Genomic DNA, 61,956 nt, shown 5'->3' with positions numbered 1-61,956 from the left:
ACAGAAACACCCCATATGTGGTCGTAAACTGCTGTATGGGCACACGGCAGGGCGCAGAAGGAAAGGAATGCCATATGGTTTTTGGAAGGCAGATTTTGCTGGACTGTTTTTTTTGACACCATGTCCCATTTGAAGCCCCGAACACTTTTTGTGATGTAAGGTGACAAAAAATGGTTTATTTAGCACAGTTTTTATTTTTTACGGTGTTCACCTGACGGGTTAGGTCATGTGATATGTTTATAGAGCCGGTCGATACGGACGCGGCGATACCTAATATGTATACTTTTTTTTTCAGCTATTTTTCTAGCAATTTTTTTTTACTTTATTTGGGGAAAATGAAGTTTTTGTTTATTTTTACTTGAAACTTTTAATTTTCTGGGGGGAAAACTTTATTTTTTAAACTTTTTTTTCACTTTATTTTTTGTCCCACTTTGGGACTTGAACTTTTGGGGGTCTAATCCTTTACAATGCATTCCAATACTTCTGTATTGGAATGCATTGGCTGTATGAGTAATACTGTGTGCATTACTCATACAGCTTCCGGCCTGTGAGATTCAGGGGGCTGGATCTCACAGGCACGTCACAGGAAGGCAGCCCCGATGCCTTCCATGCCATCGGGTCCCCCCCACAGCCCCATGGGGACCCGATGGCACCACCCCGCAACTTAGAAAAGCCACAAACCGCAGGTCTTTGCGGCGACATGGGGGGGGTGTCACAGGACCCCCCCCCCCCACGCATTTAGCCGTGGTGCCTGCTCAATGATTTGAGCAGGCACCTTGTTCCGATCACCGCCCGCTGGGCGGCGGTGATCGGAACAACACATGACGTACCGGTACGTCATGGGTCCTTAAGGGGTTAAGTGTGGCAGTCTTCACAAACGGCGAAAACTAGTATGGGATTGAGCCCCCATTATGCCTCATTAGCCCCCTTATGCCTCTAATTAGCCCCCATATGCCTCTAGTTAGTCCCCATATGCCTCTAATTAGCCCCCAGCAGCCACATTTTTTTATAAAATAAAAAAACACTTACCTCTCCTGCTCCTGGACGCCGCCTGCAATTTTCTCTCTCCTCAGTCGACTGTGCTGTGAAGTTACTGACACGCACAGCGTGACGTCACAGAGCGTCCTCACGCTGTGCGCAGCCCTGCACAGCCGACAGCCGAGGACCAGGAAGTGGTAAGTACAGAGTGTTTACTGCTTCCTGGTCCTTCGGTTCTAATGAGCGCTTCCATAATGGAAGCGCTCATTAGTATTCACCGGCCTGCTTTGGGGGGGGGGGGCAATTGCTCGCCCCCCTGTAGCGACGCCACTAGGTGGCGGCCAACCGCCTGGCGAGCCGCTGTAAAGAACGCTTAGCTCGCCGATTCATTGGGGGCTGGTTCCTTTGTGTCACGTGACTGCTGACAGTTCAGAGGTCAGTCTGCTGACAGTCCGGGCGGGCGAGTACTCAGGTCAGTGCTTTCTAATCTATGGTATGTACTGTTACCCAGCGCTAGTAATAACTGAGTGAACTGCTTCCTACGTCTGGAAATCGCTGGTCACCTAGCAGCATAATCTGTACGGTCCCTTACAGGTATCCTATAGCTACAGAGAAGGAGACTGGCGTGTGTAATGTCCTGCAATGCGTGAATAATAGAGTTCTCCTCTTGGAGGTTGCAGTAGTGGGGTCTGCATGTGAATGAGACTCTTTATCTGCACTCAGTGACAGAACCTATGATAATGAGCATCTGTTCATAAAGCACCAACATAGGCTGCAGTGCTGTACAACAGACATTGTAATCATTAACATCAGTCCCAGTGAGGATCACAGTCCATTCCCCTGCGCCAGGTTTATGCTACTTGCACACGTTACGGATCATGCACTGTTTCTCCACATGGAGAAACGAATGGGGTTGCGTGAAAATCGCAAGCAAGTGCGGATGCGGTGCGATTTTCACGCACGGTTGCTAGGCGACGATCGGGATGGGGACCCGATCATTATTATTTCCCCTTATAACATGGTTATAAGGGAAAATAATAGCATTCAGATTTTTTTTAACTCACCTTAATCCACTTGTTCGCACAGCCGGCATCTCTTCTGTCTTCATCTGTGAGGAAAAGGACCTTTGATGACGTCACTTCGCTCATCACATGATCCATCACTATGGTGATGGACCATGTGATGAGCGTAGTGACGTCATCAAAGGTCCTTTTCCTTACAGATGAGGACAGAAGAGATGCCGGCTGCGCGAACAAGTGGATTAAGGTAAGTTACATATTTTTTATTTTTTTTTAACCCCCTCCAGCCCTATTGTACCATGCATTCTGTATTCAGAATGCTATTATTTTCCCTTATAACCATGTTATAAAGGGAAATAATACAATCTACACAACCTTGAACCCAAACCTGAACTTCTGTGAAGAAGTTCGGGTCTGGGTAGCACATTCAGTTTTTTATCACGCGCGTGCAAAATGCATTGCACCCGCGTGATAAAAACTGAACAACGGAACGCAATCGCAGTCAAAACTGACTGCAATTGCGTACCTACTCGCGCGGGTTTGCCGCAACACATCCGTACCTTTTCGGACACGCTCGTGTGATAGAGGCCTTAGGGTACGGCCACATGGCATGGCTGTGCTGCAGTCAAGACGCATCCACTTTGTAGCGGAGTACCGCATGTCAGTACAAACCTCAGCAGGATCATATTAACTTATTAGAACTATTATTATTATTATTTTTTTGGTGTTCAGTGGTGTTGATGGCTGCGCGGTTTTGCAGGTTGCTGCGTGGCCTTTAACAATGAACACGTTTCGCTAGCAGGCAGCAAGGCCGTCTGTGCGTCACTGACATCACTGAGGAGCCTTGGCCGACAGCCACCCGATTAATCATGAAGGATCCATCCTTAGGGCTCATGCACACAGCTGTAGTTTTGGTCCGCATCCGACCTGCGTTTTTTGTGGATTGGATGCAGACCCATTCATCTCAATGGCGCCACAAAAGATGCGGACAGCACAACCGTAAGTCCTTGGTGGACAAGGATAGGACATTTCTGCCTGGGTGAAAAAACTAAGAAAAGGGAGGCATGCATTCGGCCGGGGTCTGTGTTTTGCGTATCCACGATTTGCAGCCATGTGCATGAGCCCTTATCCTGGAAGAGCGCAGCTTGCCAGCCGTGTCTTTCTCCACTGTTCGGTGAGGCCTACCAGAGTCAGTAGTAGCCCAGCAGGCATCAGTTGTGTAGTCTTTCCTGCACATCACGTCTGTTCACATTTCATTTTTTATGTATTGTCCCAGTATACACATGTGGAGACTAGACACATGTCGTGATGCGCAGAGGGCCTGGGTCAGGAGTGAGTAACGCAAGGCCTGGGCGGGCTGTAACTAGAAACGGCTGGGCCAATATCGCATTTTTGAATGGACCCCTCATCACGTGGCATAAATAATGTATTATTCTTTAGGTCGGCATGATTACAGTGATAACAAATATTAAAAATTTTTTTTTTTTTTTTTTTTTTTTTACACTTTTGTACAATAATAGCACCTTTCATGGAAAAAAGGACAATAAAGTGTAATATGTTTTCTATATTGAAGCTTGTGAGTCTGGGGTGCAAGTTTTTATTTTTCACCATTATGCGGACGCTGGTAAACATCTGGGTAGTGGTGTCAATAAATGGCCTTATTAGGCACAGAGCGATGTTTCACTCCTTTTCTGCCAAAAAAAATGCCCCCCTTGCCATATGTGACAATCAAAAAGTAAGTATTCTCTGTGATTGATGAGGGGGGGGGGGGGTATAACATGGAAAGCAGTCCATGTTATTCCCCTGGGGTCATGTACAGTTAGACAGGTAGTGAAGTGGATGTGTCTCTACATTTCTTCCTCCGACGGCCCCTCTCCTCCTCCACTGGCTGAGATCACAACCAGCTGCTTTAACCTGCAATATCTCAGTCTGTAGTGCAGCTAGAGACGTAAGCCTACTTGCTCAGATATGGGGGGAGATCTGCAGGTATTTCTTGCAGACCTCACTGCCCACTCAGTTTCTAAATTCTTAGTCTTTGGCTGCATGGTGTCTAGTGAGCCAGGTCTTGTTTTAAAGATGACATTGTCAGCTTTATATGTCTAGCTGTTAGGGTTCAACTACATGGCACGGTCGTGTCGCGGTCAAGTTCTGTATGGTTGCAGTGGGCTCTAATTTAGCTAAATGAAGACTGCACTGTTTAATCAGTCTATTGTTAATTGCCGCACGGCACCTTCAATACCATACGACCGTTAACAATGCAGACTGACTAAATAGTACAGTGTTAGTTTAATTAGGGCATGCTGTTACCCGTACGGCCGTGTAGCATGACTGCACCATGTGGTTGTACCCTTATGCAGCCTGAGATGGAGCACCCACTTTCTTCAGCTGGGTGCCCTTCATATTGCAGCCCTGTAGCAGCTGCTATGGCTGCTACAGCAGTTCTTGTACTCCTGACCCTGGGCCAGGGGCATTCAGTGAATAATTAATAAAGTGGGTGATTGGAAAGTAGTGTGATGGGGTCTTGATGCCACTCCATTATGATGAGAGGTAGAGGAATGGTAAAAAACATAAAGAAGCGGCTATATTACTGTGGTAAAAGCACAGTAATATAGGTGACGTATCTGTGTATAGCAGATATAACAATGTATATATTTGTATGTGTACGGTAGGATTGCATCGGGTATCGAAGCATCGATACCCAATCTATACTTTTAGACCTGGATCGATTTGATACCGGGATTTGCTACTTACCGATACTAGACTGCGCAGCCTAGTATCAGTTAGAGAACATGGCACTCAGTGCGCGCCATGTTTTCCTCAGCAGCACAGGGGGGGAGAAGAGAGTCTCTCCATCCCCACTGTGACACCGCTACCACCAATGAGAAGAGAGAGGGTAGGAGGAGGGAAGGGGCTGTGGCCACTGCGCCACCAATGAGGAGGAGGAGGAGGGGAGGGGACCCTGTGGCCACTGCCACCGCCACCAATAAAGAGATTACTGGGGGGCGCACTGCGCAACCAATGATTATGATTTATAATACTGGGGTTAGGATGGGGGGGCAGTGCGCCACCAATGAAGATAATTAACCTGTTAATACAAGTTTAGGATGCAGCAGCTGGATAGATGTAAGATCACATACCCGGCACCCAGCCTCTATGTCAGGGCACTGCAATCCGCGGCAATTAACTCCTCAGGTGCCGCACCCGAGGGGTTAATTGCCGCGGATTGCAGTATCCTGTCATAGAGGTTGGGTGCCAGGTATGTGAAACTACCACCGGCACCCGCATCCTACAATTGTATTAACAAGTTAATTATCTAAATTGGTGGCGCACTGCCCCCACTCCAACCCCAGTATTATAAATTATAATCATTGGTGGCGCAGTGGCAGTTCCAATCGGAGCCCCAGCAGTGTAATCGCGGGGCTGCGATAGGTTACCATGGCAGCCAGGACGCTACTGAAGCCCTGGCTGCTATGGTAAGCTCCCTGCTGTTGTTCACAAAGCCCAGGACAGCAGGGAGAGTGTGAGATCCTAATCACCCTAATAGAGCTCTATTAGGGTGAATAGGACAAGGGATTATAAGGGGCTATTAGTTATTAAATAAAAAGTGGGGGGGGGGGGGGGTTAAAAAAACAAACACCAAAATATTAAGTTTAAATCACCCCCTTTCCCAATTTTACATATAAGGCTACTTTCACACTAGCGTTTTCATTTCCGCTATTAAGATCCGTCATAAGATCTCAATAGCGGAAGAAAATGCTTCAGTTTTGTCCCCATTCATTGTCAATGGGGACAAAGCTGAACTGAACAAAACGGAATGCTCCAAAATGCATTCCGTTCCATTTGGTTGCATCCCCATCGCAGACAGAATAACACTGCAAGCAGCGTTTTTCTGTCCGCGATGTGGTGCGGACACAATAGAAAACAGATCCGTCCCCCATTGACTTTCCATGGTGTTCATGACGGGTTCGTCATGGTCATGGCTATATAAGACATAATACAACCGAATCGGTTTATGACGGACGCAGATGGTTGTATTATTGTAACAGAAGAGTTTTTGCTGATTCATGACGGATCTGCAAAAAACGATAGTGTGAAAGTAGCCTAAAATATATAATCAATAAAAAAAAAAACATATTACATATCGCCATGTCCAAAAAAGTCCATAGTATTAAAATATAAAAAAATATCTCCTATGCAGTGAACGCAATCGAATCCAAATTTTGGTATCGTGACAACCCTAGTGTACGGTATATATGATGGATATATGGTGTATGTGTATATTTGTGTATGTAATGCATATATGATGTACTGTATGTGTGTGTTACACACATATGATTATGTATTTAGGTGTATAGAGCTGGCCCAATCCAGAGCTTTGGGGCCCATAGGAGTCTAGCTGTGCCACTGTTCACTTCTTTTATACCCAATCTGAGCCCTTTATCTGGAATATTTTCCTCCCGGAAACCCCTGTAAGGTTACAAAAATATAATAGACATTAAGCTTGTCTGATTTGTAGTAAATCCATATCAGGTGTAACAGCGGCTGCTGTGCGCCGCAGTCCCCCTGCTTGCTGCTGTGGTCCCGGGCGCCATGTTCAGCAGTGATCTGCTGCCAGTGTTTCCTTTCAGTCCTGGCCACAACATGCTTGCTGCTTGTTTCCTGCAGCATTTCCTTAGAGGCCAGTGCCCTGTGTTTTATGGGTTGGATCACGTGACCTCGCCAATCAATCCTAGCCCTCCTGCACATATATAAGTGGCTCACCCCCCCCCCCCTTCCTAGATGCCTCAGTGTCAAGGTCCTTGTGTCCTGCTAAGGTTCCTGATATCTGCTTGTGTGCCTGTGTTCCTGACTTGTACTTGTGTTCCTGGATTCTGCTACCCGTTTGATCCCTGATTGCCTTGACTCTCCTGTTGCCAACCCGGATTGCCTGACCTGTACCTGTGCCACCTTCCCTGACCTATTGCCTGTCTGACTTCGCCTCTGCCTCCTCCTTCGGTCCTGCACTGTTGCTCCTGGTAACGATTTAGCCTGCTGACTACGCCTGTACCTCTGGTACCTTTCTCAGGTACCTTTCTCAGGTACCTCCTGGTCCGCCTGGACCAGCTGCCTCATGTACCTATCCTCCTCAAGAGGTAGCGACCTGGTGTTCCCCTCGGGAAAGTCTATCAGGGGTGGGGACAACGCCCTTAGAGGAGGTAGGACACATGGCACAATGGGTTCATAGCCGCTGGTTCTTGACAGCAGGAGAACATTTATAGATTTTATTTCATGTACTTGTGGATGTTGTAATTATTGATCCATGCTGTTTTTCTGATCTTTCAGGTAGAATGGGTCGCTTAGATGGAAAAGTAATTTTGCTGTCAGCAGCAGCCCAGGGAATTGGACAGGCCGCTGCCATTGTAAGTCTGCCAGTCTTTAGTCAGTTTTTCATCCTCTTTGATTCTTATCACTGCCTTTCAGCATCACTGCTGTACAATTATTTGAAGTCTGTGGTCACCTTTGGTAAATCTATAGTAATAGTTTAAGAAACTTCACAAGGCTCCCTTCACACTTTTGTTTGCAAAAAACAGCAAGCATTATTTTAAACATGTTTTTTTTTCTCATCCGTATCATTGGGGGACACAGGCTTGACCATGGGTATAGCTGCTGCCACTAGGAGGCGACACTAAGCACAAAAGTGTGAGCTCCTCCCTTCAGCTATACCCTTTCTACAGGGACTGCGGGACTCTGGCTCAAGGCTCCTCTGGACCAGCTGCATTGATGGACACAGGCCGGGTAAGTTCTGTCTCCCCTTTTTACAGGGTCTAACAATCCCTCCTTATCCTTCTTCCTGTCACTACAGGTTACTTACTATGTCCGAGCCCAGACCCCAGGCCCCAAAGCAGGCGTTCACTTCTGTGCGCCATTTTGCCTGTGCTTCTTGTCGCTCCAAATTTCCATCTGATCAGTTGGATCCCCTCTGCTCTTCGTGCTCTGCCCCACCGCCAAGTGGCTCTGACCCTGACCCAGTCGCCCCTACTGCCCAGCCCATGGTAGAGCCGGAGTGGGCGTGCTCCCTGTGAAAGATGGTACAGGTAGTCTCCCGTTCCAACAAAGCCAATGTGAAAATACTGGGGCGTTTGTCCACCAGGCCGTCCTCTAACTCGTCCGACTCTGGGGATCCTGGAGCTCATTCCCATCGTGGCCGACCCGCAAAACGGGCCAGACCTCCCTCCCCAGAAGAGTGTCTGCTTCCCCCCGTTTTTTCTGCCTCTCTGCCACGTCCCAGACAGTCTCACTCTGACATGTCCTCCTTGAAAGAGGCATGTTCCGAGAAAGGGTTTTCAGATGCGGACTTTGTCTCTCCTGAAGACCAGTCTTCAAAACTGTCCTCTATGGTGGACTTTCTCATTACATCGGTTATAGAAACCTTACAGGTTGAGGACCCCGCTCCCTCATCAGCCGGCTTGAGTTTTTCCTTCAGGCGGTCTCGTAGCTCGCCCAAATGTTTTACCAACCACCAGGATTTTGATTCCTCTATTTCCAAGGAGTGGAATTTTGCCTGGCCAAAGCGCTTAGACGTCCTTTTATCCATTTCCGGAGGATTTGACTAAGAAGTGGTCCTCCTCTCCTATAGTTGACCCGCCATACCACTTTGCCTATGGCGGATGGGGCTTCCTTCTTGGATATCAGGGATAAAAAATTGGAATCTTTCGCAAAATCATCCTTTGAAGCAGTGGGCACAGTACTGCGGCTGGTTTTTGCCTCTACATGGATTAGCAAAGCTATGGGTGAGTGGGCAAACAAACTGCGTCATGGTCTCTCCTCGGGGGGACTCCACTGAGGAACTTTCTGATATTGCCCTGCAGCTCTCCCATGCCAGTTCGTATATTTGTGAAGCCTCTCTGGATGCGGCCAGACTAATGGCCCGCTCGTCAGCTCTTTTGGTGGCTATTCGCTGTACCCTATGGTTCTCCTGCTGGGCGGCAGATAATGCTTCAAAGCGGGCCTTGATGGCCCTCCCCTTTTCTGGGAGCAGACTTTTCGGCAAACGCCTGGACGAGATCATTTCTGATGCTACAGGTGGTAAAAGCACTCTTTCGGACAAGTCTGCCCCGGATCAGAAGTGTAAGCCCTCCTTCAAACCTCACTCTTCCTGGCGTCCCCGCCAACAGGGCTTCTAGTCCTATGCCCCCAAGACTACCTCTGCCTGACTGGCGGTTTTTGACGCTCCCCAACCTGGGTGGGCGGCCGCCTTCATCTGTTTCGTCATGTCTGGCTAGCTCACATCTCGGATGCCTGGGTGAGAAAAGACATCTCAGAGGGTTGCAAACTGGAGTTCAGCTCTCTTCCCCCCCCCCCCCCCTCCACCCTGTTTTTTCCACTCATCTCCTCCGACCTCTCCCTCCGCCGCCCATTCCTTTTTTTCAGGCTATTCTCACCCTCTTGCGGCAGGGAGTGATCGTCCTGGTTCCTACTCAAGACCGTTTTCGCGGGTTTTATTCCAATCTGTGGTTCCCAAAAAGGAAGGTACAGTCCGTCCCATCCTGGACCTTAAAGCGCTCAACCGCTTTCTTTGGCTCCGCTGCTTCCGGATGGAGTCCTTGAGATCGGTCATCGTGTTCATGGAACCGGGGGAGTTCCTGGCCCCACTAGATATCAAGGACGCTTACCTCCATGTTCCCATTTGCGTAATTTACCAGAAATTTCTCAGTTTCGCAGTGGGTCCTTTTCACTACCAGTTCGGTCTGGCCACAGCTCCCAGAGTTTTTACAAAGGTTCTGGCCTCGGTCATGGCTCTGTTCCATGCCAGGAAAATAGTAGCAATCCCATACTTGGACAATATCCTGATAAAGGGTCTGTCATTCCCGGAAACGGCGGACAGCCTAGAATGATTCGGATGGGTCCTGAACCGACCAAAGTCATGTCTCCCTCCATCTCAGCGACTGATTTTTCTGGGCATGTTATTCGACACTCTTCAGGCCAAGGTATTCTTGCCCCCGGAGAAGCTATCAGATTCTTTTCCTTGTTGCGGCCCCGTCTTCTCCCCATTCGTCTCTGCATGAGGATTCTGGGTCACATGGTCTCTGCCCTATTCTCCGTTCCATACCGGTACTCTTCAGAGGGACATTCTAACCCATTGGGACCGATCCCCAGCCTCCCTGGATTGGCTGGTACGCCTCCCAGCTCAAACCTGCCGAGCCCTCAGGTAGTGGTTGGTTTCCCCGATGCTGACTTTGGGACGCTCCTTCCTTCCCCTCCGCTTGATGGTGTTGACAACGGACGGGGGGTGAGTATTAGAAAATCTCTCTGTTCAGGGCACGCGCGAGAAACTCTCCCATCAACATTCTGGAACTGAGGGCGATTTGTCTCTCTCTGCTTCATTGGACCGGCCACCTCCGGGAAAGTCCGGTTCGGGTCCAGTCCGACAATTCCACGGCAGTGGCCTACCTCAACCACCAGGGCTGCACTCGGAGCCCAGTAACCATGGCAGAAACTGCGCTGATTCTCAGCTGGATGGAGACCCATGTCCTGGCGCCATTGGCTGTTAACATCCCAGGCGTCAACAACTGGATCGCCAACTTCCTCAGCCGGGAGCATCTTAATCCTAGCGAATGGGTTCTTCACCCGCAGGTTTTTCTAGCGATCTGCGAGCGGTGAGGTCAGCCGGATGTGCATCTCATGGCCTCTCGCTTCAACCGCAAGGTTGAGAACTTTGTTGCGAGGTCCAAGGATCCCCTGGCCGTAGAGTACGGCGCTCTCGTAATTCCATGGAGTCAGTTCACGCTTCCTTACATGTTCCCTCCTCTTTCCCTCAATCCGCATCTTCTCCGCAAAAATCATGTCCGAAGGTCTGCCAGTCATTCTTGTGGCCCTGAATTGGCCACGCAGAGTGTGACACGCATCCCTAGTCTCCCTCCTCACTGACGAACCCTGGCGTCTTCCCCTTCGGGAGGACAACTTGTCGCAGGGACCGATCTTCCACCCGAATTTAAGGTCTCTTCATTTAACGGCATGGCTGTTGAAGCCACCGTACTAAGGGCTCAGGGTTTCTCGGATGCTGTTGTCCAGACCATGATTCATGCCAAGAAGCCGTCGTCCTCCCGGATCTATCACTGGACCTGGAAGTCCTACTTTAGTTGGTGCGAACGCCACCAGCTGACCCCCGTTTATTTTTTGCTGCCGTGACTCTTGTCTATTCTGCAGTCGGGCATGGACTTGGGTCTGGCTCTCAGTTCTCTCAAAGGGCAAGTTTCGGCTCTTTCCATTTTATTTCAGCGGAACTTCGCTTCTCTTTCTGCGGTTGGGACTTTTCTGAACGGGGTTGCGCACACTGCGCCCCTTTACCGTCCTCCGTTGAATCCTTGGGACCTTAATCTGGTGCTACGAACTCTTCAGTCATTTCCGTTTGAGCCTTTGCGGCAGGTGTCCCTTCACTTCCTGTCCTACAAGGTGGCCTTTTTAGTCGCCATCATTTCCATCCGTAGGGTGTCGGAACTCGCAGCTCTTTCCTGTCGGACCCTCCATCAGGACAAGGTAGTACTTCGCCCGGTTCAGTCCTTACTTCTGAAGGTTGTGTCGACATTCCATCTCAATGATGAGATCATTCTTCCTTCCTTTTGTCCTGCCCCGTCTCACCCTCGTGAGCAGTCACTTCACACTCTGGATTTAGTACAGGCTGTTTGTATCTATTTATCTCAGATGTCATCTTTCCGACTGACGGATTCGCTATTCGTCATCCCAGAGGGGCCGAGACGAGGGTTGGCTGCATCAAAAGCCTCCATTTCCCGATGGATTTGTTTGGCTATTGTGGAGGCATACCGCATCAGTGACCAGGCCCCGCCTTTTCGCGTTACTAATCATTCTGCTTGGGCAGTAGGGGCCTCTTGGGCAGCGCATGGGGCCTCGGCTCTTCAGGTATGCAAGGCGGCTACCAGGTCGTCTTTGCACACTTCTGCAAAGTTTTTCAGAGTACACACCTTTGTGTCCTTTGACGCTTCTCTAGGGCGTAGAGTTTTACAGATGGCGGTTCTCTAATTGACCGGAGGGTTTCTTTGTTTATGGCTCACCCTTGGGTCTGCTCTGTAACATCCCTTAGTCAAGCCTGTGTCCCCCAATGATACGGATGAGAAAACTAGATTTTTGTACTTGCCGTAAAATCTGTTTCTCTTCCGTTCATTGGGGGACACAGCTCCCACCCATGTTATCTTTTACGGGCCTGTTTGTGGCCTTCATGTTCTGGGTTTGTACATTGTTTGGCTTTCCTGTGTTTTTTTCTTGCTTCTTCTACTGCTTTTGCACAAACTGTTTTATAATAGTCCCTGTAGGAAGGGTATAGCTGAAGGGAGGAGCTCCTCGTGTCGCCTCCTATTGGCAGCAGCTAAACCCATGGTCAAACCTGTGTCCCCCAATGAACGGAAGAGAAACTGATTTTACGGTAAGTACAAACATCAAATTTTTCTGCTATTTTTCAAGTCCTATACAAAAACCTATCGTACAAAATGTAAAAAAAACAAAAAAAAAACTGAAAACTCATACCTTGAACATGCTGTGGTTTTTATAGAGTTCACAGTACAATCTGTACGCATAAAATACAGTATCCTTAATAATAAAATTGTTGAAGTGATCTAGTAGTGGCAGGAGTACAAGGAGTTAAAAGTCCCTGCTTGGGACAGAATGCAGGCTACACCTTGGGAGGAGATTTATCAAATTGGTATAAAGGAAAACTGGCTTAGTTTCCCATAGCAACCAATCAGATTCCACCTTTCATTTTTCAGAGCTCCTTTGAAAATTGAAAGGTGGAATCTGATTGATTGCTATGGGCAACTGAATCAGTTTTACTTTATACCAGTTTTGATAAATCTCACTTATATCCAGCTGCTGAAAAATCTGATGTTTTGGTCAGAAAATTTATCTTGTTAAGGGCTCATGCACACGAACGTATTTTCTTCTGTGTCCGTTTAGTTTTCTTTTACGGACCGTATGCGGAACCATTCATTTCAATGGGTCCGCAATAAAAACGGAATTTACTTGTGTCCGTATTTCCGTTCTGCAAAAAAATAGAGCATGTCCTATTTTTGTCTGCATTACGGACAAGTATAGTACTGTTCTATTAGGGGCCAGCTGTTCCGTTCAGCAAAATACGGAATGCACACGGACGTCATTCGTATTTTTTTTTGCGGACCACAAGATGCATATGGTTGTGTGCATGAGGCCTAAGACTGAATTATTTTTTCTTCTGATGTAATTCTTGGTAATTGCTACTATGTAAGCACCACTAGCAGTGCTATTATTGTTTGTGTTTTTAGGCATTTGCTAAAGAAGGAGCAAAGGTTATTGCAACGGACATCAATGAAGAGAAGTTGAAAGCTCTAGAATCGTACAAAGGTTGTTACCTCCACTTGGTTATTATTTTTTTTTATTTTAAATTTTGAAAAACAAGCAAAATAATGTTTCAAAGCCTATCAAGATATGTATTGTATAATAAAGAAGAAATGTCATTGTGGGGCAAAGTATCATCAGTTTTAAGCAAAATCCCGTACTTCAAGGCATGCTGTTATAACCAATATAATAGGAGGTTACAAAAAGGGATTTTCTGAGACTTAGATATTGATGACCTATCCTCAGTGGGGGTCCAGCACCTAGCACCCCCGACGATCAGCTATTTTGGGAAGCTCCCGGTGCTGGAAATTATACACTGGACCGAGCCTGAAACTAAAAGATCCGTTAACTGTGTAGTCTCCGATACTGAATGGGAGCTAAGCTGTAGTACCGTGGCACGGCCACTACACAGTGGACAGAGCCTTCTGCTCCCAGCTTTGTCCACTGTATAGTTTCCAGGGACAAGTACCCAAAACAGGTGATCTGTAAAAGTGCCACGTGTCAGACCCTCACCCATCTCTTGTATTGATGAACTGTCCTGAGGATGAGTCATCAATATCTAAGTCCCAGAAAACCCCTTTAACCCTTTCTCTGTTAAAAAATAGCTTTTATATCCTTACAGAGTGACACTGCAGTATCCAAGGACATATCTCATATGTCCATATTACTGAAGGCTGTATCTTAGGACTTGTAGCAGCGAGCGATATGATCAGACAATCTAAGTTTTAAAGCCAGACCAGGATCGCACTGCCTAACCGCAATACATTCTGAGATACAGCTATTAGAAATGAGTCCCAGTGAGAGCTGTAAAAACCTGCAGCACTCATTCATGACCCAATTTCTCAAGGTTGCTTCTCTGAGTGTATGGCAGCTAGCATTGTGATCCCAGTCTTGTTTCAAAGCTGGGATTGTCAGGCTAAACAGCTTGAGATATTCCAGGTTAAATCGATCACCCCCCCCCCCCCTTCCCATCAACTGGCTGTGACCTCAGCAAGCAGAGGAGGAGGAAGGCCAGTGGGGGACTTGCTGACAGCCTGCAGGGAAAAGAGCCATATCTTTTCCTGTCTCTAACTGTCCATGAACCTATCAATCAAAGAGCACATTTGCTCTCTGTCACATGTGGGGGTATTTTATCATACAAAACACTCACACTATAGACATCAATGAAGTTTACATTTTACGCTAGCCCTATTCTGTCCATACCCGATCTTTAGTGTAAGATATACAGACTCTTCCCTAGTGATACCTGTTACATGCTGAAGTAATAGTGATAACAATTATTTTCCTATTTTTGACAAAAGAAAATATTTTCATTAGTCAGAAATCACATTTTTGGCCACTGTCGCTATAAATGATCATGGTCAATTACTGACTTTTTTAATAAATAAATAAAAAATAAATAAATTAGTGGTATTCGTCCAATTTTCATACATGCGTAACAGCTTTTTTGTGCTCATATTATAGATGCAACAACTCTCTGACCTCCTGCAGCTCATCAGAACCGGAATTATGTGCTGCAACTACAATTCTGATGAACCACAGGAGTAGTAAAGCATCTGCATTATACTTGTCTGAAATTACTTGGCCATAATTAAAGTGGTATTCCGGTTGGTTAAAGTTATTCCCTATCCACAGGATAGGGGATAACAGATTAGTGGGGATCCTACTGCTAGGATCCCCACCAGTCACGAGAACTTGCACGCTGCCTGTCCATTCATTTCTATGGGAGTTCCAGATATAGTCAAATACAGCGCTTGGATTTCTCTGGAACTCTCATAGAAATAAATGGAGTTGCTGCGCACATGTGCAACCAGCCACTCCATTCTTTTTACGGTTGCTGCAGGAGGCACGGGGTCCCAGTGGTAGGATGCCCACCAATTTGATAGTTATAACTTTCTAACCAGTCAGAATACCCCATTAATATATTATATCATTTATAATTATGATTACAGTGAATATAGGGGGATGGAAGATTATATACTATATAAGTCCCAATACGCAAACATTGGTTGGTTCAGTTCTGGAGTTTTTGCATTTCTTTAACCCCTTCCGGACCTTTTCCTTATATGTACGCAAGAAGTCCGGTCTCTGAAGCTGAGCAGGCACCTTAGCCACCAGGTGCCTTCTGTTTTACACAGCACTCGGAGGCAATGTCCCTGATCGGTGATAATGACTATCACGGACATTAAACTCCTCAGATGCCATGGTAAGTTACGAAAAATTAATCTCCTACACGCTGCAATGTTAAATGGAATTTATCATGTAGACAAAGTTAATACAAGACACTTCTATAAGACACTATAGACAAAATTGCTGGAGTGTGCATGGTCCCGGCCACCAGAGAGGCCATCACTTTTTTCCATAATGTGCGAGCACCGCTGATGGATTGCAGGGTGGTCGTAAACATGGATACGAGCTGTGTATAATGTGATGGAAAATAGAATCCAGCCAGCAAAGGGGGCAATAGGGATAATAACAATACATTAGTAAGTGGCTTGTATTAACTATCTATACACGATAAATGCCATTTGCGGAAGTGAGACGACCACTTTAAATCATTGCAGTCTACAGGAGAAGCGATCAGACAATTGCATGTTCAAGTCCCTTAGGGGGACATAAAAAAAACTTTTTACATTTAAAAAATTTATGTAAAAACTGAAATCGCCCCTTTCCCCACAATTAAAAAATAAAAATAAAAAACAAATTAAGATTATAGGCATCAACGCATCCCAAAAAGTCTGAACTATTAAAATCTAAATGCATTTTTCGCATACAGTGAACACTGTAACGGCAACAAAAATCTAAATCGCTTATTCAACGTTTTTTCATCACTTCCTTTTAGGAACTAACAGAAAGTGGTCAAAAAGTCAGAAATGGTCTGTAGATGGAAATATAAAAAAGTTATGAGGATCAGAATATGGCGTATGGATACGCCAATCTTAATAAATGTTTTATAGGGTTTATCCTTCTGTCAGGTGCTCTTTAAGGATGCAGCCAGGTCCTGACAGACACCGTTATCTACAAGAGCAAATAGGGTTAACAGTATGAAAGCCCCTTGAAGCTGCGCCAAGATGACAAACGAGGCCATTCCTGCACCATTGGCCTCTGTGGATACCAGCCAGTCCAGTGTTGTCATCATGGTTCAATGGCATGTTGTCTATAATGTCATGTGACTGTGGTAGCCAATCACTACCACCCTTTGTGACATTCCAGCCGTGGTGATGAAGAACAGTTCTGCGGTAATAAGAATACTAAGAATGAGGCATTTACAAGGTGTTTTCCAAGCAGAAACGTAAGAAATAAGAAGCTCTGCTGTGTAACCTTAATCAGTAAGTGGGATTTATATTCCATTATTCCAGGTATTCAGACAAGAGTATTAGATGTCACTAAGAAGGAGCAGATTGAACAGCTGTGCCAGGAGCTCGATAGAATTGATGTTCTCATTAATGTGGCTGGGTAAGTCAACTGCAAGCTCCATATATCTGACATGCTTTATCTACTTATGTACATGTAATGTCAAGCACTGCGCTGCATTGACAAATATATGAAGCCCCTATCAGACTTCATAGGATTGGTCGCTCCCGATAATTGGCCCCTATAATCGGGCAGCCAATAAACAAGCACAGCTTGACTCCGCCTGTGTAATCAGACTGGTGCAACAGAGCGCCGATGGATAGTAACATCTAATATATAAAGCTGAGTGTATGTGTGTGTTTGTATGTATGTCCGCTAAAGGAATCCACGCCGTCGCATTTACAATCACGAAATTTGGCACACAGGTACATCAGGTGTCCGGGAAAGTTTTAGGCCGGTATCAGCTCTCTAGCACATACCGTTCCTGAGATATTCCCAAAAAGTACAAATATGGCACATCACATGACCTACGTTAACCAATAGAAGCCTGCAGGTCTTTCTCTTCATAACCCAACTGCCATACACACGGTCACATGTCCCTTATCAGCCAATAGAAGCTCGCAGGCCCTTAGTCTCCACATACACACAGTTTTACAGCAGGTTTCTATAACAACTCAGCCATTTTTCTCACTGCTGTAGGTCAGCTTTAAATTGAGTGCTGTGGAGGTCACAGTTCAGGGGCAGATAGGGTGGCCATTCAGGTCACCCTCAAAAGACGGACTTAAAAACCTCGCCACCAGGTCCCGCTAAGCCATGCCCCCTCCCACTCCGCAGCTGACAGATTGAAAAAATGAAGGTAAAAATCAACTTCTGTCAGCTGCAGGGGTGGGAAGGGTGTAGAGGCCACTGTTAAGGGGATGGGGTGTTGTGGAAATCACTGTTAAGGAGATGGGGTACTGGGGAGGCCGCTGTGGAGGTCACTGTTAAAGGGGCGGGCTACTGTGGAGGTCACTGATAAGGGGGCGGGTTGCTGTGGAGGTCACTGTTAAAGGGGCGGGCGCTGTGGAGGTCTCTGGTAAGGGGACAGAGAACTGTGGAGGTCACAGTTAAGGGGACTGTCCGCTATGGAGGTCACTGTTAAGGGGCGGGTGCTGTAGAGGTCACTGTTAAGGGGGCGGAGTGTTGTGGAGGTCACTGTTAAGGGGGTGGGTTATTGTGGAAATCACTGTTAACGAGACGGGGTACTGTGGAGGTCACTAATAAAGGGACAGACCGCTGTGTAGGTCACTGTTAAAGGGGCAGGGTACTGTAGATGTCACTGTTATAGTGGATACTGTCGATATCTTTTCAACACACAACAAACATTAAATGAAAAGAATGAAATATATCCGTGCGAAGCCGGGTCCTTTTGTTGGTAATTTATAAGGCTGAGAAAAGACATTTGTCCATCCAGTTCGACCTGTTATCCTGCAAATTGATCCTGAGGAAGGCAAAAAAAAAAATGTGAGGTAGAAACCAATTTTCCTCATTTTAGGGGAAAAAATTCCTTCTCTAGTAGCTATAACCTGTAATATTATTACACTCCAGAAATACATCCAGGCCCCTCTTGAACTATTTTAGTGAACTCACCACCACCTCCTCCTTAGGCAGAGGGTTCCATAGTCTCACTGCTAATCTTCTTTTATGTTTGTGTACAAACCTTTTTTCCTCCAGAAGCCGAGGAAGCGGACAGTATACTGCTACAAATGGATCTGGATAGATTGGAGGCTTGGGCAGAGAAGTGGAAGATGAGGTTTTACACTGACAAATGTAAGGTTATGCACATGGGAAGGAATAATGCAAGTCACCAGTACATACTAAATGGTAAAACACTGGGTAACACTGACATGTAAATTGACCTAGGAATTTTAGTGAACAGCAAACTAAGCTGTAAAAACCAGTGTCAGGCAGCTGGTGCCAAGGCCAATAAGATAATGGGTTGCATCAAAAGGGGCATAGATGCTCGTGATGAGAACATAGTCCTACCACTTTACAAATCACTAGTCAGACCACATATGGAGTACTGTGTACAGTTCTGGGCTCCTGTGAACAAGGCAGACATAGCAGAGCTGGAGAGGGTCCAGAGGAGGGCAACTAAAGTAATAACTGGAATGGGGCAACTACAGTACCCTGAAAAATTATCAAAATTAGGGTTATTCAGTTTAGAAACAAGACGACTGAGGGGAGATCTAATAACTATGTATAAATATATCAGGGGTCAGTACAGAGATCTCTCCCATCATCTATTTATCCCCAGGACTATGACTGTGACAAGGGGAGTGTGGAGGAAAGAAAGTTTGCACACAAACATAGAACATTCTTTACGGTAAGAGCAGTGAGACTATTGAACTCTCTGCCTGAGGAGGTGGTGATGGTGAGTTCACTAAAAGAGTTCAAGAGGGGCCTGGATGTATTTCTGGAGTGTAATAATATTACAGGTTATAGCTACTAGAGATGGGTCGTTGATCCAGGGAGTTATTCTGATTGGAGTCGGGAAGGAATTTTTCCCCCCTTAGGCCTCTTTCACACGACCGTATGTGTTCTGTTTTTTTTGCGGACCCATTAACTTGAATGGAGCCACGTAACGTGATTTGCGGGCAATAATAGGACATGTTCTATCTTTCAACGGAACGGAAATACGGAAACGAAATGCATACGGAGTACATTCAGTTTTCTTTTTGCGGAACCATTAAAAAGAATTGTTCGTATACGGAACGCAAAAAACGGCCTGTAAACGAAAAAAAAAACGGTCGTGTGAAAGAGGCCTTAACTGGGGAAAATTGGCTTGTACCTCACAGGGATTTTTTTGCCTTCTTCTGGATCAACTTGCAGGATAACAGGCCGAAATGAATGGACAGATGTCTTTTTTATGCCTTATATACTATGTTACTATGTATGACCGATCCCTAATGAAGCTAAACTGACACGGTGTTATTCGCTTTTTTTCATTGAGGTACTCCAAGATAACATCTCTTAGGCCTCTTTCACACGGGTGTTGCGGGAAAATGTGCGGGTGCTTTATGGGAACACCCGCCATTTTTCCGCGCGAGTGCAAAACATTGTAATACGTTTTGCACTCGCGTGAGAAAAATCGCGCATGTTTGGTACCCAAACCTGAACTTCTTCACAGAAGTTCGGGCTTGGGTTAGGTGGTGTTCTGTAGATTGTGTTATTTCCCCTTATAACCTAGTTATAAGGGAAAATAATAGCATTCTGAATACAGAATGCATAGTAAAATAGCGCTGGAGGGGTTAAAAAAAAAATAATAAAAATTAAACTCACCTTAGCTCACTTGATCGCGATGCCGGCATCTCCTTCTGTCTCCTTTACTGAACAGGACCTGTGGTGAGCATTCATTACAGGTCAAGGACCTGTGGTGACATCACTCCGGTCATCACATGATCCATCACCATGGTAAAAGATCATGTGATGGATCATGTGATGACCGGAGTGACGTCACCACAGGTCCTTTTCCTATAATGAATGCTCACCACAGGTCCTGTTCTGTAAAGGAGACAGAAGGAGGTGCCGGGCATCGCGATCAAGTGGACTAAGGTGAGTTAAATTATTTTTTTTTTTTATTTAACCCCTCCAGCGCTATTGTACTATGCATTCTGTATTCAGAATGCTATTATTTTCCCTTATAACCATGTTATAAGGGAAAATAATAATGATCGGGTCTCCATCCCGATCGTATCCTAGCAACCGCATCCGCACTTACTTGCGGATGCTTGCGATTTTCACGCAACCCCATTCACTTCTATGGGACCTGCGTTGCGCATGTGAACAGCCTCATAGAAATGAATGGGTCGGTATTCAGTGCGGGTGCAATGCGTTCAACTCACGCATCGCATCCACGCGGAATACTCACCCGTGTGAAAGGGGCCTTAGAAAACCTTCACACAGATTACTGACGACAGATGTTAAACTTACCGGCCTATAGTGTCCAGGCTCTGTTTTTGGACCCTTTTTGAATATTGGCACCACATTTGCTATGCGCTAATCCTGTGGAACACTTCCTGTCATTAAAGTGTCCTTAAATATCAGAAATAAGGGTCTGGCTATGACATTACTTAATTCTCTTAGGATTCGGGATGTGCTATGATCCATTGGCACTCACAGGGGGCACACGTTACATGTATTCATGTATGATGTACTCAGCTATCTCCTGCAGTCCCATAGAAAATGAATGGAGCTGTAGGGCGCATGTTCATAAGGAGGGACGAAGGAACCCCCGTTTTCAGGTTCGGTGTTGGTCCCAGCAGTTGGACCTCCAACAATCAGTAAGCTGTTCTCTATCCTTGGAACAACCCCTTCAGGGAACACTTTAGGTAAAACCGATACCCGTTATATGCCCAATTCGGGGTACATAAGATGGTGTATGGGGATTCTCTTGTGGATGTTCCTTGAATCCCTGTACAGTGCCATACCCAGCGGACCCTACAGCAGACAGAGCATGTAGTGTACAATAAGTCTATATTATGTGATTTGTTTTGTAGTGGTGCTCACTTTGCACTGTAATCTGTTTTGTGTTAAAGCTTTGTTCACCATGGAAGTATATTAGATTGTGAGGAGAAGGACTGGGATTTCACTATGAATCTCAATGTACGAAGCATGTATCTCATGATCAAAACATTCCTGCCAAAAGTAAGTGTACATTGTTCTCATTCATCCATGCAGTGCACAATGTATTGTTTCACATTTGTATTAATGATCTGTAGTGGTTACTATAATAACTTACTGACTAACCCCTTCTCACACCTACATCTGTAGTCTTTTAAAGATGGTGCCCACTCAGAAGCTGTCTGCGATCGGTAAAAAAGGCATTTAACTTCTGAGACCCCATGGTTAATTGTGACCACTGCATCTGGGCAAAACCTCTGGAGCACTGCGCTCCCAGGGCCCTAACGACTCCTCCGCTCTGAGATCAAGGGAGCCATTCATTTTGCTGTAGTAGCCTTGAGCCTGTGACAGGGCTGCATAGGTACATAATAAAACTGCCATAGGCTGATAATGGGGTTCCTTTAAATAAATAATGAAAAAAAAAATCAAATCACTCTCCATTCCCCGTGTTAAAAAAATAAATACGTAAATAATAATAAAAAAAAAAATGATCGTCATTGCCACTTTCTAAAACATTCTGTACCATTAAAATATACCGTATTTTTCGCCCCAAAGTGGGGGGAAAATGTCCCTGCGTCTTATGGGGTGAATACTAATGAGCGCTTCCATTATGGAAGTGCCCATTAGTACCGAAGGACCGGGATGCGTTGAAGGCTCTGTACTCACCGCTTCCTGGTCGTCGGCTGTGCAATGGCTGCGCACAGCGTGAGGGCGCTCTGTGATCTCACGCTTTGCGTGCCAGTTCACAGCACAGCCGACATCGGGAGGAAGAAGATTGCGGGCGGTGAGGAGCAGGAGAGGTAAATGTTTTTTATTTTATTTTGTGATCTAAGGCTGTGGGCTGCTGAATTATGGGGGTTGATTATATGACTGGGGGTTGATTATATGACTGGGGGTTGATTATATGACTAGGGGTTCATTATATGGCTGGGTGCTGCTGAATTATGGCTGGGGTCTAATCACATATGGCTTGGGACTGATATGAGGCATGGGGGTCTCATCTGAGGTCTGATTGGGGGTCTTCTTTATATTGGGCTCTGCTCTGAGGTCTGATTGGGGGTCATTCACATTGGGGTCTGATCTGAGGTCTTATTAACATTGGGGATCTGATTGGGGCTGTGAGCTGAGGTCTGATTAATATTTGGGGTCTGATTGGTGGTCTGATCTGAGGTCTAATGAAAAATATTTTTTTCTTATAGTCCTCCTCTAAAACCTAGGTGCGTCTTATGGGTAAATGTATTAATCCTGTACGGAAAATTGCGTAACACTCCATTATCAATACTATATTATATCCACTATACAGAAACACCATTACCTTACTGAACTACTCGAAATAAGTTAGTATACCAACTAAATAACTGAGCACAACTCTGTTCCCTTTTAAAAATAATCCTCTTATATTAATATAATATTAAAAATTACATCTCATGATTATGGTAGCGGAATCAAACATAAAACACCATCTTTAACATTCAATATAGCACTCTGAACAATACCTTTTAAATATACCAATAATCTTTAAACTTAACACTTATCTAGAAATGCTACTCCCAGTTTTTCTGAACCACTTCCCTACTGGAGCCAGTTTGTCACTTGTAACCCTTAGGATACAGAAGTTTTTTTTTCGTTTTTGCGTTAAAATTTTTCTTCCCTATCTTTCTTGAGCTATAACTTTTTAATTTTTCCGCTCACGTATCCATATGAAGGCTTATTTTTTGCAGGACAAGTTGTACTTTCTAATGCCACCTTTCAATAAGGCATACAGTGTAGTGAGAAGCGGGAAAAAAATATCCAAATAGGGTGGAATTGGAGAAAAAAACGCAATTCCTCAACCATTTTACGGGTTTTGTTCCTATGGCGTTCCCTTTGCGGCAAAACTGACCTGTGCCCTTCATACTCTGGTTCAGTATGATTACAACTAGGGATGAGCAAATTTCATATTTTGAATTTAGTTTTCGCTTTGTGTTGTGGTATTTACTAAATTGCGTTATGGATTCCGTTACCAGGGACCATAACGCAATTCCATGACGGAATGCATAACAATACCTTTAGAAGCATTCCGTTATTCATTCTGTCATAATAGAAGTCTATGGGCTGCATAACGGATGCGTCTCTTTTCCAGTATGCTGGAGTCCTCTCCTGCATAACGGAAACGGAACAACGCTTCCGGGTTTTTCACCCTTTAGATGCCTTCTTGATCAATGCATCTAAAGGCTTTAATGACCATGATCTTCAATATTGCCAGTCGTAGTCAGTAGCCGCGGGTCTCCGCTGTTTGAAACAGCATAGACCCGCTGGCCATAGCGCCCGCTGCATACGCGAGCGGGCACCATGTTTGCCCATCGCTCTAGCGCCATACATGTACGCCGCTGTTAGTAAAGGTGTTAAAAAAAAAGTTGCAGTGATAAATCTGAAGTGAAACTACTTCACTTGGCTAACCACACCCACGTTTCAAAACCAGATTGAGTAGTGTAATATTGCATAGTTGCACATTTTTGCACAAATAAACTCAAAACATTTCAAAAATACCATTTTGAGCCTTGATAAAGCCAGAATTGTGGATTGTAGGTGTGATACATTTTTAATTCTGTGTGACCCTTAGAGACCTGGAATCTGTCACATTAGACTGACTGCATTATGTGGTCACACAGCATTATAAAGCATTGTAATGCCGTGCGACACCGTCAGAGGGAAAAGAGTTCGGAAAGGGAACTTGCACTGCCACACACAGAGAGTTTTTCGCACTGAACTCGTTCATCTGTGTTTGGCCTAAGGATTTTGGTGTTTAAATCAAGATTTTATGTTAAACATATTTTTTAAGGATTTTTGGTGAGATTCTTATTTTTTTCATGTCCCTATCTAAAAAAACTGACCTAATGAAATGAATAGGTGCAGTAACACAGTGTGACATTTCTGATTTAAGTTACTTATATATGGTAAAAAACTGTTGGGCTACCTTCACACCTTTTTTTTAAGCATTTTGCCTATACCTTCTATGTAAGGAAAAATGCCATGAAGAAAACGTTAGTGGTAAGTCACGCTGTTTGCAAAAAAAAAAATTGGAAAAAACCACAAGTGGCCAGAAATACCGTAAGCGGTATGGACCCTTAGAGTGCTTGCTTTCACACATAGGTTTTTGCTGGCATTTTTCCGCAGTTTTGCATTTTAGAGGCATTTTTTTTTTTTTGCTGTAAAAACACCAGCTCCAGATTTTGGGTGAAGGTTCATGGGAATGTGAAACACAAGCATGTTTGTTAATTAGGTGGTTTGTTTTATCTTTCTGGCTTTTTTTAAATAAAATTTTAAAAAAACACAGCATTCTGTAGCTCTTGTTGTTTTTTTCCCCAGGCATTTTGCCAACACCTTCTCTAATCCGGAGATGGTTATCAATACTATATAGCAGTTAGAAGCAATTATATCGGACACTACATGACTGTGATTATTAATGTTTTCCAGATGCTTGCTCAAAAATCCGGAAATATTATCAACATGTCTTCTGTAGCCTCCAGTATTAAAGGTATACATGATTAATATACAGTTAATACTGTATATGATGTATGTTTTACTTATGAGTTTTTGTGGTGTCTGGAAATCCAGATGCATTAACTGTTTTATTCTACATGTAGATTTGATGTTTATGGGGGAAAATCAAATGCCAGATATATAAAGCTATCTCTGTACTACATAACGTGGCTGAGCTATTTAAAATCAATGGCCAGAATACCACAAATCTGCTTCATCAGCTGCCACGTGTAGCCTAGATTTCTGACCTAATGAAATGAATAGGTGCAGTAACACAGTGTGACATTTCTGATTAAGTTACTTATATATGCCAAAAAACTGTTAGGCTACCTTCACACCTCTGGTGTGAATTCCGGCAGAGAACAGCCTCCCGGAGTTCACCGGATCCGGCAATGCCAGATGGGGACGGAATGTCCGCTGGCCTCATAGGGTGAGGCGGAGAGCTGCCGTACGCTGTTCTGAAAGACAAGTGGGGAGTCGGCCAGACCGCTGCATGCTGCGGTTTGTGTCCGGACGATTCTCCGTTTGTCTGTCGGAACAGCATGCCGGAGTTTCACACCGGAGGTGAGAAACTAGCCTTAATAACCTATTTCTCACCGTTGGTTTTGTTCAATAATTCAGTAAGAGAAATCCTCTCCGTTATCATCCTGGTGAGCTTGTGCTTATATTCAGCAATCTGAGCACACAGGGCTGCTGCATAAAGCTGGATACAGCAGCTCAAGCCACTTATATGACGGTGGTTTTGTCGGTAGCTGAGCTGCTAAAACTGATCATAGCTGTGTCCTTATTGAACATAGCCAGCAAGCATGACCCCCGCATAGTGAATATATTTGCTTTAGACCTCGGCTGGAACTTTACTGTAAAATTCTTGCAGCCTATATATAGTGAATAATCTGAATATAAAGCTACTGACTTGCTTAGCTTAGTGCTGAAATCATTGATCACTCATTCTATCCTTCTGCTGTAGTCTCTGTATGAGGTTCTTGAACTCCTTTGAACATTACAGTACTTGCAGTATGTATATTAGCTCTCCAAAAGAGAAAGCTGAACCTCTGATGACACCAGATATAATATAGCTATATACTATAACTCAATATTTGACCTTTTAAACAGTGCTTGAGACATGACTTGGAAAACAACTAAGCCAGCACCTCATCTGGAGACAGCTGTTTCAGGATGATTGCCACTCATTATTGCAGAGCAGAAGGAACTGACTGGGTGAGAGCCCTTTGTCAGGTTTAGAGGGGGGTACCTAGTAGGTGTAAAGAGTCTTATAGCCCAGACACAATGCCCTTCTGAGAAAAAGGTATGCAAGTTAGCTCTCTTCCCAAAAAAGAAAAGAAAGCTGTGTCTATAATACCACCAGATGTAGCCATCCTAGAAGCCAATGCTCAACCTTTTAAACAGGCCTTAAAGAGGTTCAACAGTCTGTTTTAACTGATGATCTATCCTCTGGATAGATCATCAGCATCTAATCGGCAGGGGTCCAAAACCCGGAACCCCCGCGATCAGCTGTTTGAGAAGGCAGCGGCGCTCCAGCAGCGCCGCGGCCTTCTCACTGTTTACCGCTGGCCCAGTGACGTCACGACTAGTATCAACTGGCCTGGGCGGAGCTAAGCTCCATTCAAGTCAGATGCTGATGATCTATCCAGAGGATAGATCATCAGTTAAAACAAACTGCAGAACCCTTTTAAGACATAACTTGGATTATAGCTAAGCCAGTACCTCATCGAGCAATGACTTATAGGATAGCTACCTTACATTGGTGGCACTAGAGGTACAGCTTTCTTTTCTAGAAAAATAGCTAATTTGCATACCCCCCCCCCAAAAGTGCCTTGCCTTGCCTATAAGATTCCTTAGGCCTACTAGGTGCTCTCCATAAGGAGAAATAGTATCCCCGAATACAGCAGCAGTCTGACATTAGTAAAAAAAAGTGAGCAGTAGATGCACACAGTCTGTGTAGTAGGAGAGGAGCTTATGTACTAGTATTGTATTTTATGTATGCAGTACTTTACACTGTGCCTTTAGTTACTATATTTGTATTACTCTTTTCCTTCCAGGAGTAGTAAACAGATGTGTATATAGCACTTCAAAGGCCGCAGTCATTGGTCTGACAAAATCTGTTGCTGCAGATTTCATTGAGCAAGGGATTCGGTGCAACTGCATATGTCCAGGTAAGTGAAGTACAGAATGAAATATATAGGGTTTTCAGTCATACATACAAAAATGGTGTATTGCTGTGTTATTTTGCATTCTTCTCTAATGACCTGTATTAGCTATAAGAGCTTTGTGACCGTTTGAGGCCAGATTAGCATTGCCTGTTCTGTTTAAACTCTTTTATTGAAACATATAGCAAGCACACATATACATTGTTAGAATTTTTTTCCTTCTACGTCAGTAAAATGAACAGCATACAGTGACACATAGAATACAAAGTAACATACTAAAGTGAATTCAGAGCATTCAGTATACAAAAAAGGTATACAACATATCTCAACCACAACAATTGATCCATACATGGTATATATTACATACACATAGACCAGAGGGCACCTATTCTACATCCAACCAAACTGCATACAGAGTTGTATCTATTGAATAAGTTCAAAGAGTTGAATAACAAAGTAGCATTTCATAGTGTAAGTAGAGAAGTGCACCACGGTCTCCACAACAGGGGACAACCACTGCCTTTGTCAACACAATGGTTATAAGGGACTACGGTATTAACGCTGCCCCGACATCCACCGTACATGTACAGCAGATGTCAGGTCGTTAAAGGTGGCGCCTGCTCAGTGGGCAACATAGATGCCATGTGCATGCTGTTTTAAACAGAGTCTATGATCAGAGGTGTCTTTTAACCCCTCAGGTGCTGTGGCCAATTGCAATCATGGCATCTCATCAGTTGTTGGAAGCACAGTGCTCCCCGTGACCAAGTGGCTCCCCCCTTGATGATATCGCAGGAGTAGTGTTGAGCTAACTTGTGTTTTAAGTTCGGTTAAAATTCTGGTTCGGGTTATCGAAGTATCGTGTTATGGATTCCGCTACCACGACCATAACGGAATTTAGAATCCATAACGCGATTCTTCGATAACCCGAACGTTAGACGCCAGACTTAAAACACAAGTTCGCTCAACACTATGTAGGAGCCATTTAGTTGCTATGGCAGCCTAGGGGTTCTGAAGGCTCCATAGGCTGCCATAGTAAAGTTCCTATCCTATGCTTCCTGTAAGTGATCTAATGATTGCATGTTGAAGTCCAGTAGGGGGACCTAAAAAAGATCATTGGTATTGCAGGGTCCACAAATGTCTGAATATTAAAATGTAAACCTTTTTTATCCGTTATGTTGAATATGGTAGCCGAAAGAAAAAATGAGCCTTTGCAAAGCTCCCTAGATATAAATATAAAAAAGTTATGGGGGTCAGCAAAAGGCAATGGCATTTTTTCTTTTTTTTTTTTTTTTTACGTATTAAAACTACATCTCATGGAATATTAAGTAGTGACATTAGAAACTACAACTTTTCCACAAAAAACAAGCCAGATTTAGCTATGTGAACAGAAAAGTAGTTAAAAGTTACAGCCCCTGAAAGGCATGGAGTAACAAATGAAAAGGCTGCTTCATGAAGGGTTTAACTAAATTCGTCCACAAAGAGAGGCAAGGAGTTCTTCTAGCCTTCCACAGTAGAGACACATGATACTGCCACTCGTCATCCTCCAGCACTTCAGGCAGGAAACCCACCGGGTGGTCTTACTGGGACACTCACACAGGAAATATGTGACCTCTGTCAAGAATCTTTGAATTGCAGGGTGGCCCTTGAAAAAATAGCCCGCCTCCAATATCTCCAAATCAAGCTGCCTAAAAGTGACTCTGTCTTAGTTGTCCATAGCAACCAATCAGAGCTCAGCTTTCATTTTTTTCATAGCCCTGTAGGAACTGAAAGCTGAGCTCTGATTGGTTGCTATGGGAAACTAAGACTGATTTACTATTAGGCAGTTTGATTTGGAGATATTGGAAGCAGGCTACTTTTTCATGGGACTCTTTTAAAGGGGATCTGCCATGATCGGGTTGTCCATGGCACAATAAAGAGTTCTGCAACTCTCTAATATAATTTGTGAATGGATTCCTCACTATTTTCAAGATCTCTATTTTATTAACAGAATTACAGTGTAGAGGAAGTGAGTGATACAAGGTAAACATACACTATACACGCGTTACAGATAACCGAAGGAGCATTAGCATATTATTAGTCACTAACTTTTCAAAAATATGTCATATCAAAAGTTATGATCGGTGGCAGCCTGAGTGCTGAGAACCACACATCTTGAACGAAGGGAGAGAAGTGCGTGCATATGACGCTCTCTCTTCTCGCTGCACGAGACAAGCTCCATAGACGTCTATGGGCCTGTCTCGATTCTGTCCTCAGCAGCGTTTCTTTCCCCTAATTCTAGAGATCAGTTGGATCTCAGCATTCAGCCCCCCATCGACCAAAACTTTTTATATGTCTCTATGATGTATCAAAAGTTTTTGGAAAAGTTAGTGACACTTTTTAAATGTCCATACACTTTATCCTCCATACCTACATGAAAAAACTGAAAAGAAAAAGGGAACATCCATCTAGATTCTGTGTGTCAGGGTAAATGGGACTACAGCATCCGCTATATAAAGGAAATGTGACACCAAACTCTGCCAGTTAAAACCAGATACTTACACATCTCCTATTTTTGTAATCAGTTTTTATTTTCTGATTGTAAATTTTTTTTAAATTCTATTTCCTGAACATGATTATGGGAGCGGCCATCTTGCCTGAGTTGTTCTTAACAGCATTTAGAAATCATTAAAGGGCTTATCCAACGTCTCTGGTGACGCTAGGGAAGCTCGTCCCCGCCTGCCATTGGCTGCTCCTTCCCCCAGCACCGGATGTTTTCATCCGTGTACAGGAAGAAGGAACGGGGTAAGTATATTACCTATGAGGAGCCCGGCACATGGGAGAGCTGTTAGAGACGTTGCTTTATGGCAGCCCCATAGACACAATGGTCAGAAGACGACCTCTTTGACTTCTATGAGAGAGTTTTCTAGGCATGCTCTGTGACCTGTGCAGAGGTCAGGAGGGAGCAGATAAGCTGTGAAATCACCCATTGTGAATGGATGATCCTGTGTTGTCTGTACACAGAGGTGCTGTCTGTAAATCTAATCTTAAGGCAGAGTTTCCACTTTCAAGAAATTTTCTGCCGGCTTTCTTTATGCTTCAGAAGATATACACTACTGGGCATTGTATTTATGAGACATTACACAGGTTAGAGTTTATCAGTTTATGCAGCCCAGTGTTCAGTTCAGGGGAGACATTTGGGCTGCTGCCTTAGGCTACTTTCACACTAGCGTTCGGGGCTCCGCTTGTGAGTTCCGTTTGAAGGCTCTCACAAGCGGCCCCGAACGGATCCGTACAGCCCTAATGCATTCTGAATGGATGCGGATCCGCTCAGAATGCATCAGTTTGGCCTCCGCTCCGCTCAGCAGGCGGACACCCGAACGCAGCTTGCAGCGTTTTCGTGTCCGCCTGGCCGTGCGGAGCCAAACGGATCCGTCCAGACTTACAATGCAAGTCAATGGGGACGGATCCGTTTGACGTTGACACAATATGGTGCAATTTCAAACGGATCCGTCCCCCATTGACTTTCAATGTAAAGTCAGGAGTCCCTATTAATATACCATCAGATCAGAGTTTTCTCCGATCCGATGGTATATTTTAACTTGAAGCGTCCCCATCACCATGGGAACGCCTCTATGTTAGAATATACCATCGGATTTGAGTTACATCGTAAAACTCCGATCCGACAGTATATTCTAACACAGAGGCGTTCCCATGGTGATGGAGACGCTTCAAGTTAGAATATACTGAGAACTGTGTACATGACTGCCCCCTGCTGCCTGGCAGATGCTGCCAGGCAGCAGGGGGCAGACCCCCCCCTCCTGTAATTAACTTATTGGTGGCCAGTGCGGCCCCCCTCCCTCCCCAGTATTAATTGTAACCAGTGCGGCCCCCCTCCCTCTATATTCATCGGTGGCCAGTGCGGATTCCCAGTATTAAATATGACCAGTGCGGCCTCCCCCTCCCTCCCTCCCCAGTATTAAATATGACCAGTGCGGCCTCCCCCTCCCTCTATATTTATTGGTGGCCAGTGCGCATTCCAAGTATGGCCTCCCCAGTGCGGCCTCCCCTCTCCCCCCCCCCCCCTAATTAAAATCACACACCCCCCCCCACCCCATCATTGGTGGCAGCGGAGAGTACCGATCGGAGTCCCAGTTTAAATCGCTGGGGCTCCGATCGGTTACCATGGCAACCAAGACGCTATTGCAGTCTTGGCTGCCATGGTTACTTAGCAATAAATACAAGCATTATACTTACCTGAAGAGCTGCGATGTGTGTCCGGCCGGGAGCTCCTCCTACTGGTAAGTGAAAGGTCTGTGCGGCGCATTGCCTATTGCACAGACTTGTCACTTACCAGTAGGAGGAGCTCCCGGCCGGACACGCATCGCAGCTCTTCAGGTAAGTATAATGCTTGTATTTATTGCTAAGTAACCATGGCAGCCAAGACTGCAATAGCGTCTTGGTTGCCATGGTAACCGATCGGAGCCCCAGCGATTTAAACTGGGACTCCGATCGGTACTCTCCGCTGCCACTAATGATGGGGGGGGTGTGTGATTTTAATTAGGGGGGGGGAGAGGGGAGGCCGCACTGGGGAGGCCATACTTGGAATCTGCACTGGCCACCAATAAATATAGAGGGAGGGGGAGGCCGCACTGGTCATGTTTAATACTGGGGAGGGAGGGAGGGAGGGGGAGGCCGCACTGGTCATATTTTTTATACTGGGAATCCGCTCTGGCCACCGATGAATATAGAGGGAGGGGGGCCGCACTGGTTACAATTAATACTGGGGAGGGAGGGGGGCCGCACTGGCCACCAATAAGTTAAATACAGGAGGGGGGGTGGGGGTCTGCCCCCTGCTGCCTGGCAGCATCTGCAGTCATGTACACAGTTCTCAGTATATTCTAACATGAAGCGTCCCCATCACCATGGGAACGCTTCTGTGTTTAGAATATACTGTCGGATCTGAGTTTTCCGAAGTGAAAAATCAGATCTGAAATGAACAGTTATGCAAACGGATCCGTTCTGAACGCATGCAAGCGTTTGCATTATAGGAGCGGATCCGTCTGTACAGACACCAGACGGATCCGCTCCTAACGCAAGTGTGAAAGTAGCCTTATTTGGCTCACTGTCAGCAAGCAGAGGTCTTGGAAAATATGAAGAATTGAAGCACAAAGTATATTAGAAAATTGCATTTAACATTAATGTTTTATACACATATCGCTGGTCTATAACAGGCCGAGAAGTGGGTGCTATGTGGGCAACCTAAATGCTTCCTGTTCATGGGGCCAGATTGAAATAAAAAGCTCAGTCACTACTCATTCACGGGGCAAATATGGACTGTGTCCTCTGATGCTTTATAAAATTGTTCAATAAAATCAAGATAAAGGACGGCTCTGCCTCCTGGTTTGAGATGGTCAGGTGCACCTATCTGATGTCGCACTCAAAGCACCAAAATATTATAACAATAGTAGATGGGCACTCTAATATCCAGAACCACCGAGTAATTTGTTCATAATATTTAATCCGAGTAAAACAAATAATAGCAATATCATAAAATACAATCAATGAATCCAATATCTAAAATAGGCCTACAAACAAAATATGAACAATCTTATATTAATTCTAATAGCCGCTATAGATGGGGTAGATAAAACTAGTAATAAGCTGCCACCAGAACAATCTCCGGTTACAATGGTTGAATAAGTCGGGCGGGTAATAGGCACCTGCAAATAATCCCCAAGTGATGTGTTACACAAAGAAATATATAAACGTGAAGTGCAATATAATGCAATAATCCAAGTGCAATATAATACAAATAAAACCAGGAAAAGGGGGTATAATAGAAATAAATAAAAATTATAAGATGCTGGTGATCACTTTTCCGTGAAAAAAGAGACAAAAAAGTAATTTTAGATTGTGCAATGTTGCTGTATATGAATAGGTGATAGTCAATCACTATTTAAAGTGCATATGCTGCCCGTATTCAACAAGATTTTGTAGTGGCTACTCCACAACTGTAGCTAATACCTCCGGGTATAGCTATTTTGTTCCAATGGTCTGGTCAGTGTTAAATGCTCTCCATAATCAACCAGAGAAAATGCAGAGAAAATAAAATGTCAATTATTTAACAATCGCTGCACCTTGTAGTAGTACTCACGCTTGATGGTATATTCCGATCTGTAGCGTGGCTGTAAGAAGGCTTACCTCACGTATGATATAAGGAGGTACCTTGCTAGTATGTCTTGACTCTATGGTCCGTTTTCGCTGTTAACCGCAGTTGTCCAGAGCTGACCGTGGTTCCCAGGTCTCACTCTGATTGAATCAAGGGCAGAATCTGGATGCGTCTGCACTGGGCGTTTCTCACTGCTCCATGTGGTTGGTTTAATTACTCCAGCTGATTTCTGCTATCCATGTGTTACCAGACTATGGCCATTAGATCTGGTATTAGTTTGGTGGAAGCGCTTTTTCTAGATATCAATCATCATATTGAAAATCTAGTTCTGCCGGTTTTCTGCCAGGATTAGTTTCTTATCCGTCCACGCCAGACGCGTTTCGAAGGTTGGACTACCTTCTTCCTCAGTGGCTTTGGTAAGAACTGCCTGGATATCCGGCTTTTATTCCTCTGGCTATCAAAGAGGGTTGTTTATTAACCCTGGAGTGGATCTTGTGGATCTGGTAGTCATTTAGTCATATAGTTTTTTCAATATGGTTCCTATGCGGTTTTTTATAAAAAACCGCATAAAAAACCGCATAGGAACCATATTGAAAAAACTATATGACTAAATGACTACCAGATCCACAAGATCCACTCCAGGGTTAATAAACAACCCTCTTTGATAGCCAGAGGAATAAAAGCCGGATATCCAGGCAGTTCTTACCAAAGCCACTGAGGAAGAAGGTAGTCCAACCTTCGAAACGCGTCTGGCGTGGACGGATAAGAAACTAATCCTGGCAGAAAACCGGCAGAACTAGATTTTCAATATGATGATTGATATCTAGAAAAAGCGCTTCCACCAAACTAATACCAGATCTACTGGCCATAGTCTGGTAACACATGGATAGCAGAAATCAGCTGGAGTAATTAAACCAACCACATGGAGCAGTGAGAAACGCCCAGTGCAGACGCATCCAGATTCTGCCCTTGATTCAATCAGAGTGAGACCTGGGAACCACGGTCAGCTCTGGACAACTGCGGTTAACAGCGAAAACGGACCATAGAGTCAAGACATACTAGCAAGGTACCTCCTTATATCATACGTGAGGTAAGCCTTCTTACAGCCACGCTACAGATCGGAATATACCATCAAGCGTGAGTACTACTACAAGGTGCAGCGATTGTTAAATAATTGACATTTTATTTTCTCTGCATTTTCTCTGGTTGATTATGGAGAGCATTTAACACTGACCAGACCATTGGAACAAAATAGCTATACCCGGAGGTATTAGCTACAGTTGTGGAGTAGCCACTACAAAATCTTGTTGAATACGGGCAGCATATGCACTTTAAATAGTGATTGACTATCACCTATTCATATACAGCAACATTGCACAATCTAAAATTACTTTTTTGTCTCTTTTTTCACGGAAAAGTGATCACCAGCATCTTATAATTTTTATTTATTTCTATTATACCCCCTTTTCCTGGTTTTATTTGTATTATATTGCACTTGGATTATTGCATTATATTGCACTTCACGTTTATATATTTCTTTGTGTAACACATCACTTGGGGATTATTTGCAGGTGCCTATTACCCGCCCGACTTATTCAACCATTGTAACCGGAGATTGTTCTGGTGGCAGCTTATTACTAGTTTTATCTACCCCATCTATAGCGGCTATTAGAATTAATATAAGATTGTTCATATTTTGTTTGTAGGCCTATTTTAGATATTGGATTCATTGATTGTATTTTATGATATTGCTATTATTTGTTTTACTCGGATTAAATATTATGAACAAATTACTCGGTGGTTCTGGATATTAGAGTGCCCATCTACTATTGTTTTTATAAAATTGTTACCAAAGCTGGATTAAGACTTTAACAGTGTTGCTACTTTCTGTGTAATTATGTGAATCCTGTTATTGCGAAGGAGCCTAAAATGATGACATCATAATCTGAGAATTATAATGCTTCAAACATGAGCATTAATATATAGGTATATATATTTAGGAACCGTGGATACACCTTCTTTGAGAGAGAGGATCCAAGCCAGACCAAACCCTGAACAGGTAAGGACATGAAATAGTCTGTTATTTCTAGCTGCAGTGCTAGATGTGTCGATGCTATCTCATCATGTTCCCGTCATTCGACCAGGCTTTAAAGGATTTTCTTGCGAGACAAAAGACTGGAAGAATGGCCACAGCAGAAGAAGTTGCCCATCTGTGCGTATACCTCGCTTCTGATGAAGTAAGTCCTTAAGTCATGTTTCTAGATCTATACAGCTGTGAAAATAGACTTCCTATTTTTTTGGAGCTATTGGTCCATATTGTCTAACAAGAGATGCCTGAAGATTGGACTATGGAATCAGACCCCGTTCAGCTTATACTCCTCTCATTATGAAAGTCAAAAAACATTGAAACCCTCTAAATTCGGAGGCCAGTAGGAGCCAGGTGGTAAATAGCAGTTACTGGCAGCGGGCATCCTGGTGCCAGTTCTCTCCGTTGTATTTGCATTCTGTAGGTCTTGCTGTTTCTAGGGGGTCATAAAGAATGCCCTTGTCTGTGCTGTACTTATGATGGAGGCACGGCACACAACTTCTTGGAGGCTTGTGATGCACGGGGTCCTGACACTGAACTATAGCCACAAGAAGGAGGAGGTGGTAACTGCATACAGATGTATACAGCTGTCATTGTGTTTAACCTCTTAACGCACTATGACTTAAATGTGCCATACACTAAGGCACCATGACTTACAGTTACATCATGATGTTCAACAGCAGGAGCCCCGTGGTAATTGATAGCCAGGCTCCTGCTGTAAAGGCTAGGATCAGAGAAACCTTGGATCCTGACCTGTAAACCCCTTAGATGCCATGGTCTTTATTAGCCACAGCATCTAAGGAGCTTGACAGAGGGAAAGGATGATTGTGGGGTGCAGATGGGTTACCATGGCATCTCAGTAGATATGCCAAGATGTGCCCCCCCCCCCACACAGTAGATATGCCAAGATATGTGCCCCCCCACACAGTAGATATGCCAAGATATGTGCCCCCTTCATAGTAGATATCCCAAGATATGTGCCCCCTCACAGTAGATATGCCAAGATATGTGCCCCCTCACAGTACATATGCCAAGATATGTGCCCCCTTCACAGTAGATATCCCAAAATATGTTCCCCCTCACAGTTAATATGCCAAGATGTGTGCCCGCTTCACAGTGGTTTTGCCCAGATGTGCCCCCTTCACAGGAAGAGGTTTGAAAAAACAAACAATAAATACTCCTCGCCTTTGTCACCTGGCTCCTCCCATGATCTGCGCTCCCCATCAGCAGCAGCAGAATACTGTAACACATCTCGCTGCTGTGTAGGAGGAGCAGAGGCTGATTCCCAGCCTGTCCCGCTCCTCCTCCTACACAGATCAACTCTGGCAGCTCAATGGTGGAGCGGGGAGCAAATAGTTCCCTGCTTCAGTGGCGTGCCTACGGTGTTTGGAACCCAGGGCGGGTTCTCTCTCTAGTACCCCTCCAATACTTTGAAAAAATTTGTACCCCCTCACAGTAGTATTGCCCCTATAGTACAACCTTCACAGTAGTTTTGTACAGATGTGTGGCCGCTCACAGTAGTTATGCCCACATTGTGCCCTCTCACAGTAGTTATGCCCTCTCTGTGCCCCTTTCACAGTAATAATCCCCATTGTGCCCCCTTCATAGTAGAAATCCCCATTGTGCCCCCTTTATAGTAGAAATCCCCATTGTGCCCCCTTCATAGTAGAAATCCCCATTGTGCCCCCTTCACAGTAATAATGCCCACTGTGCCCCCTCCATAGTAGTAATGCCTCTGGCTCTGTGCCCCCTCCATAGTAGAAATGCCCTCTGTGCCCCCTCCATAGTAACAAAGTCCTCTGTGCCCCCTTCATAGTAATAAAGCCCTCTGTGCCCCCTTCATAGTAATAAAGCCCTCTGTGCCCACTCTGTATTAAAAAAAAACAAAAAAAAGAAGCACAGTAACTACTCACTTTGTCCCGTTCCTGAAGCTCACAGTCCTCTCTTTCCTGCCGGCACAGATCGCTTTGCAGCACTGTGTGGGCGGACCTTATGCAGATTACCGGGCTGAAGGCTCCGCCCACACAGGTCGGCAGCGCGATCCGTGCCTGCAGGCTGAATGGTGGAGCAGGGAGAAGTCTTCCTGCTTTTACCGTTCAGAGTGTGGCTGGCCTGAAGGAGGGGAGGAGCACGGGGAGCTGAACGGTGAGTGACAGGACCCAGCTTCCTGCGCTCCAGCAATGAGAGCTTCCATCTGTATTGATGGAAGCGCTCATTGCTTCTGGCCTCTGGCAGCTGTGCTGTGGGCCCCTGCCGGAGCTGTGGGCCCCGTCACTTGCCCTGGTATGCCGGGTGCTGACGCCGGTCTTGCGCTAGTGCTACATATCGTGACTACTACTGTATGGCCTTCAGGTATTGCGCTAGTTCTTGTTTCGGTGGTTACTATCTGTATGGGATTTTTCTCGGGGGAAGGATGTGTGTTAGCACTCCATGCCATGGCTCCTACTGAACAGTCTCCACCTTGGGTGGAGTATTTGCTTTAGTAATACATACCATAGCACCTTCTGTATGGTCTCCTCATCAGGTGGAGTATGGTGTTATCACTGTATACTATGGATTCTACGGTATAACCTCATCCCCAGGTGGAGTATTGTGCCAGCACTAGTTCCTGTGGCTACTCCTGTCATTCTCAGGTGGAGAATTTTCCTTAGCCCTAAGTGCCTTGTCTACCACTGTGTGGTTCCCTTTTCCGGCTCAGGGCTTACGTTCCCCCTGCAAGCCATGGTGGCATCCGTGTTGCTTTCTTCCTCTCTCCTTGCATTTGCACTGAATATGGTTCTGTGGTTTCTACCACATTGCCTTCTGTTCCGTTCCATGTTTCGGCACTGGCTCTGTATGCTGTAGCTTCTACCGCTTCTCTCCTTCTATAGGTGAAACCCTCACACTGGTCTTGGGTGTGGTGGTTGTGTCTACATTCCCTCTCAGGTGGATCTCCGGCGCATTTTACGCGACCAATGGATGCCATTGCACCAATAGGGGGGGTCTTTATGCTGGCACTTGCAGTTTTAGCTGATTCGTCCACTCATTCCTGATGACAAGGTCATCTGCAGTACTTCCATTCTCTGACCAGGTATTTGCATTAGTATGCATGCTATAGCTGATGAACCATTCACTTCTGGTGCACACTTTTGTGGGGTTCTCCCTGGTTAGCATAACCCTCTTGTTTCTATGACATTGGTCAACCACAAGGTTCTTATTTCAAGTGGGACATTGGCGCTAATTGTTGATGCTGTGACACCATCAACACTGCCTCTTTTAAGAGATGAGTAATAGATTTGACATGTCCTTATGTAGGGGACACACCTATTCAGGGCACATAATGTGCATCAACTGCTTTTCCCCCCCTCACCGGACAGGACTATGGTGCTGTTCCATGTTGTCAATGCTAATAGATGTTTTGTTGCTGGAACACAACACCCTTTCTACGTTATGCCCCTCTGCAAGACGACTGATTCCGCCCCCCCCCCCCCCCCCCCAGATTATGTTTCTGTCTACCTGTCCCAGTACCCATACTCCTGAGGTTGGATTCTTACTGTTCTGGAATGCCTGCACTATTTTTTCCAGATTTTCTGATGTTTTTGTGACGTCAGACATAGTCATCACATTTTCTACTGGAGAAGTATTTCTCCTATCTCGGACCAATCTGTGCATTCCGCTGATGACCGCATTGTCCTCTTCAGGCAGAGTCGCTACACGGTGACAGCAGATGGTCTCTGACGAATCTATACACCTCAGATGTTTTTGGCGTCAGCTTTACTTCTACCTATCACTATTGTATTTTTGTTCTTCAGCCTGCAGTTGGGTCTGCCTGATCCAGGCAGTTTGAAGTGTCAAGCAGCTTCTTTTGTTAGAAGTCTCACGACAAGCGTCTACGGCTCTGGGGGCATCTGTCTTCCACAATACCTGACCTTGGGTGGCGTTTCCTTTTTAAGCAGAGATGTATGCTGCGATTCTTACCTTTTGGATCGGCTTCCATGAGTGTATTCCGGCGAGTGTATTTGCTCTCTCTCATGTATTGTAGCATACTCTCTTTTAAGAGAGCGGTTGCTCAGTTTCCTCAGGCTGTCTAATGCCAGTCATGATATGGTCCGGGTTCCAGCATCACTTGCAGTCTTCCTTTTGTCTAGTGGCGGAGGTTGTTTTTGCTGCACTCTTCTGCCGCTTTGCTCTCTGCTGCATGGCTGGGATGCTTTTGATCCCCAGGACACAGTCTTTAACTTTCAGTCTACTCCCCATTTGTCTATGGTTTTTCATTTCCTTCCTATGACTAGTTCCCGTTGTGGCTTTTTGTCCCCCTTGGCCATCCCATATCTCTGTCTTGATGAGTGATCATATTCCATACTTTTTAGTCTCTTCTCGTGCTGGATTCTTTACAAGGGAGTGGCTACTCGCTATTTTCTTTTACAAATTGTTCCACAGGGGTCTCCTCACGTACCTGGGAGATCCCTACAGGACTAGTTCTCTGCCAGTTGCCCAGTAATTCCTTCCAGTTTTCCCAGTTTTTTCCTGGGTTAAAGTATCCCATCCTGATGCTTACACATTGGGTAAGATCGTGTCTGGCTTTTCCTGTTGCTCGTTCGCCAGGTCTCGTGCATACCCAGATTCTACAGGTTCATTTCTGTTGAGTAGACACCCCTCGGTTTTCCATGGGGCCTATTGCCATGCAAGACATCCTGGGTTTCCAGTCCAGGTCCCCACAGCAATTCTGTGGTCCTCGTTATCCGGAATTACCTTCCGCACATTATCTTCAGTCGTCAGACAAGCTTATCCTTCTCGTGGACATTATGTGCTGCTATGCACATCTTCTGAAGCCTCTTGAGCCCTTGGGCTTCGTTTAACTAGGTTTCCTCTTTTTGCCCAGTCTAAGACGCCGTGCGTTCTACGCTCTCTGGCTGGTCTTCCTGGTTCATGCTCCTCCTGCCCTATTCAGGTTTCCTGTGCATCCTTTCCCCACATTTCTGTGTGGGGTCTTATGACCGGCCTTAAATTTGTTCTAGTCTTTTATTCCCTCCCCATGGTACTGCTTTGGAACGTCCCATGGTCTCCTGCGTCCCCCAATGATACGAGCGAGAAAATTCCTATTTTAACATATGTTTAAAGTATACAAAAAAATGTATACTTTAATGGATGCCTTAGTCTACTTTTCACACTGGCGTTTTAGCTTTCCGTTTGTGAGATGCGTTCAGGGCTCTCACAAGCGGTCCAAAACGGATCAGTTTTGCCCTAATGCATTCTGAATGGAAAAGGATCCGCTCAGAAAGCATCAGTTTGGCTCTGTTCTGTCTCTATTCCCCTTTGGAGGCAGACACCAAAACGAGCAGCGTCTATCTGACGAAACTGAGCCAAACCGTTTTCTATGACACAATCTGGCACAATAGAAAACGGATCCGTCCTCCATTGACTTTCATTGGTGTTCAAGACGGATCTGTCTTGGCTATGTTACAGATAATACAAACTGATCAGTTCTGAACGGATGCAGACGTTTGTATTATCTGAACGGATCCATCTGTGCAGATCCATGACGTATCCGCACCAAACGCGAGTGAAAGTAGCCTAAGATTGATGCCATACAGTGGCATATGTTCACCACACAGTTCTGTTGTAAAAAAATAAATAAAAGAAAAAGTATACGTCAACAATGCTGTTAGTTAGATTAGTGACAATCATGTGACTCCCTTTAACTTTAAAGAGGACCTTTCACTGATCCTGACATTGTGAACTAACTATACAGACATGTAGCGTAGCGCCCGGGGATCTCACTGCACTTACTATTATCCCTGGGCGCCTGGGAGGTTCTTTTCTCCCAGGCTGTGAGCTCTGCGCTGCGATTGGCCAGCGCTACAGCAGAACAAGGGCAGACTCCGCCTACCATAACTTAGTGACCGAAGATACCGGAGGGCATAGCGGGAGAACGGAGCGGCGCCCAGGGATAATAGTAAGTACAGTGAGATCCCCGGGCGCCGCTCTCCATGTCTGTATACTTAGTTCACAATGTCAGGATCAGTGAAAGGTCCTCTTTAATGAAGATGCAGTACATCCATTATGTTTTTCTGTGGAGCCTTATGATAGCTTTATGTTGATCACATGTGGTTATAAAGAGAGAAGTGGGTGGAAATTCAGATTTGTTGGAAATTATTATGGGTTCTTGTAAAGGAACTTATGATTAAATATCGCCACTTTGGAGTTGTTTGTTCTATACAACCTGGAACATGTGGTAAAACATTTTTAGAAAAGTTTCCAGTGACCAGAATTTTTTTTCTGTGTGAGGTTATTTATTTTATTTTTTTATGCCCATTATAATTTTGGTTAATATCATAATAAGAAAAGTCTGTCAAAATTTCCAGCAACCTTGAAAAAGAATATTGTATGTGAAGAAATGTATGTTTATGGAGTTACTTGCTGTCATCTTGTGCCGGGTTGGTGTGTCGGACCCTTAAAGGGTTGACGTTGTACGTGTAGTTCTATCTGTAGGCAACAGGTTATAGAGCAGAAGGAGCAGCACAGATTGATATATAGTTTTGTAGACACAAATTAAGTGATGCCCACAACTGTAGCCTGTTAATTGAATGAATCAGAGCCTTTCCTATATGCACAGTCCTACAAAGATGGAGGTCAGTTGCTGAAATGGACCACCAATGTATTTAGGCATAGGAAGTGCAGAAATTTAAAGGAATACAAGTTATGTCATTTTGTGGGGAAAAATTCTGCATAATTTGTATTTTATTCACTTAAATCTCTGCTCTTTCTATGCTATATCTGTGTATGAATGTGCATACTGGAAAGGCTCTCAATTAGTGTTGGGCGAATCGAGCTTTAGATCCTAGATCCAAAGTCAATTCGCTCAGAACTTTGTTTGAATGCTGTATAAATGTAATTCAAATGTATGGGCTCCTGCGAGGAAAATTTGTTATAACTTCGAATGCATGCAGGACTACTTTGTCTGGTAAAATGACTCACAAATGGAAACCTCATGGATCCTATTATAGTCAATGGGGTCCGCTGTAAGGTTCAATTATGTGCTGGATCTGGGACTTCTGTTATTTTCATTGTTCTGCTCCTAAAGAGGGTAGAAGGCTGGGTCAGACTGGCCCACCAGAGGATCCTCGGATGGACCCAGTCTCTAAAGCTAAAGTGGGCCCCAAAGGTCCCACTTGTGACTAGGGCCTATTTCTTTGATTTAAAACCTATGAGGGGGGGGGGGCGTGGCCTGACTGGCGATGTAGGAAGTCGCACCTCGCTGAGCTCCCGTCTTATTCCTCCACCATCCTGCGGCTGGCTGCCTCATTTCCACACCGGATCGCTGCCACGACATCTGCGGTGCCTCATCGCCCTACGGATCCCTCCATGATCATGACGAGGTGTGGTAAGAAGGACCGGGATGTGGCGGGGCCTACAACAGCAAAACAAAATGGCACCGCCGTGCCTGACAAAGCGACTGAGATCATGGCGCGGCTGGTTCAATACGCCCGTTCCTCCTCTCCTGCGGGCGGTGCAGAGGATGCGGGCCCCCATAATCCCAAAAAGGCCCCTGAAATGAAGGTATCTGATGCCCCTGATGAAAAGGCCCAAATTGCCCAAGATGGCAGACACCATGAGGGCCAGAAGGGATCCGTCCCAGAAACCTGCCCTGTGGCTGCAGACCAGGCCCATTCGGCCCAAGCAGGGCCCTCAATCCTCCCCCTGCCACTGATTACGGACCCTACTAGCAAAGATATATATGCTGCAGTACAACAATGCAGCTCTGCTTTGCTTACTTTGAATACCTCAGTGGGATCACTGCAGGAGAATATGTAATTTATCCGACAAGATATGCGGAAGATAACATAAAGAGTTACAGAAATTGAAGATCGGGTGGGTCGCTTGGAGGATCAGACCTCTCAGACCAGTTTTGATGAAGCTCCTACATTTCCAGGACAGGGATGCTATTCTTCGTAAGGCCCGGGATCATCCGGATCTCTCAATCGGTGGATATAAAGTCTCCATCTTCCCGGACTTTTCGGCAGAACTGCAGCGACGTAGAGCCCGCTTCCTGGATGTGAAACGCACCCTAAGGTCCCATGGAATTCAATATTCTATGCTCTACCCGTCTAAACTACGTGTGCAATTTCAGGGCAAAACCCACTTTTTTGAGTCGCCGGAGGAAGCATATCGGTGGACTGAACAATCGGGTTGCCTTTCTGCTATGCCGGGAGAAGATTTGTCGTCGCAGACCTGAAGATGTTCTTCTGCAGCTATGATGGACATTGGCCTTCATGCCAGGGCGGATGAGTATTCTGCTCTCTATTTGCACTAACCTTACTTTTTTCCTGCAGGACAGTATCAGATTTTTTGCCCTTTCCTGATGTCGGTTAATATATATGCTTTCTCAGGGATGCTGCTTGCTTCTGTGATGGTTCTTTTGATACCACACAGGACTAATCAGCCACTTATCATGTTTGCATATTATTGGCCGGGTTGCTGTTTGGGAGTTCTGATAACTATTTTTATGTCTACTTTTTATGTGGGCTTGTTATTGCTTCCTATGTTGTGGGTTACAGGAAAACCTTTTGTGTCTCACACTCTCCGTTGGGACTACTGAGAGCGTTCCTTCTTGTAGAATTTATTCTTGTTTTATTTTTTGGGGGGAATTTTCTGAGCAGAGAGACAACTTTCCTTATTGAAATCCGTTTGGGCGATGAGATCCGATATAGCGGATCTTTTTGTTATCCTTTAGATGTATGTACCGTTGAGTGATGGCAGGTAAAACCAATATTATAGCTTGGAATGTGAGAGGCTTGGGCAGTCCATTCAAGCGCCCGGCGGTATTTACTGCTGTTCAACCTTATCAACCAGCCATTCTATGTCTTACTGAGACCCATCTGACACGCAAACATCACAGACTGCTGGCTAAGCCTTGGATTTCACAAGCCTTCCATTCTACCTTCTCTTCGCAAGCTAGAGGGGTCAGCATTCTGGTTCTGGAGAGCAATTCCGTTTGAATGCCATTCTAGTAAACTAGACACAGAGAGCGGTATGTTTTCTTACACCGCACTATTTTTAGGGTACAGTTCATGTTGATAGCTGTCTATGTCCCACCCCCGTATTCCACTGTGGCAATCAAAGAGATTTTGGAATGGATCTCTTACAAACCGCAGATTCCAATTTTGTTGGTAGGAGATTTTAATAATTGTCTTGACCCCTGAATTGGCTGCGACATCTTCTGGAGAGACCTCATTGGCAAGACTATTGAGAGAGGTAGATTTATATGACCTTTGGAGGATTAGATTTCCAACGGAGAGACAATTTTCTTGCTTTTCAGCTTCACACTCCTCTCTGTCCAGAATAGATTTGCCTATTGGGTCGCTGGAAGCCTCTTCTTACGTTTTGGTGGTACGTTTTGGTGGTGGAATACCTACCCCGCAGCCTTTCCGACCACTCCCCCATTCACCTAGAATTGATGCTTGAGGAACCCGGGAGTCGTTGGGATATGTCACTATGGAAGCTTAATCCATTCTGGATCCAATTATTGGATGAGGAAGAGCCACTGACCCAGACTCATTATAGAATTCTTTGATAACAATGTAGGGTCTGCATCTCCTAACTCGGTTTAGGATGCCATGAAGGTGTATGTACGGGGCCTCTTTATTCAGAGAATCCAAAGGCGCAAATGTAAGTCTAGAGCACTTACTAAGGCCATGCAACTGGAGGTGCAGACATGGGAACACAGGTTCATAGGCGCTCCGTCCCCACATGTAGAGGCCAAGTGGAAGGAGGCGCAAGCTAGACTCAATGAGCATTTAATACATATAGCTAATAACAAGTGTTTTTTTCTACAACAAAAATATTTTGAGGCGGGTGAGAGTACGGGCAGCTTATTAGAGAGGGTAGTCCAATCACAAGAAGGTCCTTCTAGAATTGCTGCAATACTAACTCCCGACGGAGACCTTTCCGTTGAGGATGATGTTATGTTAAAGGTATTCCATAGCTTTTATAGGGAGTTGTACACCTCGAAGATAGCATTAAATAAGGAGGATATTCAACAGTATCTTACTCGTATATCGCTTACTAGGCTATCCCCGGAATCCGCTGCTCTCCTGGAAGAACCCCTAACACTAGAAGAATTAGAGATGGCCTTCAGCTCCTCTCCTAATGAGAAATCCCCAGGATCAGATGGACTCCCGGCGGAATTCTTTAAGCGATATAGGGAGTGTCTCATTCCGCACCTATTAAATACACTCAATGAATCCCTAAAGGTTGGTATCCTGCCCGCTTCTATGCGTGAAGCTATAGTGGTAGTGATCCCAAAGCCAAACAAGGACTTAACCCAATCCGAATCTTATAGGCCTATCTCCCTGTTACCACATGTCAAATTATTAGCTAAAGTACTGGCTACCAGGCTAAATAAGGTCATCTCTCTGATAATACATAAGGATCAATTTGGGTTTATGCCAGATAGAAGTACAGCCGTTAATCTAAGGAGACTGTTTCTCAATATACAAAGACCGGTACACACAGGGGGCTGTCGGGCGGTAGTATCACTGGATGCTGCTAAGGCCTTCGACAGTATAGAATGGAGCTATTTATGGGAAGTCCTAACAGCTATGGGTTTTGGTAAGGATTTTATCGCCTGGGTACAGTTATTATATCACTCTCCAGTTGCAAGAATTAGGGCAAATGGGTTGCTATCCGGATATTTCCCTTTACATAGGGGTACTCGACAGAGATGCCCCTTATCATCTTTATTATTCGCAATTGCCATTGAACCCCTTGCTTGTCTGTTGCTTACATTGACACACTGGCAGGGTTTTCAGCTGGACCATCGGGAAGAGAGAGTCTCGTTATACGCGGACGACCTTTTACTATATGTAGGGGACCTGCAGTACTCCATAGATTCTGTAATGCAGGAAATAGTTGGATTTGGGACTTATTCCGGACTCGCCATTAACTGGGATAAGTTCACAATCCTTCCACTTCCAGCCTCATTGGATGTTAAAAGCCTGCCCTTACAAGTGGCTGATAGATTTACATATCTAAGGGTGATGGTGACCTCATCTCCGACGGACTATATTAAATTGAACGTAGAACCATTGATTGCCAATTTTGTCACTAAATCTAATATGTGGTGTAAATTACCTCTATCAGTCATCGGTCGCAGTAATCTCATAAAAATGGTACTTATGCCCCAGCTGCTGTATCTCCTCCATAACTCCCCAGTCTGGGTTCCACAAAGGTTGCTTTTTCAAATCCAAGTGATTTTTAGATCCCTAATTTGGAGGAAAAAGCAGCCGGGAATAAGTATTGTAACGCTCCAGAAGAGTAAAGAGGGGGGCGGATTATCTTTCCCAAATCCTTGGTTTTATTTCATAGCTGCTCAGCTGCAACATTTTAAAGGGTGGCTCCAGACTGACGAGCTGGACTCTTCGGCTGCTATTATTTAATCTATAACAAAACAAAGGGCTTCGATTGCCACGGTGGAACTAGGTCTCTCATGCTCGACCACACTCCCTACCCTGTCCCTAGCGACCAAAGTATGGTCTAAATTTAAATGTATGATTGGGATCAGCGGTTTTTGTGATGTTACCCCTTTATTAGGGAAATCCCCAAGTGCCTGAGATTTTCCGTCTGGAAGGTTTTTCACCATGGGAAAGGAGGGGTCTATTGTTCATGGGACAACTTCAATCAGATAGTCTTCAAATCCTTTACACAGTTGCAGGAGGAGTTTAGCTTACCCAACTAATTTTTCTACCAGTATTTGCAATTGAGACATGCGTTTTAGACGCAATTTCCCAAGGGTGTACGGATTTTTGATTCTTCCCCTGTGGTCAAACAGCTATTAAAAGGTTCCTCCACTAAGGGCCTTATATCCTTGCTATATAGACATATTATTGATATTCCCTTCTCTACTACTACCATTAAGGCAAAGGTCCAATGGGAAAAGGATCTTGGAGCATTGTCCCAGGAGCAATGGACAGATATTCTGGCCCTTACCCCCTCTCTGACGGTTAGTGAATCCCAGCGACTATCACAATTTTACCTTATACATCGAGTATATAGAACCCCACAATTTCTTTTCAGAATTGGTGTGCGCGCAGACTCCAAATGTCCTAAATGTATGGAAGAAGGTGCGACATTGCTTCATATGATTTGGAACTGCTCACGATTGCGATCCTATTGGGAGGATGTCAGAGGTATTATAGTGACGGCAACTCAGATACGTCTACCCGGTGACCCTAGAGTCTGTATACTGGGGATACTGGACTCTCTGGGACTGGGAGACAAGAAATCCCTTTGTATTCATAGACTCCTGTTCCAAGCTAGGGTATTAATAGCTAAACACTGGATACGAGAGACCCCTCCCACAAAACAAGAATTTGTTAATAGGATGAATGTAATTCAGAGATTAGAAAGGGGAGTATATGTTAAACGAAAATGTCCAAATAAATTCCTATCTTTGTCAGGGGTGGGTTGATTCTGCGCAACTGCCTTCTCAGGCATTAGTTCAAGATTGTATATGGGGACAATTGTCTTTCTTACCAGAGGAACCATATCTTCATGGTACACTGTTTGAACGGCTAAGTTAGGATAGCTAGGTGGAAATGTTTTGATGCCCAATTGTATGATGATTATTAAATCTACAGACACTGATGTCTCTCTGCTCAAGGTGGGGTGGGGGGAAGGGTGTTATTGTGTTATTATATGCAATGTTGCATTACTTCAATCATTTAACTGCTGTAATATTAGTTCACGGGAATTTTGATCTCCCATAATGCCATGGGTGTCTGCGTACACCAATATCTTTGTAAGTTGTTGTACTTATTTTCAACTATACAAAAAACAGCGAAATCCTTGATGATGTTCATGTGTAATTGTTTATTTCAATAAAAAGTAAACTGATTTAAAATAAATAAATAAATAAACTGAGGGTACGGCCACATGATCAGGTTTCCCGATGCCTTTTTAGAAGCCAAAATCAGGAGTGCATCATAAAAAGAGAGAATGTATTAAAGGGGTTGGTCACCTTTTGGGGGTATGGGAGGTAAAACCTGCCAAAATTTAAATGAAATTGAAAGATTAAAATTATAATTAAAATAACGTTTTAACATTTGAATTTCATTTAGTGTCTGCAAAATGCATGCCAAAATTAAAAATAAAATTCAATTTCTCCTTTTGAATTTTATTTTCCAAGTGTCAAAAATAAATGTAAATAAAATAAATTAGCCTTTTTATATTTTAAATTTCCACTTTGTCAATTAATTCTCCTCTTCCTATAGTGGGTTTTTCATGTTAAAATCATGAATCAAATGAAAACACCAAGTAGAAGCTGAAAATGGTAGATTGAGATTTCAATTTCATCTCTTTCAGGCATTTTCCCTGCGGAAAGTCAAATGAAAAAGAAAGCCCATCTGAATTTTCATTTTAACGCTGTACTAACATTCAGATTCATTTAAATGAGCAGCAGTGGGCGTGGTGCAGCATGCAATATGTTGTTGTTGTTTAATTCCTGACTGACCGGACAGTGACTCTGTATGTCCACTAGAGGGTGCTGTGCTTCTCCACATTTCCAACGGCTAACACAGGATCAAGTTTAGCATTCCAATAGATGGAGCTGTGACAGTGAAATCTTAGCACTGTGCCGAATGCATAGGATAAGATTATGAGTCTAATAGATGGTGCCCTCTTTTAGAGTAGTGAATTCTACAAGGAATATGATTATATCATCAACTCTGCTGCCCTGTTAACCCCCTAGATGCCATGGTGCCTAATCACCCGCAGCATCTATGGGGTTAATCCGCTCTGCCATACTTGAATGAGAACGTGGTGGACGTTGCTCCAGAAAAGTGCCAAGAAGCTTAGAAAGTCGCAAATTATGGTACACATGTAATGCGTCATAATCTGTGACTTTTTTATATCCGTATAGTGACATAAAACGATTAGTAAATGTCCTCCATTGTGTCTGTGTGACCAAAAATCAGGGTGCATGACTGGCAGAAACACGGAGCATCCTTGGCATCACTGTGCTGATTGGTGGGAGAGTTCAGACCCCCATGATCAGTACTGATGGCCTACAATAGCGTTCAGAAACCTTCGGCCTGGGGTATAGCTATAGAAGGTGTAGAGGTAGCAGTCGCTACCGGTCCCAGGAGCCTGAGGGAGTCTGAAGACTCCTGTGCCGCTTAAGAAGACACCGGTATTATACAAAGTACATGCTGGTCAAGTCACTCCTCTGGCTGAAGAGAAGGGGTTAGGTCAAAAATTTTACATCGGGGGTAGGAGTTGCTGTTTCAATTTTTGCCTCAGGCACCGCAAAGGCTATGTGCTCCCCTGCCCCTGTCTACAAAGCACTGAGGTAAGGGGGCCCCAAGCTGAACTCTTACACCGGGGTCCATGAGCCTTTATCTATGCCACTGCCTTCCCTGTGAAAGGAGGATTCTGGAAGCTGTAGTTTCAGAACAGTTGGAGCTCCGGAGGTTGCTGATCTCCAGCCTACGATATTGATATAGGGCAGTGCACAATACAGTTCTGTACGGTGCCGTCTTCATGTGTGTGAAGTCCTGACAAAAGAACAGGTGAGGGCCCGTCATTTTGTAAATCTGCAGCAGTAAAATCCACAGCAAATAATGCCACTGAATTAAATCCGCACCGCAGTCCAATCTGTGCAGTAAATTTTGTTTGTAGCATGTGGCTGAGACCGCTTAAAATCATATCCACTTTGCTGGCACGTAAATGCTATGGACCTGCCACCATGTACTTGTGTGCAGCAAATCTACGGCGTTTATGTCCAGTGTGACATTATGTACCCTAATATTTCCATGTAGCTAAAGGGTGGGCCCCAGAATCGGTTCTTCTGGTGGGCCCTAGACACCCCAGTCCAACAATGATCCCAGGCACCAGGTGAATTCACTTGGTTTCTGGAGCTCCTGCACTCAATTCTATCTGTGTCCACTAGACGTAAATACAATTGAGCATCTGGCAGCTTCAGGAGAAGAAGGGAACGACTGGTTCCCTGTCCCTCCATTCCGGGCGCTTCTCTGTGACATAGATGATGTCATCGCACCGTCTGCGACGTTACACCAGAGCAGACCTGCCAGAAGAGGCCTGTCTGCATTGCTGCATGATCATCGTGGGGCCCCTCTGGGACAGGTTAGTTGAGACCGTCCTTCCCTTTTCTGTTCATATGCCTGAAAACTGACCCCTGACCATAATACTGATCCAAACTGTAATATTGACCCCTTACCCTAATACTCACTGTAAGGAAAATTTACTCTCTTCCCTAACGGTGTGTCCCTAACACATGATTTCAGTGGCCAGCTTGAATTAAGTCTTACCGGTACCGGGAGAATGAAGAAGATAGACCACATGAACACATGTCTATTTCCAATCCATTCTGGTTTATTCACAGCTGGCAAACAGTTTTAATAGAGGGGGTTGAGCTTCCTTTACATCCAATCATATGTTAGCATTAGTATTTGACCAATAGTATGGTCACACATAAGCTCTGCATTAACATCATAGCTGACTCATAGTAACAGCATTTGACCAATCAGGTATATACACATAGGCTAGCATACAGTTGAACGAGATGTCCTTTTATGGCTAGAAGGCTGTTCATACTTTCAAACTGTATGGATTCCATGAAACAGTTTAAGGAAGTGTCTCACATTCCATAGGGGGGAGGGAGGTTTTGTAGTGCACTAACCAAATGTAATACACGTGGCTAAATGAGACAAAATGGAGTCACATATATGCCATCAAATCCCCTCTTAGAACCTTATATATATACCTTATACTATATGGTTCTTTCTCTGCTCTTCCTTGGTTTGCTTATAAGCCTTTAGGTATTCCATATACCCTTCAGCAGTATAATCCTCAGGCTTTGTTGAGGTTGTGTTTGCCTCTTCTACCTCTACCGGAGTATAGAGGAATGTTAAGTGTACCCCTCTTTCGGCCACCTTTTTGACATATGGCTAGAAGGGAGGGCACACACTACAGACAACAGCAGAGACCCACTATTGCAGCGACCACGGCGAGTGCCACTCCTAAAACATATCTTATTTGACCAAAGTCAGGTATTCAGCCAAAAAGCCAGTCCCACCAACCTTGGTCAACATCCTGTTTTATATGTTTCCTCATCTCCTCTAATTGGCCTATTTTATCTTTTATTCCACGGGAGTGATCTAATAAATTGAAACAACACATCCCTGCGAACGCTGAGCATCCTGTACCATGCTGGAGCAATAAATAGTCAATAGTTGCCCTATTCTGCAAGATAGCCTTTTCATACGATTGTATATCCAGCAGCATATCTTGCAGAACTGCACTAGTGACATTTATCTGTTTTATCATAAAACAGGCAAGTTTTGATATTGTCCTGTGGTTATATATGGCCAACCCTGGTACTCCTATCAAAGATACCCCTAAACTCATATATTCTAATCTAGAGAGGAGATTCACATTATAATCACAATTTTCTGGTAGCTGTAGGAAAGTGTCTCTCGTGTGTCGTGTCTGCATTGCTGGAAATAGTGGTAACATTGCTAATGTCAGCCTGGCTATTGTACAGGGTCCCTCTGTAATATTGGTATGTATGTGTAACTAGTATTCCCACAGGCCAATACCCATCCTGTTGGTAGAGGTACATGTTTGTCTAGGGATGGTACTGTTTTTGTAATATTACATTGCATATTCTTTCCTGATATTATCTTTTTACAATTACCTATATCTCTATCACAAATATTTGGCTTAATCTTATTCTGCATTTTTGCTTGTATGCAGGGAGGCAATAGTGTCTCATCACAGGTGAAGTTATAACATATTTCTGCTGCTGTGACAAGACCTGTAATTATTTCTATCATATTACTCTGCAGAGTCTCATATGTAGGACAGTCATAACAAGCATGATAAGGATTTACATATCCATATTTAACATCATGATCCTCCATATCTGCATCATTCCATTGGGAACGTAGGAGCTCCGTCCATACATCTAGTGGGGTGGGGACTGCTACCAGACATGTCTCCAAAATGTTAGATGCCGATAAAGTGGTTTGGAGACAAAAGTCAGTTAAGTTCAGAGTTTTGGCCAGGTACAGCCATAAGTTCTCCTTTGTCTTGCATAGACTGTCTTCCCCTCTGCATTCTGTTTCCAGGTATATCTGTCTGTTCCACAGCCATGGGACAGTAAGTAGGAGACACAAAATTACAATTATTAAGGCACTACATCTCAGCCATCTCGAGGAATTTCCCGACTGCGTCATCTTGTTGGGGGTCAAGGCTGTCTGCCTCCGTTAGTACCCCTTCTGTATCTTCTTCGAGGTCAAGGCTGTCTGCCTCCGTTAGTACCTCTCTTTTCTTCACCAACTTAATCCTTGTGGCGTGGATCCACGTGAGCGATTGTTCAGTGAGGACCGCTGTTCTGGTGATCGCGACTACCTCGGTGGGTTGTCCGTAGGTGAAACTTCCTGGTTCCTTTCCCTTCTTTAAGATCTTGATCATCACCTGGTTGCCTATCCGGAATGGACGGGTTGATTCCTGTGAAAGAGAAGGAGACTTACAAGCCACTTTTTCTTCAGTTTTACTGAGGACTTTGATCAGATTAGTACTTCTCTCTGATCAGGTCCAAGTCCCCTTCCTGCACCACCAGGGGGTGTCTTGCCCATGGTGTGGGGAAAGGCCTACCCATGAGTATCTCAATGCTGTTTATGTCCTACTCTGTGGAATGTCCTACTCTGTGGAATGTCCTACTCTGTGGAAATGTGCTACTTAAGATGGAAGCACTGTGTTGGGGAATGCATAACTTCCCCTCTTCGCAGACTAATCCTATCTCAGGATTTTTCTGCAATACTGGATAACACCAGTCCTGCTGTTCCTGTTCAGTGACATACCACTGAAGAGCAGTAAGTATTTGCAGCATCTCAGGGGTTGGAGATGCCAAACATGGCATCTCCCAATGGTTATACAAACCTGTGAGGTTGCTTTTGGCAACTCATTTCGCCATCTTAACTGCCAGCGCATTGCCCTGTGAGACATGATCCTTACCATCTGCTGCCGTAAATCCTCTCCTCTGCCAGATCATACCATGGTCCCACACTACCCCATGTGTGTACCTACTCTCAGTATGAATGGTGACAGGTCTATCAGCATGTAGAATACATGTCCTAGTGAGTGCAATAAGCTCAGCTGCCTGCTGTGTTGAGTGCGGATGTCCTTGAGTAGGCCTACAACATCATGAGTGGTGTGCAAAATGGTGTAATGTCACATTGTGAAAGAATTTGCCGACTCTACCATCATAGCACAGGCTGCAAGAGAACGCAGACATGCCGGCATCCCCTGGACAGAGGTGGGCATTACCTTTTGAGAAAAACACACAAGGACGCAACTTGCCTCCGTTTTCTTGTGTCAGTACACCCGCCATGGTTTTACAATTTTGGCGTGCAAACATGTGGAAGGGCATATTATAGTCAGGGAGGCCCAGCCCTGGACTCGACATGAGCGAACATTTCAGATAATCAAATGCATTGTACATTTCAGAAGACCATTTAATCAAATCTGGATTTCCATCCAGAGTGGCTTGCCTCAAAACATTGTCAATAGTGGGAGCAACCAGTAATCCATTGTCTACCGTTTATCATACCAAGGAAAGATAACCTTTCTTTCTTGGTGTGCGGGGCGACCAAACCCGCAATAGACTGGACTCTTTCTGTGCTGATTCTCCGTTCACCTTTTGTGAGGACAAAGCCCAAGTATTCAACCTGCATTTTACACCATTGCATTTGCTTAAGTGTCACTTTGTGACCACATCCTGACAACCATTATAACAGTGATAAACCATCCTGAATGCTGGCCTCCGCTGACATGCTACACAGTAATAAATCATCGACATATTGCAGCAGCACAGAACCTTGGGGGGATGTACCATGACTCTAACATCGCTCGGAGGACTATGCTGTACACTACAGGTGAATCAGCATATCCCTGGGGCATCTCTGCACCAGGTCAGTTGGCGTCTGTCAAAGGAAAAAGCAAAAAGTAGTCTGGTTATCTTATCAACTGGGATAGAAAAGAAAGCATTTTTCAGATCTATCACACTGAACCAAACAGCGTCTGCTGGAATGGCAGATAATAATTAAGTGACATCAGGTACAACAGGGGCTATAGGCACAATGATGTTGTTGATGGCCCTTAAATCCTGTACAAAGCGGGCAGCACCATCTGCCTTTGTCACTGGATTCACGGGCATGCTGTAGGGTGAAATCACCTCTGCCAGGATTCCCTTTTGTAGGAATTCCTTTATCATTGGCCTAAGTCCATCAAGTTTCTATTTTAACAGCAGGTATTGTTTCTAGAACACTGAGATGACACCTGGTTTCACAGTAGCTTTGTAAGGTGTGCAATCTATGAATCCTGTGTCATATTCATTTGAGGACCATAATGCAGGGTTAATGTTATTCTGGGTGGTCCTGTATGTTTGCAAGAATCAGTGGCACTGGTGTAGAGACTGGAATGAGACCTGAGTGTACTCTTATGTCCTGATTCTTTGCTGATACCTGCAAGTTAAGCCTAATGAACAAATCTCTCCCTAATAGGCTGACTGGGTAATCTAGTATAATGCTAAATACATGACATGATGTATTCCCTGTCCATGGTTTCTACTGGTAAGGAATCTGTTCTGTATGTCCTTGTCAGTACCCCATTTATTCCCATAGAGGGCTCACATTTCCTTCCTGACACTCTGAGTCACCTAAGTCCGCCCCTTTTGGTGGACGCTTTGGTCTGTCTTCTGTTCTGCCATTAGTATCTTAGCTGTCCATACGAGCAGAGCTCTGATGTTAAGCACAACACTGAACATGTAACTGCAAACATTGAAACAAACAGATCTGACAATACAGACATGAACACACAAAGGGCCCATAAAAACTTTTCATTGAAATAAAAATGTACAGCTTGATCAATGCTGTTGGTACCAATAAAAAACCCAAAAACTTCCAATAAAATAAAATAAAATTCTTAATGCGCATATTTAAAAACAAATACCGTATTCCATACGCATTCATATACATTTTCATGTACTCATCTTCACAAACCAGCTCATAACCACGCCCTTATACATAAAATATGAATTACACACACAGCTCTGCTACGTACATATAACTCAGAGCCACACCCATTCACATTCCACTGAATCATGTATCTTTCACCCAATCACACAATCTTTTTGTTACATCCCAAAACTTGCAGCACAGACAAACACAGAAATTGCTGATGGTCTGTCGCTGTAAAACAATATACATGTTAATCATACAGTCATTTTGTTAAAATTAACAAATCATCTTATATGCCATGTCGTTTTTTTTTTTTTGTTTTTTTTTTGTTTTTTTTTAGTGTTACACACATCGCCACTTATTGTATATAACTAACCCTTCCCCCATTTCCTCTGCCTTGCGTCTCCTATTTCAGGAGTGTTCAAACAGGGGAAGTAAAGCAATACATCAAGGACATTCAGCTGTACCACATGTTCCTCAAAATTTTACTCACATCTGAATAAGAACTTATTGGGTGCAACCTTAGATTGATACGAGTGGACACTTCTAATTAGCATCATCACTGCAGGCACATTTTAAACCATCGGAACATGCAATTTGGAAAGATACAATCAATACTGGAGCCCTGTCTGGAATATCTTATAGATAACACAGGTTAGTATCTTCACATTGCTGCTTATGCATTACCAATTAGCAGCCCCCCTCCCCCCTCAACCCCCATATGAAATTCCTGAGCAGAGGAGAGGGGTGAGATGGGAGGGAGTTCTCTCTGAAAACACATCTCAAACAGGACAGGAAGAAGTTTTTTTTTTTTTTTTTTTTTTTTTTGTAGTACTACAAGTGACATTTTGGAATGTGGTGGGGGGGAGGGATGCCTCATGGCAACCTTTGTTCTCTATAGGATTCAAAATCCTCCATCTTGAAATAAGAAATGCTGCTCATTTCATTTCTCTAACTTCAAGTTCTCTCAGTCACTTCCATATACACTTTTTCACCATAACTCAGCTTGCACCAGGCTATTATTATCCTTCAACAACTTCTCTCTTCAACTATCAATACACTTATGCATTAACTGTCCATCTTTTAGTGCTCTAATCTCTAATTCCAGGGACTATAAATCGTCACTATTTAAACACACACAGATCATTAGGGCAACAAAACTTAACCAGTTCATTTCTGAACGTTTAACACAAGCCCTTTCTAATTGCAAACACTGAGACACTTTTTCCCTTGCCATGAATTAACTTCCTGACTCTGCTGTGTCTTCTCACTCACAATAGCCCCCCTTCACAATCACGGGAGTTCTGATGTAACTGATTTTCATCCCTGCCAGCCTGGCATAACATTCTGTTTCACATTTTAACTGTCAATTCTCACATCTTGCCCAATTGTCTACTCATGTGTTAACTAGAAAATAATTTGTGGGACTAGACCGTGCAACAAAGTTTACATGTTGGCAGTGATAGAAACAGAATGATTTCAAAGCGGGATGCGACCGTAAACTTACCACCCGGCCAACATCTCACACAGACAGATAATCTTAATACTTCTAAAATACTTATACTATATATACATAAGAGTTAATTCAAGCTTGTATCCTTCTGTTCCCGGAACAGATATCCTTATATAGTGCACTATCTCTTAACGATACGGACTCAAATGAGCCTCTTACAATCAACATTTTATAACGATATGGACTCAATGATATGAGCCGCTTACAATCAACATTTTATAACGATATGGACTCAATGATATGAGCCGCTTACAATCAACATTTTATAACGATATGGACTCAATGATATGAGCCGCTTACAATCAACATTTGCGTGAACCAGACATCGCAATCCACTGAAATCATAAATAGATGGTTCGACTTACTTGAATGGGATTTTTGGTCATTGCTCCCAGGTCCAAGGCGGACAAAAATTGATGTCTTTCACGGTAGACCTGAAGAGTTGACCCTCCCAATCCCGGAAACTGAGCCCCCAAATCTGTAAGGAAAATTTACTCTCTTCCCTAACGGTGTGTCCCTAACACATGATTTCAGTGGCCAGCTTGAATTAAGTCTTACCGGTACCGGGAGAATGAAGAAGATAGACCACATGAACACATGTCTATTTCCAATCCATTCTGGTTTATTCACAGCTGGCAAACAGTTTTAATAGAGGGGGTTGAGCTTCCTTTACATCCAATCATATGTTAGCATTAGTATTTGACCAATAGTATGGTCACACATAAGCTCTGCATTAACATCATAGCTGACTCATAGTAACAGCATTTGACCAATCAGGTATATACACATAGGCTAGCATACAGTTGAACGAGATGTCCTTTTATGGCTAGAAGGCTGTTCATACTTTCAAACTGTATGGATTCCATGAAACAGTTTAAGGAAGTGTCTCACATTCCATAGGGGGGAGGGAGGTTTTGTAGTGCACTAACCAAATGTAATACACGTGGCTAAATGAGACAAAATGGAGTCACATATATCCCATCACTCTAACTGTAATAATAACCCTAATACAGAGCCTAACCATAATACTGACCCTAACCTTATTACTAATCCTAATCCGGACTCCTAACTGTAATACCAACCCTAATAATAACGGTAACTGTAATACTGACCTTATTATTAATCTTAACCCTAAGGGCTCATGCACACGACCGTATGTATTTTACGGTCTGAAAAAAATACGGATGTCGTCCGTATGCATTCTGTATTTTGTGGAACGGAACAGCTGGCACCTAATAGAACAGTCCTATGCTTGTCCGTAATAAGGACAATAATAGGACATGTTCTATTCTTTTGCTGAACAGACATACGGAAACAGAATACACACGGAGTAACTTCTGTTTTTTTTGCGGACCCATTGAAATGAATGGTTCCACATACGGTCCGCAAAAAAAAAAACGGAACGGACACAGAAAGAAAATACATTCGTGTGCATGAGCCCTAAAACGGAACCTAACCTTAATACCGACCAAACCCTGACACTTAGGGGTCATTCACACAAACATATTTTCTTTCCGTGTTCGTTTCCTTTTTTGTTTATTTATTTTTTTGCGGAACCATTCATTTTAAGTTACTCCATGTGCATTTTGTTTCTGTATGTCTGTTCTGCAAAAAAAAATAGAACATGTCCTATTATTGTCCGCATTATTGACAAGGATAGGACTGCTCTATTAGAGGCCAGCTTTTCCGTTCCGCTAAATATGGAATGCACACGGACGTCATCCGTATTATTTGGGGATCCGGTTTTTACAAACTACAAAATACATAGTCATGTGCATGAGCCCTTACCCTAAGAGCACGGATCCACAAAAAATACGGATGACTTCTGTGTGACATCCGTATTGCATCCATTTATTTTTATTTTTTATATTTTTTTGCGGATCCATTGTAATAATGCCTGTCCTTGTCTGCAACATGGACAAGAATAGGACATAGGCACGCTTAAGCTGCGTTCCTGGCCAAAGGTTGCTGAACGCTATTGTAGGCCATCAATACTGATCAAGAGGGTCTGAACTCTCCCACCAATCAGCACAGTGATGCCAAGGATGCTCCGCGTTTCTGCCAGTCATGCACCCTGATTTTTGGTCACACAGACACAATGGAGGACATTTACTAATTGTCCTATGCCACTATACTGATGCAAAAAAGTCACAGATTATGGCGCATGACATGTGTACCATAATTTGCGACTTTTTAAGCTTCTTGGCACTTTTCTGGAGAAACATCCTCACTCAAGTATTGCAGAGCGGATTAACCCCATAGATGCTGCAGGTGATTAGGCACCATGGCATCTAGGGGGTTAACAAGGCAGCAGAGTTGATGATATAATCATATTCCTTGTAGAATTCACTACTCTAAAAGAGGGCACCATCTATTAGACTCATAATCTTATCCTATGCATTCGGCACAGTACTAAGATTTCACTGTCACAGCGCCATCTATTGGAATGCTAAACTTGATCCTGTGTTAGCTGTTGGAAATGTGGAGAAGCACAGCACCCTCTAGTGGACATACAGAGTCACTGTCCGGTCAGTCAGGAATTAAACAACAACATATTGCATGCTGCACCACGCCCACTGCTGCTCATTTAAATGAATCTGAATGTTAGTACAGCGTTAAAATGAAAATTCAAATGAGCTTTCTTTTTCCTTTGACTTTTGGCAGGGAAAATGCCTGCAAGAGATGAAATTGAAATCTTAATCTACCATTTTCAGCTTCTACTTGGTGTTTTCATTTCATTTTCAAAACCCACTATAGGAAGAGGAGAATTAATTGACAAAGTGGGGCACGTGAGTGAGGCAGCCGAGGCTGGGGAGCAAAGTAGCCACGACCAATCTCCGGGAGCAAGCAAGTATGCTTCCCTTTGGCAACTTCTGGTTTTTGGCTTCCGAAACTGTATTAGGAAATCTGAACGTGTAAATGTACCTTTAGACTTTATTGACAATATAAGGGTAAGGCCCCGAAAATTTCCTTTGGTTGGCCCAAGGAGATTATAGCATGCTCTGTATTATGACAGGCTGTTACTAAAATAAAAGTTATGCCCTAACAGGCTATCTGTAAGGACAGCATTGGGATCTGTTCTAGGTTCCCAGGAATGACAGTAAGGGGTCTTTGGTCCTCGATTGCGTTACTTGAATGCCAAAAGATTTTTTTAGACATGTGAATTAGTCATATTTCTTGGGATCGCATAGTATTGTATCTAAGATGAATGTTCTTTTTTTTTTCCTATCTTTTTAGTCCGCTTACGTTACTGGTAATGCGCACATCATTGATGGCGGCTGGAGTCTTTAAATCGTATCACATGAATTTGGTAACGGATGAACCTCTTCACCAGAAATTTAGCAGAAATAGAACATCGTTTAAATCTAATGTAAATGCACACAGAACAATTTTTTTTTATTTACCTGAAAATGCTTAAACTTTCCTCATATCTGTACACATGCTTATAAATAATAGATCTGGTATCAAACCCAAAGACAAAGTGGTCTCAATGTCCATAACCATTTACAGTTCATGTCACTTTTTCTCTGAGATAGTTTTTATACATGAACCCAATAAGCAGATTTATGAAACGGTCTAAAAGAAAAACTCTTTGTTGCCCATGGCAACCAATCACAGCACAGATTTCATTTTTCAACAGGGGAATACAAAATGAAAGCTGCTAAAATGGTTGTCTGGCTTTGGAGCCGACAACCCTTGGAGTCTTAACCTATGCCCCGATCATAAAAAAAAAAAAACCTTACTCGCATGTCCACTACCCCGTTCCTGGCTGCTTCCAGCCCCCACAGGACAAGGAAGTGACTTGGTCTCATGACCACTGCAGCCAGGCATAGGCCTCTGTGGCTTGAATGGTACAACACTGCTGTGTCAAAGCGATCAAGTCACTGTGTCCACTGAGGCCAGTTACTGGCCTAAGGGCTCTTTCACACCTGCGTTCTTGTCTTCCGGCATAGAGTTCCGTTGTCGGGGCTCTATGCCGGAAGAATCCTGATCAGGATTATCCCCATGCATTCTGAATGGAGTGAAATCCGTTCAGGATGCATCAGGATGTCTTCAGTTCCGGAACGGAACTTTTTTGGCCGGAGAAAATACAGCAGCATGCTGCGCTTTTTGCTCCGGCCAAAAATCCGGAACACTTGCCGCAATGCCGGATCCGGAATTAATGCCCATTGAAAGGCATTGATCCGGATCCGGCCTTAAGCTAAACGTTGTTTCGGCGCATTGCCGGATCCGACGTTTAGCTTTTTCTGAATGGTTACCATGGCTGCCGGGACACTAAAGTCCTGGCAGCCATGGTAAAGTGTAGCGGGGAGCGGGGGAGGAGTATACTTACCATCCGTGCGGCTCCCCGGGCGCTCCAGAGTGACGCCAGGGCGCCCCAAGCGCATGGATCATGTGATCGCATGGATCACGTCATCCATGCGCATAGGGCGCTCTGACGTCATTCTGGAGCGCCCGGGGAGCCGCACGGACTGTAAGTATACTGCTCCCCCGCTCCCCGCTCCTACTATGGCAACCAGGACTTTAATAGCGTCCTGGGTGCCATAGTAACACTGAACGCATTTTGAAGACAATTCCGTCTTCAAATGCTTTCAGTACACTTGCGTATTTCCGGATCCGGAGTGTAATTCCGGCAAGTGGAGTACATGCCGGATCCGGACAACGCAAGTGTGAAAGAGCCCTTAGTTGCAGGACCAAGCAGTTTCCTGGTCCTGCGGGGACTGTAAGCAGCCAGTAATGGCGCAATGGTGACACTACTGGCAGGTGGCTGGGGATTTTATATTTAGGGGCACGGGTAAGGACCCAGGGGTTGTCGGCTTCAAGGCTGGAAATCCCTTTAAAGAAATACATATCTGAAATGAATTGAGATTTTTATTTTGTGTGTGTATAAAAAGACCTAAATCTTTGACTTTGTGCCTTTGTAATTCACAGAATGATTACTTCTAATATCTCATTTATAGTACAAGTTCCTATGGGTGATTACATTTCACTTCAGTTAAACAAAAGTAGACCAATGACAAAGTCCTATCATTTTACAAGACCATGTCGTTTAGTTGGAAAAATAAAAATGATGATTTTCATGTCTGATTGCTTTCCTTCTCTCTGCTTATGGCGGATCTTGGCTAC

General features: G+C 44.3%; 1 protein-coding gene and 1 long non-coding RNA gene across 2 annotated transcripts; one reads left to right on the top strand and one right to left on the bottom strand.

The window, feature by feature from the left end:
* The first annotated feature begins 1,338 nt into the window (after positions 1-1,338).
* On the top strand, positions 1,339-60,553 carry BDH2 (3-hydroxybutyrate dehydrogenase 2). Its single transcript, XM_040418229.1, has 10 exons — positions 1,339-1,450; positions 7,320-7,396; positions 13,286-13,364; positions 16,718-16,814; positions 21,290-21,398; positions 24,831-24,891; positions 26,957-27,070; positions 35,213-35,271; positions 35,357-35,449; positions 60,067-60,553. Exons 2-10 carry the CDS (start codon positions 7,325-7,327, stop codon positions 60,118-60,120), a joined length of 738 nt encoding a protein of 245 aa, XP_040274163.1. The 5' UTR covers positions 1,339-1,450; positions 7,320-7,324; the 3' UTR covers positions 60,121-60,553.
* On the bottom strand, positions 60,229-60,741 carry LOC120989865. The gene is made up of 2 exons (XR_005776333.1): positions 60,524-60,741; positions 60,229-60,287 (listed from the first exon to the last, which is right to left on the bottom strand). It is a non-coding gene; the product is annotated as an uncharacterized LOC120989865 (long non-coding RNA).
* Between the last annotated feature and the right edge of the window lie 1,215 nt (positions 60,742-61,956).

This window comes from Bufo bufo, chromosome 2, assembly GCF_905171765.1.
Source record: "Bufo bufo chromosome 2, aBufBuf1.1, whole genome shotgun sequence".
In the NCBI taxonomy this organism is placed as follows: domain Eukaryota; kingdom Metazoa; phylum Chordata; class Amphibia; order Anura; family Bufonidae; genus Bufo; species Bufo bufo.
Note: the sequence above shows the minus strand (reverse complement) of the source record. Positions and strands in the feature narration are given on the sequence as shown.

Excerpts from the sequence above, each read along its gene's own strand:
- BDH2 (XM_040418229.1), top strand. The coding sequence starts at position 7,325 with ATGGGTCGCTTAGATGGAAAAGTAATTTTGCTGTCAGCAGCAGCCCAG. Across the intron at positions 16,815-21,289 it reads GTTCTCATTAATGTGGCTGG|CTTTGTTCACCATGGAAGTA; the intron begins GTAAGTCAACTG and ends TTTGTGTTAAAG. Across the intron at positions 27,071-35,212 it reads GTGCAACTGCATATGTCCAG|GAACCGTGGATACACCTTCT; the intron begins GTAAGTGAAGTA and ends ATATATATTTAG.